The 65,006-nt window shown below is 53.4% G+C and overlaps 3 protein-coding genes across 4 annotated transcripts; 1 reads left to right on the top strand and 2 right to left on the bottom strand.

Moving 5' to 3' along the window:
- The first annotated feature begins 6,619 nt into the window (after nt 1-6,619).
- CYSTM1 (cysteine rich transmembrane module containing 1) lies at nt 6,620-18,430 on the top strand. Its single transcript, XM_026035748.1, has 2 exons — nt 6,620-6,848; nt 18,324-18,430. Exons 1-2 carry the CDS (start codon nt 6,620-6,622, stop codon nt 18,428-18,430), a joined length of 336 nt encoding a protein of 111 aa, XP_025891533.1.
- A 2,240-nt stretch (nt 18,431-20,670) lies between these two features.
- Nucleotides 20,671-48,332, bottom strand: PFDN1 (prefoldin subunit 1). 2 transcript variants are annotated; one of them, XM_026035766.1, is made up of 4 exons: nt 48,279-48,332; nt 47,872-48,038; nt 35,112-35,196; nt 20,671-20,887 (listed from the first exon to the last, which is right to left on the bottom strand). In XM_026035766.1, exons 1-4 carry the CDS (start codon nt 48,309-48,311, stop codon nt 20,804-20,806), a joined length of 369 nt encoding a protein of 122 aa, XP_025891551.1. In that variant the 5' UTR covers nt 48,312-48,332; the 3' UTR covers nt 20,671-20,803. The 2 variants fall into 2 exon arrangements, with proteins under 2 accessions (XP_025891551.1, XP_025891550.1); XM_026035765.1 differs by lacking the exon at nt 20,671-20,887 and adding an exon at nt 28,666-28,782 and having other exon boundaries at nt 48,279-48,325.
- A 5,268-nt stretch (nt 48,333-53,600) lies between these two features.
- Nucleotides 53,601-60,113, bottom strand: HBEGF (heparin binding EGF like growth factor). The gene is made up of 5 exons (XM_026035761.1): nt 60,068-60,113; nt 59,797-59,970; nt 56,525-56,702; nt 53,807-53,962; nt 53,601-53,694 (listed from the first exon to the last, which is right to left on the bottom strand). Exons 1-5 carry the CDS (start codon nt 60,111-60,113, stop codon nt 53,622-53,624), a joined length of 627 nt encoding a protein of 208 aa, XP_025891546.1. The 3' UTR covers nt 53,601-53,621.
- Nucleotides 60,114-65,006: the final 4,893 nt, after the last annotated feature.

Here is a 65,006-nt window from a genome sequence, read left to right as displayed (position 1 = left end):
GGCCCGGGGCAGGGCGCCCGCCCGCAGCCGCGGAGGTGACCGCGGCCGCCCTGCGCTCCGGGCGCTTGGCTGCATTSACCTCTCCGGTGCCCAGGGCCGCTGAAGACCTTGTTTGCGTAATCAAATGTCTTGGTGAAACAGGAGAACTGGAGGAAGGAGCCCTCATTGCCTTCGTTTCTGTCCTGTGTTGATCAGGATCCCTGGGTGGGCCAGCCCCAAGATCTGACTCTGTCATCCCAGGTTCATCGCAGCCAGATCTGAAAGGAAAACAAGAAATGTGTGTTTGGTTTTGGTGCTTCCCCTTTTGCCAGGCTTCTGTTGTTGTGGGGCTGGCGTGCACAGGGGGTCAGCTTCGCTTCTAGGTGCRGGGAATCTCTACAGTGTCGTAAATTCAGTTTTGTTAAAGCTACAGTGCTGAGCGACAGTTATTTTATGCTTTTACCATATCATTTTTTTCCTAATGAAAAGACAGCATTTCCTAGAAGCACTGGCACTATTTCACCCAGTCCAGAAAGGAGATGTAAAACGCTGGGACTAAATGATAGCGGCTATGTTTCAGTATATTCAGCACGCCTTGTGGCCCATAAGCTTCTGTGCTGCGCAGAGTGTTTTTATCAAGTCCTGGAACTCGTGCAGCGTTCCGCGTCTGTTGCCGGCCGCCCCTGCGTCGTTTCCCGTGAAGGCCGCCTTTGTCTCGAGCACTGATTTGTCATTCCTGCGGGAGCCGCGCCGAGGATGTGCAGGCGCTGCCCGGCGTCGCTGCCCGTGGCGTGGGGCGAGGGTCCTTGGGATCTGCTGCACGCCGGCACTGCTCGCCCGGTGGAGTGCAGGGCTGCTCCGCTCCTAGCAGAGGTGCCGCTGTGCGTGGCGCGGCCGCGGGTTGTCGGGGAGCCCCCGGAGGGGCAGTGCTTACCGTGAACAGGGGGCCCCTTTGCTCCAAGGGGCACTTTGGAACATGCTTGGATGAATATGTTACTGTGGGTAGAAGTAACGTCGTGTGCCTTGGGATTTTTAATGGAGAGGTCTGCGTTTTTCCTAACGCATCTCCCGTGTGTCGGGGTGATGGTTTGTGGTGTGACCTTCCTGCGGGGTGGGGAAAGCTCCTGGTGGGAGCTCTGAGCTCCAGTGTGCCCTGTTCAAAAGCCCGCCCTCAATATTGATGTTTTCTACTCCTGCTTTGTCTCAGTTTCCTCTTCCGAACTGACACCATATGGCTCATCAGTAAAAAACAGCGCTCACGCTGTCATTTTGGGGAATAGAGAAAGACAGCAGGACGCAGGAGCCAGTCAAACAGATTGTGTCATTATTGGCTGGTTCTGGCATAGGGCCGCCTGCTGATTTTGATTCCTGGAAGAATGACTGGGGCTTGCTCACCATGTGAYGAGATCACTGCTTCCAGACTTGGAGATGATGCTTTGCCTGGTGCCTTGSGTGCAAGGCAAGCCCTCCTTTCCCTGGTATTTTCGTTGGCCGCTGTGGTTGTGGCAGCGGCTACGTGTCCCGGCCGGGGCTTCCTTGTGTGCGTTGCCGCTGCGGGGACGCCGCTGTCCCCGGCGAGGTGCGAGCCGCAGCGTCACGCTGCACGTCCGGCCCCTCGTGCTCCTCCACGTGGTGAAAACCACCTCCAGGTGGTGAAACCTGCTCCCCGCCGTGACTAAGCTAAAGCTCTTTTGGTTCTACGTCAGAAAGCCACTTCCACATTAGTGCTGCTTGTTAYTGAGCATCACTAGCTTCTTGAGCCATTGGTGACAGTTCTCTGAGCCCCAATAGCTTCTCTTCAACTTGAAATGCAGAGGTGTTGCGTAAATAAGCGTTGTCTCTCTAAGAGCATAAGGTCAAGGCTTTCTCGGTTTCCACTCTCAACAACGTGTTGTATTAGAAGTCTTTACTTGTATTCTGTGAAAAGGCAGCCAGTAATGAGAATTCCTGCATCTTTTTTATGGGCTGCCATAAAGCATCGTGTTACAGCCGTACATACAGTGTGGAGATGCAGGAGAAAGGTAAGGGGAGAGGAAAGACAAGGAGAAGTCTCAACCCAGCTCAGTTTTCCAGCCTGTAGGTAACAGTTTTGAGTAGTTAAGCTGTAGAAAAATGTTTTTATTGTGGTGCGCATGCACTAAACTTTACTGTGCCTTCCAAGCTACCTTCCTGCCATCAGAGTGGTAGCCCAATCCATCTGTTAATACTGGGGAGCTGTTCCATTGCTGCCAGAACACCACCTGAATAACAAGTGCAACCATACCTACCCTGCATTCTCATGTTAACCTTCTTGCCAGCTACATTGTCTGTTTTTCTTCCACTTTCAATTGGACTAARCAGAATTCTTACTATAATTATTGTTTGCAGGTTCCAGGTTAACTTCTGTTGACATTCAGATGTTTTCAGTGGGTATAGTATTTGCACCCTTCATCTGTAGAAATGAATTCCGTAAAGGCCTCCTCTTTTCCATACTTGACACTGAAGTGGCTGCAGTAAGTGGTGAACCRCAGCGTGTGCAGCAGCATCCAGCCTGGCACCGAGGTGTTCTCTGCCTTCCGACTCCTCTGCTGATGGTCTCTGTTAAGCCTTATGTTCTCATTGCCTTCTCAGCTATCTGCTAAACCTGAAGATTTTTGCCCATAAAATGCAGTCCTACAGTAACAGTACAGCAGAATTGCTTTGTGTGGGCCTGTTCTCGGAGGGGTTGTTTTTTCTCAGCTGTGCAAGCAGCTCTTCYAGTTTCTCACTTTTTGCAACCTGAGGCCCTGGTGGGTGCCCAGCGCGTTGCAGGTAGGAACAGCGGGCGGTTAGAGGGGGATTTCTGAAGAGGTTTTCTGTGTTCAGAACTGACAGGGCACTGAAGCCTCTTCAGCAGCTGATTCCCCTCACTGAGAATCATGAGGCTGTTTTGTTGCATGAAGCTGTTTTGTTGCAAAGTCCTCTGGAGACAGAGCGGCAAGGACCGATGTTGTGACTTAAACTTACAAAAATGGTTTCATTTGAGGCAAATGCTGTCAGCATAACATCAGGCCCTCTAGCACTGCTCGACACTGTAGGTTTTGAAACCAAAACTGCCTGGAAACGTGTCAATGGTGGGTGTTGTCCATAAGGCATGACAGGAAACAAGGGGCTGAGCTCAGGCTTCAGTCTTGTGAGTTCTCCAGTTACAGAGCTGGGAAGACCTCAGGTACCCTTACGACTTGCAGGGGCACTGAGGAGAAATCATCAAGCTGTGGAAGTGAAATGCTAGAGCCAAAGCTGAGCAAGTCGAGCCAAACTTGCAGTTTTTCCCTTAGCAGGTTTGATCTGATGGCTCCAGGCGCTCGGGTGGTGTCTGAAATGCTCAGCAAGTTCCTGGCCCTCGTGTGAGGAGCTGAGGAAGTCCCTCTGTCCCTGGGCTCGCAGGGTGCTGGGCACCCCTTGGGACGAACAAAGCTGCATTTTCTCGTTCCCACTGGTGGTATAAAGCTGGGCTTTTCCTTTCTGCCTAGACGTGTGTGGGGAAGCAAAATATTTTTGGGGTAGGCTTTTGATACTTGGGGCTTTTGGCAGAATAAATGGACAGAACTTCATCTCTGCAGCTAGGTTGATAGTGCTGCCTAGTGAAGTGGGTGGGTCGGAGCTCTACCTGGAAATGAATACAGCAAAAGGGAGTATCTTGCCATTTATCCTTAATGTACCTTTTATGCAATCACTAAATGGAATTTGGAAAGAAGCTGGTAAGAGGGAAGCACAGACCCAGGGCCACTTAGGAGCCGCTTGTGCCTTTTTTCGTTTGGATCCTGTTCATGTGAAATGTAATTTAGGGTCTAGGCTTGCTGCCAGGCGTTGGATTGTTGATGCTAAGTGCACTTTCCATTAGAGCTCTGTATTGGAAAACTGCTTCCTAGTGCTGCAGGCCCGGGAAGGGGCGGGCGCGTCGGCAGGTCCCCTCGGCACCCAGGCCTCTCGCCGTACCCTCTAGCTCCACCACTGCAAAGGCAGCTGAATCGGTATCTACCACACACAAAACATGGACCTTCCCCACTACATCAGCCTATGAGGGGCAGTGCTTCATCTATCTTAGATACAAACGTGTTGCCTTCACATTCCTAAAATCTGCTCAAGTCATTCACTGCCTGAAGGCGCTCRCAGTAACTGAATGATTTCAATGTCTTAAGTCTTAATTCACTGCTATCTACATTTAATATCATTTCCATTTCAGTGCGGTCAAATTGATGCACGTGAAGGGGCAGATGGGAGGACCTCGCAGAACTTCACTGAAGCTCAAAAAGATGAGCTTTGAGCTGACTAACTATTAAGAGAATAGTCTTAATAAGAAAATAGTCTCTTGACTAAGAATAGAGAGCTCTCAAATAAGAGCAGARTAAGACTAGTGCATGTGCATTTCTCTAGACTGTCCTTAAGCTCAGCTAAAGCAAGCTGAGCTTTAAGGATTCCTAAAGAAAGACACTCTGTGGTGTGATGCTTTTGAACACTGCATGTATTTCTAGTCTTGGGAATTTAAAACATGCTAGAACTAGCGAGATTCACACGACATGGTGAATAAGGTAATTAAAAAGAATGGAGTGGCTCCTGAATGAGGAGAAGCTGGTAGAACAGGCAGGATTGTTCCGCCTGGGAAGGGAATGGTCAGCGTCTCCTCACCATGCTGATGGAGTCATGCAGGTCCCTGGTGGCTGCTGCCGAGTCTGTGATGGTTTGTGTATATATACGCACGGGTGTGTGTATGCACTGACTTTGTTCTTCCCGGGGCCTTGTTTTTGGCCCCCGTTCTGAGGTGAGTCCCTGGCTCAGCGGACCCCGAGCTGTGCCTAAGGGTGGCTGTGGCGGCGGGTCCTGCGCGGGCCCTCGCAGCAGAGCGATAAAGCAATAAGCAAAAATCCTCTCGTGACACTGGCTTTGCAGTCACAACTCTCGCCAAAGGCATTAAAGCAAAAGTCGCTGGAGAGGTACCAGCATTGCCATAGCYGCTAGCTGTGAGTCTTTGGCCAGCGTAGCAAAAAGGGCATTAGAGTTAATTCAGTTGACAAACTGCAGCTAGCAAGGTCTGAGGAACTGCAGCCTGGTGAGCATCCAATGTGTCTCGATATTGCCATAGGAGGGGGTTAATCCTGTKACCTTTGAGTGTTACCTGTGGAATTGCTTTGAGTCTGTCGTGTTCTCCTAGGTGCTGCCATCACAGCGACTCTTCGAGGCTGAGCATGGAGCAGAGCTGTGCACAAATGCTCATGTGCTAATGAAGCTTAGGCAAGACCGACTGTGCATGAGGAGAGGGCCTAGGGAGCCTTCCTTGGGGAGGGACACTCAGCCCTTGGAGGTGATGAAACAGCAAGACATAAACAACGTTTGGTAGAACAGCAAGTCCAAGACTGCAGCAGCTAAACATAGCTCCGAGGCTGCACTCAGTTTTGGCTGRACAGATGACTCGTGGTCTTGCAATCATCATGAAGGTGGAATCATTAATCTGTGTCATGCCAGAGCTCAGGCTGGATGTGCTAATGGTCTCCTCGGGCCTGGAAATCTGCACATCCCCACCAATTAATACAGCTTCCTGAGCATCCAGGCCAGCCCAGTTGCTTGTCTTTTCCATCCCCTTTCTGAGGACCCTGCAACCTGCTCCTCAGCTCTTGGCCAGCTGGAGCAAGGAATCTTTCCAGTGTTTCTCCCGGAACCTTGTGGCATGTAGGAAGGGACAGAGCATAGGAAAAKGGTGATTCCTCTATAGTCTGTGATGGCACAAGAACAATAGCAGGATAAAACTGTTCAAATTAGGGTGGTTCTTAYGTTTTTCAGAGGGAAGCTTGGGGAAACCTAATATAAGAAATGTCTTAGTCATGTTACTTAGATTAATTAAAAGCGATATTCTGGTAACAGTCTTATATTGATGACTGCAGGGTCAGAAATACRTTAGGTAGCTTTTATAGCAATAGCAGGTAGATTTTGTGCATTTCTAGGTTCTGCAGTCTCTTCAGTATTGTTTTTTTTTTTTCAGAGCATTTTATTGAAAGAACGTTATTTATTGAGTTGCAGTGTTGTAAGGAAATTAGACGTGTACAGAAGTACCACAGAACTGTGCTCTAGATATTTGTAACAACTGCCAGGAGAAGCAGAATGCTGCTTCCCTGTGGAAAAAGGGCATTTCAGGTAGATGTGCTCATTCATCCTCTCATCCAGGCCGAGGCATATGTCTGTGTTAGGCCACACTTGCACATGGTGGTTTTTTTTTTTTTTTGGCAGAAATGCAGAGTAATCACTTCTAAACTCACTTTTAAATTTCTCTCAAAAGCAATTTAATCACTTGAATGGACGCTGGTAAATGTTCTTTGCAGTTGGAAGACCTAAATATTCTAGGGTAAATAGCTAAAGCAGGGCTTGGGGGCTYGGTATATTGGTTTCTTTCCTGATATGCTGGTCATGCGACCTAAGAGAAGTCACTTCTGTAGTATGGGCAGAATCTGAGCTGGATTAAAAGCCTCCTGCTGGGCCAGCTGCTGCGAAGCCCGCTAATCCCGAGCTGGAGGCGAGGTGTCCGTGGGGCAGCCAAGCTGCGCTCCGCGCCCGTGCAAGAAGCAGCCAGCAGCGAAACAAACGCCGCTTTTTCCCCTCTCTCYGCTGCAGGACGGATTGCGCAGCCCACATGAACTACGAAAATCCGCCGCCCTACCCCGGCGCGGGCCCCAGCGCGCCGTACCCGCCGTACGGCCAGCAGCCCGGCGCGCCGCCGGGCCCCTACCCGGGCTACCCGCCGGGGCCGGCCGGGCCCTACCAGCCGGGCCAGCCCGGCTACCAGGCCTACCCGCAGTACGGATGGCAGAACGCGCCGCCGCCGCCGGGACCGGTCTACGCAGATGGGCCTAAAAACACAGGTATGGCTCGTAGCCGCGGCCCGGAGCCCTTCGCCTCCCCGTGCCCGAGTACGTGTGGAATTTGTGAAGGAGTGCGCCTGCCAGCCGCTGGCCTTAAACGGTTGTGTGCGGTGGAAAGCAGCTTGGCAGCAGCTATCGCTCTGTCTTCCTGCTTTATTTTGTTGTTGTCTGTAATACCGTTGGATTCRATGCCCTTAAAGGTCTTTTCTGGTCACAGTGATTCTGTGGTAGTAGTTGTTTGGCATCATCTGACACACGGAAAACCTTTGATGCTGACCACTGAAGGCAGTATTAATGCTGAGGGAGTTGCACCCGTTTTTTGCTCACRTTGCATTTGCCAGCACTTACACTCTGCCTGGCCCTTGGGTGTCTCAAAACTTCAGGCTGGATAGTTAAAGCTAGTAATAGTCAAAAGTCTCTGTCCTAGTGGATTAAGATGGATCTTTGTGAGGGTTTTGGGGTTTTTTTCTTTTTTTCCAGCTCGAGAAAAGCTCTCTGTGTGGTCGGACAACAGCAGCAGAGTAATTCCCAGCCTTTTAAGTGTTTGTTTCGTGAAGCTGATACCCATCCCAGCCTCCTGGAGCAGGGAAGAACAGCAGTGTAATCCCCCTTGGCAGGTTTAAGCCGGCGCCCAGAGCTCTTCTGCGCTCACTGCAGAGCTTGGTGCAGCCTTGAACGGCCCTTGGGACAGGGCCTGGTCCCCTCCCTGCCCTCCCTCCTGAGGAAGAGGAGGGTCTGCAGGAGGCCCCGTGGGGGCTCTCTGGTGCTGTCCAGGGACGAGAGCTCCCTTCTAGCAGGAGCAGGAGCCGAGTTTGTATTGCAGGGAATGAAGGTGCATGCAGGAAGAAATATTAAGGGTGTGTGATGATAATAGAGAGACTAAATCGGGAATGGAAAGAAAGGAGTAATGTACATCAAATTAAAATCTGAATCAATGCCTTTAGCAATGCAAGGCATTAATATACCTTAGGTAGTACTGTGGTAAGGCTTTATGGGCCTGAAGTTGATGTCAGTTCGAAATTGCCGGGAGTTGGCCAACTCCCCTGAGCCCTTATCACGACTTGAGGCTGTCCTTGACTGTTGCTCCTTGTCATTCTCCCTGTTCTGTTGTCCCGGGCGCTTGGGCCACGTGCGCGCTCGTGCGGAGTCGCAGTTGGGAGCTGGTGGGGAGCTGCCCTCCCTGTGTGCTGTGAAAGCGGCCAGAGCAGGTCACTTACTGAAACGTTTCCATGTGGTAAAGCTGCCACAGACTCAGTGTATTGAAGTCTCCAAGACAGGGCCTTTCACCAGGTGAACAAGTGCTCCTCAGAGCTCTTGGAGCCCCCTTAGGGCAGGGCTCTATAGGCTTTTCTTTCCTTCTGTGACCAATCCTGTGTTGAACATCCATCTCTGCTCTGTCACTTCAGATTTCTCTGACCCAGCAGCACGTTGTAGCAAAGGGCTCTTCAAAGCCCCCCTTTTATGGGAGGCTGGGAGTGGAGACATCTCGTAGCAGGAGTCTGGTGCCATGCTGAACCCGAAAGAGGCCTCGGCAGTGACAGGTGGACAAGCCAGCCTGGTGAGGCCCTTTTCAAGGACTTGTTTTCAGTGTGCTTGGCCAAAACACTGGATGCTGCTGCCCACAGCCCTCCCCGGGGTTCACAGCCGCGTTAATGGAAGCATAACCAGGGTCTTCCCAGGGAAATGTTACAGTGGCTACAAGGCTTTTCTGGATATTTAGGGAAAACAGTTATCTTTTCCCTGTGCAAAATACCTCCTTTGATCGGTGCCAGGCAGAAAGCTGAGCCCCTAGAAGCTCCCAGGAGGGAGGGACTGCTGCTTCGAGCAGTTTAGTTGTGAGCCAGAACTGCTGCCTTGATGCAGAAGGATCCCATGTCAGGCTGTAGGGGGGAAAGGATAAGCTGGGAAAGTCCCGTGTTCAGAGCAGGTCTCTGCTCCATCCATAAAGGAGGGTGCATCCATAAAGGACCAGCACAATGAGGAGGATACTAAGGTGAAAGGAGTGAGTAGCAAAGTGTTTGGGTGCTGCTTTCAGCGGCAGCCCAGACTTAGGCTGGAAAGGCTGCAGGTTTGTGCTAACCTAAATGAAAATARCTGCTGTTCTGGCTAAAAATGCCTTAACCCAAAAAACAGGGATCTTCTGCTGGCCTGGGGCCTTTAAGCTGCCCTAAAGTGGCTCTGCAGTGGATCTGCAGCATCTGATGTGGGAGCTGGTGGCTTCCCTCACTCTTGTTTTYACAAATGCAATGGGAAACAACATTAATATGCTTAAAGTGAATTCAGGGCTTTAACTTTCTCTGCAAAAGCTGCTCTGTTTTCCTGATTCTTCTATTAGACAGGTTTTTTTGCTTGCTTTTTTCTGTCCAGTCTTTCAAATTGAAAGCCAGCCTTAGTAATCTGATGCTCTGACAGAAGGCAGCTTTTGTGCTTGGTGTAATGACCTCCAGGAGCCTCTAATGCAGAACTGATGTCTCTTGAAAAAGCTGCTTTCAGAAGTTATGTCTCTGTGGCTTAACCTGTCTTGTCAGTTTGGCATGTAAATTTAACCAAGTCGTTAGTGTAGCGAGCTGGTCTGGCATTAATTAATGTGGCTTGTCCATTCCTGGGGTGTTTCCAAACAGMTGGAAAGAGCTGCTGTGTGTGGATGCCCTCCTTTCTGAACAGATCTGCTCTCCTAGATGACTTTGCTTAATCTAATGAATTAAACTACGCAAAGTAATGCATTAATGCTTATGGAGCATAYATGACTCCACACTGAAAATCAAGTAGGCCATGTGTTCTACTTGAGAAAAATAATTGCAGRCATATTTTCTCCGTAGACAAACTGCCAAGGGAGCTCTTGTTACATTATGGCCTAGCTGGTGTGCTAGCATGTGGAAATAGTTATTTATGCATTACGTTTTGGTCCTGAGTGGATCACACAGATGGAAGTAATACAGGCCATTCAAATGTTACAACATATCTTACAACATAAGACTTTAGGTTATCAGGGTTACTGCCAAGGTGCTTTGGACCTAAACATGCTGGTTTTGCCTCGTGTATGTATAAGTACTCAAAATCTGGCAATAAAGTGGCCTTTCAAGGTGACAATGGTTGCCTTAAATGATCAGCTGCCCTTCTAGAGCAGCAGTGGATCTAGCCTGTTCATTTGGCCCTCAAAAAAGGAAGAACCTTATGGCTTATTATAATATCTCTATATTAAAAAAGAAACCTATATCTGGGATTTAACAGGGCAAGAAGTTGAAGCTTAGCAAGGGCTAAGTACTAAGCTTAGCAACTAGCCTGGGACCTCCTGTAGGCTTAGAGGGGTTAGTCCTCCTTTTTGGAGTSGTGCTTGGCAAAGGTGGGTCAAACCTCAGCTGCAGAGCAGGGAATGGTTGCTTTTAAGTGAGCAAAGACTTGGCTAGGAATTGATGTGAGCGAGCACCTTGCAATCACTTAAATGAATGTCCCGTTGGAGGAGGGTCCAGGCYAGAACAATGCTAAACAAGGAGTACAGGTATATCCTGCCCTGGGCTAATTAATTAACCATGATGAATGTGTGAAGTGCAGGGATTAGCTTGCAGTTTGTGCATAAAGTCTAACAGTGACGTTGGCCAAGTGACTGCTGTTTGCTAGAGCACTGCCAGAGGGACGACAGATCTGGTGGCCCTTTGCTGCCCTTCCCCGGGGCGAGTGGAGGCCAGCGAGTGTCTGCAGGTTTGTGCTGCTCCCCCAGCTCATGTAGCTGCCTCATCCCTCACTGCTGTTAGGCTCCAAAGGCATCAAAGGGACATGTTTCTTCTACAGGTGGAAACAGCGAGTTGGAAGGGTGAGTGGCTCCTCAAGGTAACAGAGGGAACCAGGGCGGCCGTGGCAGCCTCTTTGCTGGCCGTGGTTTGAGAGCTGGGCTCTGCTTTGTTGTGCGTCCCGCAAGGCCTTGTAACTGCCCCGGCTGGCGCTCAGTACGTGTAAACAACTTGACCTTTACAGCTGATAATTTATGTGCTGAGCCTAAGAGTTGTTATCCTTTAGGATATCTGATCGAGCTTCCTGCCTCTGAGGTGATGTGTATGGATTTATTTATTGTTCACCTTTTGCCTGCTGTAGAAGCTAAGGGCTCTGTCTTCATGTCTGTCTGTGAACCTGAGTCTTTGGAAGCCAGTAGATCCACTATCCGACATCTCCAAAYGCTTTGGGTAGGTAAAGAAGACCTGCCTGTACCAGAACACAGCTGGGAGGGGTGCAGCAACACCAGCACAACACCTCTGTGGAACAAAGCATAAGAAATTCATGGCCATTCAAGCTGCAGAAGGTTTGCCAAGGAAGAAAACATTTCCAGAAAGTACCTTGTCTCTTCCTCGTTGTAGATGAGGATTCAGCATCAATGCTGGTTTGATTCAGCATCAAAGGGTGTAAGGAGAGTGAAATATCTGCTGGCTCCTCAGCAGGGACTTTCTTGTCAGTATAAATTAGGACCAAAATGTAATGCTGTCATTAATAGCCTGCTTTAAAAAGTGGAGTGAGTTGAGGTATGGAGCAGCATATTAATTTTGAAAGGCCTCCCTGATGTTAGTGCTCTGTTCAGCTTCCTTTTTTCTTCTTTGGCTCCTGAGGAGGTAGAGGATGGGGCCGTCCCTCTGCGCTGAGGGAGGCAGGCTCCGCCAGGCGCACGGCGCTCGCTCTGGCACTCGACCTTTTGTTCTCACAGGGTGGAAATCTTATTTCTGCAAGGTGATTACTTGTAGCAATGCCAGCTGTGATAAGAGTAATAGTCACAGTGATTCTGCCTCCTGATGTTTGGCCAGCTGCGGGAATAAGCAGGTCACCTATAGCTACCGTGCTGCTGCCTTGAGAGAGGTGTGGGGTTTTCCCATGGTCCCCTATAGAAAAGAGGATCATAACCTCTCGGGTTAAGCGTTCTGGTACCTTTCTGTTGTTACCCTCCCTTCCTTCTCAAAGCTTATTTATTCAAGCCTTCTCCAGCAGTTTGCTTGGACAAGTTGCAGCTTTGTGGTGTATATCTATCTATCCTTCCCAAGGAGCTTCAGGACCTGGAAGTTCAGACAAGCTGTGTCAGTGTCCTGGCCAAAACAAAAAACAAAACACAACAACAACAACAACAACAAAAATACACCAAAAAAAAAAAAAAAAAGGCAAATCCTGCTTTATCCTAGCCGCATTGTCACTTGTTCTCTTATCGGTCTCGCTGGAGACGTGGTGAGCTCACAGTGTCACCCTGCTCGCCGTGCCTGCCTCCCGGCCCCGGCCTGAGCAAACACCGGGCTGTTTGCTGGCGAGCAGTGCCGACGCAGAGCTCATGCCTGAAACACCCTGACCTTAAGTGCTTGTCCCTCCCAAGGGCCAGGTAGTGTGAGGAGAATTGGATGCAAAACTGCTCTCCTGCGTGCCAAGAGCTGCGTGCAGACTGGCTAAACGAGGCAGGGGCTGTGAAGAACGCATAGGAACTACTGACCGAAGCTGAGAAAAGTGCTGATGGGTGGAAAATGCCTCCTGGAAGCTGTGAATCGGGATTTCTCTGTGGGGAGAAAAATCAGAAGATCTCCAGTACTGTGAATTCCAAAATTGCATCTACAGTTTAGAGTAGGACTGAAATCTCAAGCCCTGAATTTCCACCACTTGTTACCTGGCTGCAGCTGAAGCCTGCAGGCTCTGTAGCTTTGTACTGGGTGGTTTGCAGGGCTTTGGGGGTGGTTGCTGGTGTCCTGCAGAGCCTGAGTACTTGCTCGAAGGTGCATTTTCCTCCTCAAGAAGTGCCTCTTGACCTGCTTACCATCTGTAGAGCCCTTCCTGGGGACACTTGGGCTCCATAACTGCTGACAATTATCATGCCCTGTGGCTCCTGTCTTATCGCAAAGATCTGATAAACATGGTGTTAATGTGCTCAGGAGAGGAAATTAACCCCTTCCAAGCCAGGWGCACGGCTGGAAGGTACCTTCTCGTAGCACGTTCGTGGTGAGGCTGTGCAGGAGCGTGGGCAGGCTGGGGAGGCGGCGCTGCCCTCGCAGGGGTGTGGGGACCACGGCTGCTCCAAGGCACGGACTCCCGAGGACGGGGTTGCCCCTGCCCTCCTGCAGCCCTGGAACACAGGATCACAGAGTGGTTGAGGTTGGAAGGGACCTSTAGGGATCATCTACTCCAACCTCCCTGCTCCAGCAGGAACACCCAGAGCACCTGGTCACATCCAGGCGGGTTTTGAAGACCTCCAGAGAAGGAGACTCCACAACCTCCCTGGGCAGCCTCTTCCAGGGCTCTGTCACCGTCACAGTGAAGAAGTTCTTCCTCATACGGAGATGGAATTACCTGTGTTTCAACTTAGACCCATTTCCCCTTGTCCTGTCACTGTCCACCACTGAGAAGAACTTGGCCCCTTCCTCCCCACATTTCCCCTTCATGTACTTATACACATTAATCGGATCCCCCTCAGCCTTCTCTTCTCCAGAGAAAACAGGCCCAACTCACTCATTCTCTCATCATATRATAGATGTTCCATTCCCCTAACCATCTTTGTCCTCTGCTGGACTCTAAGAAGCTCCACATCCCTCTGTGCAAGAGGTACAGAGGTGCACAGAACTGCCCCCTGTGCTCCAGGTGYGGCCTCACCAGAGCTGAGTAGAGGGGCAGAATCACCTCCCTTGACCTGCTGGCAACATCCTCCTGATGCAGCCAGGATCCCAYTGRCCTYCTTGGCCACGAGGGCACTGCTGACTCATGGTTAACTTGGTGTCAACCAGGACTCCCAGGTCCCTCTCTGCGGAGCAGCTTTCCAGCAGGTCAGCCCCTAATCTGTGCTGGTGCCTGGGGTTATTCCTCCCCAGGTGCAGGACCCTGCACTTGTCCTTGTTGAACCTCAGGAAGTTCCTCTCTGCCCAGCTCTCCAGCCTGTCCAGATCCCTCTGAATCTCAGCCTCTTGGAGTGCTGGCCACTCCACCCAGCTTGGTGTCATCTGCAGACTTGCTCAGGGTGCACTCCGTGCCCTCGTCCAGGTCATTGATGAACAAGTTGAACAGCACCGGGCCCAGYACTGACCCCTGGAGACACCCCTGGCCACAGGCCTCCAACTGGACTCGGCCCCATTTATCACCAGCCTCTGAGCTCTGCCATCCAGCCAGTTCTCAGTCCACTTCACTGTCCAGTCCACATTTCCATAGCTTTCCTGTGAGGATATTATGGGAGATGGTGTCAAAAGCCTTGCTGAAGTCAAGGTAGACAACATCCATGGCTCCCCCCTTGTCCAGCTGGCAAGCCACATCACAGAAGGGTATCAGGTTTGTCAACACGATGCGTGGCTGGAACAAGACAGGTTCAGGGGTGGCAGTTTGAGTGTCTGCTCAAGGACCAGCTCAGATGTAGCTGGGTCGGCCACGGCAATTGGGTGACACGGGTGACATGCTGCTGAAACTACCTGCGTTCCCTACTGGCCACTTGCTGCTGCTTTTCTTTGTTTTTTCCCTTCCCTCTCAGGTAGCTTAGACAGCAGTAGAGCCATTCAGAGCTGGAGAAGGTGAATCTTGTGGTGGGTGTTTTGTCACTTGGGAAGCTTTCTTGCTTAATAGTAGGCTATGCTATCCACCTCCTCCTGAGAGGTGTCCGTTTGGGGAGTTTGCTGAGGTGCTTCCTGACGTTTCCATATGGTTTAGATAAGAATACGAACGCAGTAAAAACCTTTGCACTGGAAAAGCAGGGGTTGGAAAGCGAGGGAGGGAATAGGAGGTGAATAGCATGTCTTGTTTGCCACTAATGCCCTTGGGCAAATCTGTGCTCCTGAATCTSCTGCGGTTCCTGCATGGAGTAGCCTCTGAGAAATTTAAGGGGGAATGTAAAGGTAAAACCAGCTACAGGCTCCTTGGCCTTCACAATCTGTTGTAGACTGTACTTAAGAAATCAACATTAAAGCAGTGATATGTGGTATTAAACGTGATTTCTTACCTGCTGGGTGGACAAGTATAAGCAGAGCTCTTGGTGCAGAGATCGCTTGTTGTTAAAAAACACTTTAATCACATGTGGGACAAGGCTTATTGGTCCCTCCTCTGTGTGCTTCATCCCAGAGGAGAAAGCTGCAGTTTTAATGCACGTTTTTGCCCGGAACCGTGGCACACACTTGCCCAGATACTTTGGGAAGAGGCTCCCAGCGCTGACAGAGCGCGTGGAGCCACGGGGTGGGTAACGCTACGGCCTAAGGTCGTGACGGCAGCTTGTGCCGAAGCAGGGGAAAAGTCCTGCTGGTGTGGCTGCTTCCTCATGGAGCTAATGATTAACGCATCAATTAGCTATGAGCAGAAACCAAATGTGTATGCTTAAGATAAAGCAGAGCGTACGTGAAATGACAAGGTATCGTGGTATTTGTTTTAGAGAATTAAAGTAGGAGTTATTTGCGTTGCATTGTACGGACTGGCACGGTGCGATTACGGGGAACACTGCCCCTTTCGCAGCAAGGGTGATTCACTGGTCTGCAGCCTTTACCACTGCTCAGAAAATGGGGGAGTCTGTCCTTCTGATTCCACATCCCATCCTCTTTTTCTTTTCTCTCGGAAAACTCAATGGGAGGATGAAATTTCTTCTCAAAGCTGATCTCTGCTCTGTTCTTGTCATTGGCTGGTGACAGCTCTCACTGGGGCAGAGTTGCCCTGTTTAGGCTCTCTGCGCCTTTTCATCAGCCACTTGTCTTAAAAATGGCCCTGCAGTGAGGCAGGGGTGAAAAGCAGAGGTGAAACCCAGCGAAAGCAGAGGTGCAGAGGAGATGGTGAAGGTGGTAACTTGACGGGGAAGAGCTGACCTTGATGCCCCCTTGATCCCGTTGTGAGCTGYTGTGCTCGAGCGCCTGCATGCGGAGACGTGGATCAGCCCCGCGAGTGCCCGTGTCCCAGGGCACAGGCTCCAAACTGGAAAAGCCATTTTGTTTAATTTTTCAGCAAGTGTTTCATAACAGCACTTCAAGGGCTGTCACTTTGTTCAGACGCTTCTTGGTTCTGTTTAAGGCTTCTAATGGATTAATCCTGAGCACCTGAGGCAAACGCTTCTYGTATCCTCCAGCCATAGGCCTCTAAGATGAAGAAGTCTGCAGTGAAACTCAATTTGACCCACTTTTTTTATTAAATTCAGCTAATCATCAAAATATTGGTTTGTGTGGGGTGATGGACTTTGCAGCATTGATGCGTCACTGGAGAGGGGTCTCTTGTGCATTTGCCAGCATTGCTCTCTGGCTTATTCTCAAGTGAAGCTGTTGCTCCAGCAGAAAAAGGCAGTGGTTCTAGATTTCKTCCCTGAATGGTGTCTTGGTTGTGGCTAAAATATAGCCTTTGCTTAACAGCARACTGCATTGTCTGTTCTTCCTGTTTTTGTCTTGTCCTTTGTCTCGGGAATGTACAAAAGCTTGGCACCAACCACCTAACTTCAGATGGTAGCTCCTCAGTGTGAAGTCAGCTTGGTTAAGTCGGAAGGCAGTGCTGGTTATCRGCCCGGCCTGTTGTATCGTACCTGAGCCTCGAGTCTCCCCGGCTGCCTCCTTGACCTCAGGGACTCAGTGTGTTCCAGCGACACCAAAGCCCTGCTCTGTCACTTCTCCAGGGAGAACCAGCAAATGAGCAGCCGGAGCTGCTGAGACGGGGCTGTCCAGGCTCGGATGCCAGCGAGGCTCCAGGCTTTCCCGTGTGAAGCCGTGGGGAGTCTGCTGGAGGGCCAGGTTGGGGCTGCCACCCGCTGTGCGCGTGCAAGGTTGCTGTCAGGACCTCTGTCCCATGCACCCYGGGGTGGATTTTCTCCTTCGCTTTGAAAGGGCTGAGGCTGACGGGCGCAGTGGGAGCGCTGGGTCCCCGGCGGCTCTGCCTGCGGCGGAGGATGAGCAGCCAGGGCTGTGACCCGGCCTGTCCCCCCCTGGCTCTGCAGCACCCCCACCGTCCAGGGCTGCCTGCGGACCAGATGGAGCCGGGGCACCCCAGGCGCTCCCTGCACGCTCAAATGCAGCTGTGAAGCCTGGAATGACGGCCTGGGCCAGGCTCGTGGGCGAGGACACCTTTCCCCAAAGGCGAGGACAGGCTCATGGGCTTCAAACTCCGCTGCAGTCGCAGGGGAGCGAGTCCAAACGCAGCAGGGAGGAGCTGAAGGGAACTGCTCCGCTGACCTGAGCGGGGTCTGGTGCCTGCTGCAATGGGCAGGAATGTAACTGGCAGCCCAGAGCAGCCGTGGGCAGGACGCAGCCTCGCGCCCACCCRCGCGCGAGCTGCAGTGTCCTGAATGGGGAGCAGGGAGCGCTGAGGATGCCCCATGCCGAGGTCAGCGCCACAAACGGGGCTGCCAGAGGTSTGAGCACTGGCCGCGGTGTGTGAGGGACACGGGTGGAGCTGGGACCCGTCACCAGAGCCAGGGAACAGCTGCTCATTAAAGCAGGCTGACAAATCCCACTCGCACAGGTAGCCTCGGGAATCGGCATCTCCTGGAAAACTGCCCCGGATGCTCATCTGGGCCCCTGTCCCCACGGCCAGGCCAGCCGTGCAGCTTCTTGTCATCTCCCCTGGGCTAAAGCTTTGGAGCTTTCTGCAGCTTTTGCTTGTACACAGAGGTGACCCTGCGGCACTGCTTGAGTGCTAGGAATCTTCCCCCTTGTTTTTTTCCAAGTCAGCCTTCTGCTAATCCTGGAGCCCTCTGGACGTGGCCTGTTTTTCCTGTTCCTCGGTGTGCCGGGCAGCTGTGGAGCAGCACAGTGACACAGGGCTTCACAAGGAAAGGGGCTGCTGGAGGGGGCTCTCGTGGAGACGTGTCCCACCACTGCCCCAGCCTCACCCCACTCACCCTCCCAGTGATGGAGAGCAGGCCGGGCAGCTTCCCTGTCCTGCTGCTTCTGCAGGACTTGCTGGCTGGGAAAGGTGCCTCCCTGCTGCCACCTCCTGCCACGGGGACCTTGCGTCCCCCCGTGCTCCCTCAGCAAAGCCCACCCCGTTGTGAGCAGCCCCTGGGTGGAGGCCAGTGCTCCCTCCTGTGCTTGCCCAGAGCAGATGTGCTCTGGGCTGAACCAGGGCTCTTGCTTGTCTGTGGTAACCAAAATCGCACAAAAATCCAGGTAAGAAAAATCCAGTTGAGCCCTGGCACAGGCTGCCCAGAGAGGCTGTGGAGTCTCCTCTGGAGATCTCCCAAACCCACCTGGATGCGACCGGGTGCCCCGTGCTCTGGGTGTCCCTGCTGGAGCAGGGGGTTGAACTGGATGATCTSTAGAGGTWCCTKCCARCCTCAAACATTCTGTGAAAAATGTGCTCCAGGCTGGGAGCCAGGCCGGGGTCTGAGAGCCCATGGGGGCTGCGTGATGTCCCCCGGGCCACCCAAGCCATGTGCTGGAGCAAGGATGGGTCTTGGGCTGCACAGGCCTGTGGCCTGCGGGGAAGCTGGTGCTGCTGCCTTCCCCACGCAGGAGGGAGGCGGCAGCGGGCTGGGTGGCGCGGGCTGCCCGCAGCACTAACCGGAGCTGTGCTCTGTGTGCGCAGTGTACGTGGTGGAGGAGCGGCGGAGGGACGACACGGGCGAGAGCGCCTGCCTCACGGCCTGCTGGACCGCGCTCTGCTGCTGCTGCCTCTGGGACATGCTGACCTGACCGCCGCGCCGCGCGCTCCGCAGCCTCCAGCCCCACTCCTTTCTGTTACTGTAATCAATGCTCTGCTTTGCACAGCCACGAGCTCCTGTCTGTCAGCCCTAGCGCCGGGGGAGGGAGGGAAGGGAGTGCACTCCTTTATTTGAGTAAAGGAAAATCCCTTTTTAAGATTTCTAAGACTTTTGTTGTAACTCTTGAAGAATGTGCTAATGGTATATTTTGGCCAAAGGCATTCTGATAAAATGTGTATTTATCAGTTGACATTTTCCTAGTCCTAGAAATGAAGGTATATGCAATAATTAAAGCCAACCGTTGATTTTCTTTGCTCGGTCCTGATTGTTTCAATAAATCTGTCCAACAGAGGGTGTGCTCTCCCTGTCGCTGTCTCGGCTTCCCRCAGGTCAGTGCAGCGCCGACGCGGTGCCGCTGACCCGTTCTGCGGCAGGAAGCTGGGCCCGGCCCTCTTGCGCGGGGCCAGCGGTCTGGCCCTGCTCTTGCCAGCAGCTGTGGGCTCTGCTGCAGTGACTGCTGTTGCCCAAGCACGCCTGGCACCCAGGAACCCGCTCTTTGGGGCAGGTGGAGCAGCCTCCGTCGGACACCAGAAGCTCCCTCCTCCACACAGGTTTCTCAGCCCTCTCTTTTGCTCAGGGCTGCCCTAGAGCTTGTGACACTCAGGTCTCCTCCTGGTCCCCTGAGGTGGGGGCCTGTCTGTCAAGTCTTGGAAAGGCAGAGCCGAGGGAAGTGTTTCCCTGGCCTTGGCGCTGCTTTGGCAGCGGCTGCTGGGAGCAGCAGTGACGCCCTGAAGGTCTTTGTGAGCAGTGATCCATCATCCCGCCCGCTGCAGAGCAGGCTCTAGGGGAGGTGAAGAGCTGGCTATGGAAAAAACAAGGCCATGGATTAATTTACTGCTGAGGGTTTCTGCCTGAAGCCTCTTCATGGCAGGCGGGGCCAGAGGAGGGATAAACAGCTTTTATCTGCAGAGAATCGGGTGAGACTGCTGCCCTTCAGCTGCGCACACACGCTCAAGGTGAGGGTCCCCCCAGCTGTGCTGTTCCTGTCTGGCCTTTGCCAGGCACAAAACTGCGCCCCGATTGCTTCAAGTTGCCTTTGCTCCACAGTGGTTGAAGATCAGCTAATGAGGCAAAGCTTTTAAAATGTGTGTGTCCTTTTGATTATAATTTTTTTAATCCTGTGCCTGASGGTGCTCTGTTCCCAGCTGCAGGCGGTGCTGGGGCAGCCTCCTGAGCCTGGCAGCAGCAGCTGGGCGCTGTGCGAGTGAAGCTGAAGCAGGTTGTGCTTGGGAGAGCCCCAGGGTTCGTCTGCTCTCCAGCCCTGGGTGCCTGGCTGCAGCAGCCGCCTCGAGGGCTGGTGCAGGAGCGCGGCGCAGCGGGGCCGGTGCTGCGGCCCTGCAGGGCTCCCGCGCGGCGCGGCCTCTYGCTGCGCTCCTTGCGGGTGTTTCAGCAGGGAGTTTCCTGCTCAAGTGGGTGCTGAGGAGCCCTACAGGTGCTACCSTGCTTGCCTTGCCTTGGGAAGGGCACTCTGGGGGCTCCCCACGAGCCCCCTCGCGTTCCCCAGCAGCAGGGAGGTCAGGGCGGGAGTCCAAGAGTCTCAGCGTGGGCACAGGCTCCCAGCGGGCACTGCCTGTGCCGGGGGTGCCAGTCCTGCCACCACGTGTGGCCTCAGGCCTTCGGCAAGAGAGGGGAGCTGCAGGGTCAGGGCATGAGGCGCAGGCCGAGCCTTGCTGCTGCCCAGGGATCACGTGGGTCCTGTGCCGGAGGGGGCAGCCCGTCACCACGTGAGACAGATGACAACCTACCTGTGTGGGACACTGAGGTGCCCAGGACGCCACCTCTGCTCTCCCTGTGCCACAGCCGCGTCCCTGCAGCCTGGCCCGGGCAGGAYGCAGGCGCTTTTGGGAGCAGGAGGGCTACACCTCAGCAAAAGGTAAGGAGGACCGAGCGCTCACCCCACACTCTGCCTCCAGCGTCACCTCCAACCTGCCTGCCTGTGCAAGTGTTCCCAAGACATCTGAACTTCYGAACCCTTCAGAGGACTCCTTGCCCAGCACTGGGGCCGGGTGCTGAGCACCTTGGGGAGCTTGAGCCCAGGCTCAAGCAGACTCAGGCTCAGCCAGACTCAGCTGAGTCCAATGGGAAAAGGCCCACACTGGCCCTCGAGTCACTCGCTCTCTAATCCCTGTGAGACGCTGCAGGCAGACGACTGAGTGACCGCAGGCTTTGCAGTAGAGTTTATTGGAACAAGCAGCTCCAGGCAAGGTGGTAGGGGCCACCATGCAGCGGGGCAGCAGTGACCACAGGCAGGAGCTACCCCAAAACCCACTGCAGGCTGACCATGGCGCGGGGGGCACCCTGGCAGCTACTGTGCCCGTCGCGCCATCAGCATCTCCCGGATGTTGTCTTCCGCCTCCTTCACACTCCGCTCCAGGTACGACTTCTTCTGCTGCAAGGCAAAAAACCAAAAGCAGTAGACAGTTAATGCCCGTCACACTGCTGACAGCACATGCCATAGGGACTGGAGCAAGGAAATTTCTAGGGAAGTCCTCTAAACATCCTGTGAGGGCACGCGGGACACCAGGCCTCTTGTGGAACATTGCCTCTGTTGCTCACTGCCAGAGGCAGCCTGGAAGAGTTAACATTTAGCCTCTTTTCCTACTTTTTTGGCCAGGCAGTTTACATAGACCTTGAATTTTGTTCCCTCTCAAACTTCCTCCTCCCATTTCCTGGGGCAACAGCAAAGACCTGGAGACAGCGACTGCAAAGATGAAGAGCAAGGAAACTGGAGCCTGAAACGTTCTTCTACCAAGAAGATTTGGTAGAAATGCCCAGGACAATGTCATACCAAGGCCGGTAGCTGTCAGCAGAATTCTTTCATATACAGGTTTAAAAAAGAAAAAAAAAAAAAAGGCAATTTAAAAAAAAAGAAAGCTCTTTCTCCCAGGTTTCAAAAGCCTGACCCTCCTCACCATAAGCTGCAGCTTCAGGCATTGCCTGCCATTGTCATAAAGTGTGCTTCATTAATCACCTTTAATTAGGCCCTGGGAAGCGGCTAGAGCTGCGCATGCCGAGGGGAATTTGGCAGGTAGCATTTTGGTTTTCCTTTCCTGCTTGTCTGGGTATTCCTGGGTGCTGGAAAAACAAAAACCCTGCCTTTAGCTCTTCTCCCCCTTTTCTCWGGGTTTCCAAATACCAAGAGAGAGCAGCTGAGCGGGCCGGTGGGCAGAGCTGCGGTGCGGCCCGCGGCGGCTCCCGGCCACGCAGGGAGGCTCCGCGCGGCGCCACTTGCCCGGGAAGGGGCTGCCGGTGCTGGCCAGGCCGGCCGCGCCGGCTCCTCGCGGCGCTCRCCACCCTCCGGCCTCCTCCTCCTCCTCGGCGGCCTCGGCAGCCCGGCGGGGAGCTGGGGCTCCGAGCTACGAGCCAGCAGGTACTCGCATGGTCACTCACCCTGAGGGCATCTCAGCCCCAGCACGGCCTACAGCACCCCACCTCCCAGCCCCGCCGGAGCAGCCTAGAAGAGGCTGAGCAGCCTCCAAGGGCAGCTCAAAGTAGCCACCGGAGCGCCGAGCAGCACCCAGCCCTGCACGGGCACCCCAGGGCGCAGGCAGCGCCTGTCCCAGCCACGCGGCCAGCGCGTCCTTGAGCGACGACGGGAGGCGCCCGGCAGCGGAGAGGGGGCCGCACGGGGACAAGGAGGCCTCCAGGCCCCACATACGTCCCCGCAGACCCTCCGCCCCCGCGGCCCCAAGGCGGCTGCCCGAGGAGGGCAGGGCGCTCGCAGCCCTCAGAGGGGCAGCTGAGGGTGTGAACGAGGGGCCACAGCGACTGCCGCGAGGGAAAAGGCGAAACCCGCTCAGGAGGCAGCAGGGAGCGAGGCCTGGGCAAGGAAGCCCGTGAGGCTGGGAACGGGAGAGCCGGGAGAGAGGGAGCTGGGAGAAAGGGAGTCAGGCCGAGGGCTGCGGAGTGGAGAGGCGCCGCTCAGGGCCCCCCTCGGGGACGCCACGGTCCCACGCGGCGCTCCGAGCCGCCGCCAGCCCGGCCCTGCCGGAGCCCAGCGCTGCGTCGCACACAGGCAGCGGGAGCAGCAGGAGTCGCTTCCCGAGGAGCCACCGCCAGGTTTCTGCTTAGGCAATCACGGGAGAAGCAGCAGGAACTTGCGTGCGAACCTCTCCTTGCCCCAATTACTGGGGTCTAGACAGGAAGGCAGTGTGACTCGAAGGGCCTCCTTGCGGGGAGCAGCGCCGTGAGCAAGCGGGGCTGACACCCACTCTGCCTGCTCACAGCCACAGCCCGGCCAGAGGGGCTGACAGCAGCCGCGCTTAAGTCATCCCTGAGACCGGGCACTTAAGTCATGCCTGTCATCCCTGAGGCCGTTCCAACACCGCCGGATCGGCTGGGCTGGCAGCCCTGCGAGCTGTGAGAAACACCCGCCACAGCACCCACCTGCACCCTCCCCACAGCTGCAGTTGTACTTGGCGTGGCGCTGATGGGCAGCCCGGCTACCTCCAGCTCCCACATCCCGGGCCAGACGGCGGTTGCTGGGCGTCAGCTCTGATCTTCCCTAGGCTCGGTCCCTAGGGAAGCTGTAAACTGGCTCCTCCCTGAGGACACGGCCTCTGCAGCGGCACCGCTTGCCAGGACGTGGCAGCACCCGGCCCCGTGGGGCCCAAGGGCCGGGCTCCTGGCTGCTCCGGCAGCAGCGGGGCCGGGGCCCTGCAGCGCAGGGGCGACCTGCAGCACCCAGCCCCAGCCGGGGCCTCGGCGTTCCCCAAACCGCTGCACGAGCCACGCACACTCAGGTCCCAGGAAGGAGAGGCACTCTGGGGAAGCTGAGGGGCTGCAGGTCACCCGGCCCCCTCAGCTCGTGCAAACGCTGGCCCCACAGAGCCAGCAGCYGCATGAGAAACAGGGCCAAGGAGCACGGGGGAGCAAAAGGGGACACTGGAGGATATAAAGGGGGTGCAGCAGGAAGAGGCTGGCTCGGCAGCTGATGGCTCCGGCCTCAGCAGAGCGGCTGGTTCCTCCCTCTGGTCGCCCGCAGGACGGCCTCCTTGCTGGAGGTTTATCTGCCACTCGGGACACKCGCTCTGGAGCGTCAGCGGAGCTGACTCAGCAAGCTCCATTCCCCAGTCTGTCCGCGCGCCCGCTCGGCAGCCCGGCCCCTCCGGAGCTCTCAGGAACCCTGCCTTGTTCCGCAGCGCTGCCCGTGCCCGACAGCGAGGACAGGAGCTCCCGAGCGGGCCAAGAGCTGCTCTCCAGAAGGTGCTAACCCGGAGGAGCTGCCTCTGGAGGCCAGTGCACAGCCCCGTAGTTTCAGACTGCCTTTATAAACCGAGTCTGCTGCTGACAGCAGCTCGGGCAAGGCTGAGYACAAACCAAACCGCAGAGCTGCTGCTCTCATTGGAAAACACACCAGAAAATACAATCTTATCTTTCACCGGAGCTTGCTTCTGGAGCCAGGTTGGCCCATTAACAGCTGCCCAGCACTGAGACAGCGGGTGGGAGGACACGGCCGGCGAAGGGCTCTCGTCCGGGCAGCAGAGACAACCCAGCCACATGTTAAACTGCTCGGGGGCTGAAGCTCCTGTCACTTCATGGTGGCTCAGGAGCCACCCTGGGTGCCCTACTCTTTGATCATAGGTAGTGTCACTGTGTCTTGCCTGCTCTTCCTTTGCTTAATCGCACCGGGGAACCTGCCCCCATTCAGAGCTTTCCTGCAGCCATTAACCCTATGAGCAAGGAAAGGGGGAGAACAACATGTGCCAACCTGTATGSGATTTCAGTAGCGCTATGTAGAGTCAAACCGCTACGGCCCATGTGATCAGAGATGCAGCCAAAAATAGGACCGTCTTCCCAGGCAGCTCCACATCAACCTCCTGCGTGCTCTGCACATGAGGAACGAGGGCTGGGCAGCTCAGGCCCTGCACAAGGAGCTCCAGGCCTCTGCAAAGAGGACCAGTCCACAGGCCCACAACACACAGGCTCCCAACTGCGCCTACTGCAGCCTCAACAACAACAACAGGCCTGCTGGCCCCAGCGCCTGCCGCCCCGGCCCGCCCAGCCCCRGCTCCTCTGCGCCCTGCTCGTCTCTGAAGGCCTGGCACAAGCTCAGAACAGCAGCTGATTCGGCTCTTGGGCAGAAGGGCCATGAGGCAGCGCCCCCAAATCCAAACTCATGCYCTTTACCCACGGGCCCGCAGAGCTGCCCTCCTGCTTTCGGCCGTGGCGGGACAGATTCCCTGCATCCCCGTCCCTGCCGCTCCGCTCTGTGCCTCTCCCTTGGACTTCACTCCCRCTGCCAGCTTGTTCCTCACCCCACACTATTTGCTTTCAGCGGCAGCTGCAGAAATACTAGATTTGACGCAGATACAGCCAGAGCTCACACCCTAAAGAAGAAAAGAAGTTGCGGTAACAGACACAGCCTGTGACCTTCTGGCACTCCAGGAAGTCCCGTTCCACCCGATGCCTTCCTACCTCCACTTCTATTGCATCACTTTGCGAATAAGCCTGTAGCTGAAGCAGCGCTTTGCGAGGAGAAGAGTGTGATGACACATCCAGACCTTACATTCCTGGCAGATGAAAGAAYCAGCATCCACAAATTCCACAGCAAGAAAGGTCTGTTAATCAGYTCCTCGCTGGCTAGCTTGAGATGACCAAAGTAACATATTTCCTACAGCACTGCAATTTCGGGTTCGTTGCCTTTGTCAGTTTTTGGCCAGACCCACATGTCTGCTGAGTTTTGTCTAGAGCGGGTAATTTAGGATAGTGTTTCAAGACGTGTATCCTCACCTCTAAGAGCCTATGTAGAGCGTCTGCTCTCAGCAAGACACCAAGGAAGAGCGGCCAAAAAAGCCATTCATGCCGTGTTATGCCTGGAACTTGCAGGTGGACTTCCTCCATTAAACTGTGGCTTGTCCAACAGTTTACTCCTCTTGGTCTTTAAAACTCACTTCTCTCTTCACTTCAGAGGTGACACGACAGCTTAAGCCTTTTGTTCTCACGTTGTAATTCAACACTGCAAAGCCTCCCCTAAAAACCACAAATATTTACTGCTTAAATCTACACGAAAACATTTGTGTGCAAACRTAAGGATCTGGTAGGGGAAGAGGCCGCCTCATTTCAGGCTGTTTTTGGTTTGCTTGGCCGGTCATAATCCGTGAGGACTTGGCAGGCTGGCAGGCTCCTCTGCGAGCCCGGAGGCAGCACACGGCTGCCAGCCTCCGGATGCTGCCGGGCTCCTCGAGGCTTTCGCCGAGGAACGCCGCAGGCTTCACGCATGACACAGAGCCTCAAATAGAAGCCCTGCTATAACTCATCTTGTGACACCATCGCAGTAAACCTGCTAGCCAAGAGTTTCTGTTTCTCCTAAAGTTAACCCAGGCCATTTTTGGCATTCCTCAAGGGCCTCCGTGTGGATGCTCTTTGGGAAAGTGATAAGCAGATCCTGAGATAGAGCTGAGTGCACACACTTRTCTGGAGAAGGACTTCTCCAAGAGGGAAGAAGAGGCTGCTGTCTGCATGCTGGRGGTAAGACATGAGCAGCGTGTGTTACTCTTGCCCTCGAGGGCCCTGCTGCTTTCAGGATGGCTGAAATTGCCCACGTAGCCCACGCTGGAGAACAGCAACACTCAACTGCTCTCGCACTGCCACAAAATTAAAGGCTGTGGTTGGTCTCAGGGCCCTGAGGAGAGCGCAGCGCAGCCTTGTTTGAACACATGAAGGGCAGCCGGGTGGACCCGCTGCACAGCACCCGCCTTGTCCTGCCTCGGGAGAACCTGGAACACAGCGGGCTCTGCGGAGCGGCCTGCGTGAGTCTTTGCTCGGTCCTACGCCCTAATGGGTCCACCCAGCACTGGACCTCACCCTGGGTGACACCGTGTGGCACCCGGACACGCTGGGATTACATGCAGCAACCAGGGCACACTCCGATACAGACACTTTCCAAGTGGGGTTGTTGCTCCCAGGAAGTTGCCTAGAGTTTGCTCAAGAACCAAGAGCAATAAGCAGGGAGTCCAGCTGGTTTCTGATGACAGTTGCTGACAGAAGCACCATGATGCCATTTACTTAAGAGGAGAAGTGATGATTCAGATGGCTGGGTTTTCCCTTAGCTGTTCTTTCCACAAAGCTATGGGGAGCCTCAGTCATTTCAAAAGCATCTCGATTAGAGCCCAGAAAGGCACAAGCTGTCCCAGTTAGAAAGTACAGCTAGCAYTGAAATGTAGTCGTCAACTCAGGACCATCGTCAGAAGCAGGTGCCTGGAGAGCTGCTGCTGCAAAACTACCTTCATGGAGCACCCAAGCTCCACGCTCACGCCTCCCAACACAAGGCAACTGGGGAGGTTTCAGTAGGTGGCAGCAGAAATATATTATTGACTCAGGAGGCTGCTCACAGGAGACCCCTCCTTGGCCAAACAACCCATGGGAAGCTTTCTAAGAAATGTTTTCTCGGTACCCGCTTCAAGCCAGGTGCTGTGCTTGGTAAGCACGGAGTCAGCGGCCGCAGGGTCGAGCCAAGGGCAGAGAACCTGGGCAGGGAAAGCTCCCCTAGAATCTGTAAATCCCCGGATTCTGCTTTGGCGGAAATGCCCTCACCCAACTGCCTCTTGCCAAATGCATTAAAGTTCCTTAATTYTGTGCTTGGGTTCCTAAGAACCAATTCAGCTGATCCGAATCTCTCTAGTAAATATGACTTTTTATGACCTTCGCCAAGTCATACACTTTTCTTCCGCCCAGCTCTTACAGCCCGGGCCAAAACACAACAGTTTTCGACAGAACTACCCTAAATGCCCAGGACTCTCCAAAACCAGCAGGAGGAAGAGGCCTGCCCCTAAGCAGGCAGTCTCTCTTGGGCAAGATGCCGCCAGGAGGCGGAGGAGCCCTTGCCCAGCACCAAGGCGRGGCCTTGCCCAGGTGACTCAGAGGCAGGTCTGCCAGGCGGGAGGCAGCTCTCCAAGGAACGGCGCGGCCGGGAGGGCAGCGGGGCACTGTGTGCAGGGGGAGGCCCCCACAACCCCCTCCCAGAGCCACCCAGGGCACAGCGGAGCCGGGGCCCGGGTGACTCAGGCACACAGAGTGGCACTGCGCTGGGTGACTCAATATTACTCATGCGAGGAGGAATTTGGAGAGGGACCCATTTCCAGCTACGCTCGTTGCTCTGGATACTCGGCGGCCCTAAATACAAAGGAGAGCTTTGACAATGAATCAGACCGTGGTTTAAAATGACAAAGAATGACTTATCTGTCAATTCTGTGTTAAAACGATTGCAGTGCATTCATAAGAGCAGCTTAATGCTAATCAAAGGAAACAAGCAACGTTTTCAGACCCAGATGACTAAGTGTAGGCTCCTGGACGGATAAAACCATTTAGACACAGAGGAAGAAGTGGTTTTTTTATTAATGCATAATGCATTTCACTTTCCCCTGAACTACAAAGGAATGCTAGCTTGCTGGGAAAGTTCCTTTGAAAAGCTTTTTCCATTTGCTTTTTTTTTTTTAAACCAGAGTGAAACCTCCCCTTCTCCCTCCCCCCGAAAAAAAATCCTAAAACAAATTCGGAGAGAAATCTGTTTTGAAAGCATCGCCATAATTTGTTTCTAAAGAGCTTTAAACGTTTTCAATCAACACCCACATTACTTTTTTTCCTGCTTTTACAAACTATGATTATTTACATCAAAATAATGATCAGGACAGTGAAAATAAAGAACCGTGACAAATTGCGAAGCCCTCACCCTCTCAGCTAGCCCCTGGGCTCATTTTGCAGTCTGTGGTGCAGTGACAACTAACGAGGAATTACTAATTAAGTATTTGCTTTGAGAGCTGAAAAACTTGTTGCTATGAAGGGACACTTGAAACGAAAGCTCCAGCCCTGTAGAAGGACACTCGTACAAAAGTAATGTCCCAAAAAGAGGAAGTTCCACCAAAATCGGCATGACCTAAAACCAAATTTTATAAAAATTATGTTTTTCATATGGACATCTCCTCCCTCYGCCAAATCTAACCCAGTGGCAGATCCGTTCAGGGAGCCTGGAGTTGAAATCCCTCTTAAACATCATGAATCTGCTCATTCCGTCCCTATGAAGTCAGAACTTAACGTTTTGTAACCTGTGACTTGTGTAACAGGGCACTTGCTCCTTAGGGAATTTTCCACAAGGGCGCTACACTCTTTTGATTTTTGCTAGAGGGTTATAAACACAGACTTATAACGCAGGTTTATAACCCAGACTGAAAGAAGAAACGCCTTCTTCTTGTAATTCCAAGAGCACTTGTTCCCTCGAGGAGCTGCAAGGCTCCATGTGCCCAGGATCAGCTTTCACTGACTGGGKTAAGAGTGAGACGATGCGATCTGGAGAAAAGTGAAACAGTCAATAAAAATACATGGGCAGAAGTGAGGCATTAAGAAAACAGTTCTCCTACTATCTTCACTTTTAACAAACAACCAGATGAACTGCAGATCTGTAAATAAAGAAAAAAGTCAGTCTGATTCATCCATAGCCTTGAAAGGCCTACGAAATAAGGCCCGCTCTTCCTGTTACTATCAGCAGAGTCAATTTAAGGGACAAAGGAACCAAAGGCAGATTAACTAGGTCCCACATCCTACAGCATTTACTTCTGAACTGCATGAATGCCAGAGAGCTTCTCCAGAAGGAATGTTCTTGCCCTAATAGTGTTAATTCTCCATGTCCATTATGGTCTCAACCTTTCCACAGAATGCCGGAGGTTGGAAGAGACCTTCAAAGACCACCGAGTCCAACCCCTCTGCCCAACAGGGTCACCTAGAGCACGTTGCTCAGGACCAGGCAGCTTCTGATGATCTCCAAGATCACAGACTCTGTAACCTCTCTGGCAACCTGTCCTAGTGCTCTGTCTCCCTTACGCTAAGATTAGTTTTCCTTGTGTTCACAAGGAACTTGCTGTGCTTCTCTTTGTGCCTGTTGCCCCCCATCTTGTCATTGCCCACCACCGGCCCCGTGCTCTTTACTCTCTCCCTTCAGATACTCAACCACACTCATAAGATCCCTGCGCTCTTTTCTCCACGCTCACAGTCTTTCCTCACAGAAGAGATGCTCCGGTCTCTTGAGCATCTTAGTAGCCCTTTGCTGACCTCACTCCAGTAGCTCCAAGCCTGCCTTCTGTGGAGCCCAGGATTAGACACAGGTCTCCAGGTGTGGCCTCACTGTGGCGGAGGGGAATGGATGCCACAAGCCTAGGCAGGCAGCTGGATCACCYAAGTCATCCAAAATCAAGCTGAGACTGCAGACTTCTCTTAGCCTGCGGAGCTGCGAGCACCTCCTCACTGAAAGCACCGCCTCAGGCCTGGGTGACGGAAGTCAGCACAAGTGAGGTGGAATATATTTTCCAAGATCACCACCAAGTCCAAATGGGAGTGCCCAAAAGACACATGCAGCTGCCTTAGACCCGTCTTGCATCGTTTTCCGGGTCTATCTCATCTGCTCCYCACAGGTGGCTTGGTGAAGTCCTGCAGCTCACTTGTGCATCATTTACAGAGCTTCCACTGCTCCCTTTTAATGGCTGCATGCAAGTCCAAATGTTAATCGTACATGCGAAGCTCTCCTCTCTGCTCCACCTCTGCCAGCATCAGATATCTGGCCTTCCTCTGCAGCAAGCAGAGGGAGAAGATTCCTGCAGCGGTGAGTAACCCTCGGGAACAGGGGGKATCTCTGTCAGCTGCAGAGAGCATCTGGATTTCCAAATCACACACTGCCAAGGAAAGCTGCCCCAACTACAGACCACGACTCAGACTAGAGAAAGAAAGGGAATAAGGCTGCTCTGAATCCTCCAACATCACATACCGCTAAATGAAGATGTTAGAAGGGACCAAAAACAATTAAAAAAGAAAAAAGAAAAAGCCTTCCAGAACATTCAAAGCAAGGGAAAGGAGGAGGGAGAGGGATGGGAAATCAATCATCTCCAACAACGCCCCAAACTTGCAAACTGTGTGAGCAGGGGAGATCCGTGCTTGTTCCCAAGCCATGCTTGCAGCCCAGGGGCCAGGCTGCGAGAGGAAGCGTTTGCCGACACTGCCAGTCCTGCGGCACCGCTGCGAGTGCCAGCCTGGCGCCCGTGCGGAGCGCGGCGGGGAAGGCACCCGGCCGCCCCAGCGCACACCGAGTCAAAGCGGGGACTACTTCTACACACRCTTTGGGTTCTCCTTAAAAAAGGCAGTGCAGCTTCTGGGGCACCACGGGTTCACAAACACGTTCTACGTCCCTATATGCCAGTGAGGGGATGAGAGGAAGGCCCAATCACGCCGAGTAAGGTTTGCTCTGGACTAAAGCACAGAGCGCTACTCTTGAGGCTGCCCTGCTCCGAAGCCAACAGGAACATTCCTTATTCTCCCTGTTTATGTAAGAAGCCCACCAGACATTCCTGGGCACTGGCCTCTCCCAAGCAAACAATGGGATGAGAGCTTTGCGGCTATTAAATCCTGGGAAGAAATTGGTCCAGCTTGGTCACGGCCTAACGCTGCTACCTTCTTTTGGCCGTTTAGTGGTCTGCAAAACCCACCACAAATCTCAAGAGGCTTGTTTGCACATCATTAAAGCTACCCTCAGAGTTGGCCTTCACGCTGACGGTTTCAACATGGAACTAAAGGGCTGTGCAGAGAACAGGGGAGCCCGAGGGAGACGCGCGGCCCCGCGGAGCAGGGCCCGCCAGGCCGAGGCCGCTCAAGGAAGCGGTGGGATCCAGCCCTGCTCCTCAGCCACCGCGGAAACCTCCTACCCTGCGGCACGAGCAAGCCCTCGGGAAGCACTGCGGGCTCGGGGCAGGGGTGGCAGCGCTGCCCCGCCGCTGCAGCAAAGCCCCTGTAAAGCTCCTACAGAAAGAGGATTAGAGAGCTAGAAGCGCGCGGGTGCCCGGCCAGACCAGCAAAGGAGGCTGCTGCTGCTCCAAGGGCTCGTGTTTTCACTTTTTGCTACCAGAATGCAGCATTACAGAGATATCTAAGCCACGAAATGAGACACATGGACATAAAAAGGGATCACGTGAAGAATTTCTGCAATAGAAAACAACCAATCGGACTGTGTTTTCTCCTCCAGCCACATGTTAGACTTGTAGCTGCAGGGCAGTAAATCTTCACTCTCCCCTATATGTGTGTAAAACCTGCTGGGGAAACAGGCACATAGCAAGTGTTGTGCACAGAGCCCTAAAACAGCCGCGCAGCCAGAAGGCAGCACGTCGCTTTTGCCCTTCTCACACAGGACTAAATTCGGTGGCACCCGGTGGCCAGGGCTGCCCAGCACAGCCCCCACTCCCCCTTATTTGTTATTTTTAGCAATTTAGTCTGACAACGCCTGACAACTAAACACGCCGAATATAGAGGGAGAAGCGGGAGGAGATTATCAGATATTACCAGAGAAAACACACAGCAATAATCGCTTTCTCCACCCCTAACAGAATCAATTTTCCAGGTCTTTGTAACATCGCAGAGTTTGTTCTTTTTTAAAAAGCCGCATTAAAAACAGAATGCATCGAGTCCTCCAGTGGAAACGGATAACATTTCCTGAAACAAAGCATTGTTCCACCCCTTGCATATCATGTTTCCTTAAAAACAAGGGAAGAAAAACATTACTTGGTTTTTCTCCTAATACTGCACAAACATTGCTGAGCTAAAAAGAGCCTGGGCTCATCCCTTTAGAATGCTTTCAAAATAGATTTAACACACACCCCTCGCACAGCGAAACATAACAAGAATGTGATATTATCAGGGCTGGAAAAATCCAAGCGCTGCTGCTAAGCGGGAGGCTTCGCACGCGCGAAGGGTCCGGCTGCTCTGCGTGTTCTTTGCAGGTTAGCTCACAGACTGTGCGCTTTGGCCCTCGTCCTTTCTGCACATCAGTCCTCTGGTGTTCCCAGGACACCGGTGCCGCGGTCCCACCAAAGCAACCTGCCAAGGGTTATTTTCAGTTCTGCGGAAAGACAGCGCGGGTTCTCCCGCTGCCCAGGGCTTTGCCACGCAGCAAGCAGCGGGGAAGCGGCGTCACAAAACAGGCAGAGCCTCAACTGCAGAGGAACCCAAGAGAGGGCAGCAAGAGAAGAAAAACCGAAAGCGCTCGTGGCTGCGGAGAGCCGCAGGAGGCAGAGAAGAAGCTTCTGAGCTGCAGGCAAAACCTGTTTCTGTTTTCCAAGTTCATTCAGACTTCTGTGAACTGGGGGGAACTCAGCTCCCATCTCGGAGGCTSACTGACCTCCCCATCTGCAGGCGCAGCCAGCACTCAGCGCTCTCCCTGCTGCACAAGTGGGTGCTTTACAAGAGAGCTTAGCCCTGCTCTCCAACCCTCCGGCTTACGCTTCTCTGGAAACAGGAGCGAGCTCCTGGGGAGGGTATTTCTCAAATTCAGGCCTGCATCAAAAACACACATTTCACAGTGCCTTGGCCGTAGCTCTGTCCCAGCTCATGTTACAAGAGAAACCACAGCTGGAGCTTTACACCAATGGCTTTGGTTCAACGACTCATGTACCAAGGTAAATGAGTAAGAACTGAGGTAGTCAACAGTAAAACATAAACCCTAGTTTTTACAATCCTTCCAATTTTAATTATTGTTAGAGAGAAGTTTTAGCCTATCTTGGTCTGATATTTTACTATGATGTAGTGGAAGCACAAGGTCACAAAAGTTTCACATTCCTTCCTGCTTCTGTCACAAGTTGTTTCTAGCGGCAAAATCCCCTGCTCCTTTGATAAGTGCTCCCTAACTGGGCCTCAGGTACTTCCCCTGACATCTCCGTTCCCAGGATCGGTCAGTTTGCGAGCTTGTCCTCCTCCTGGGGGGAATCCCAAGCCTAGGAACACAGTTCTCTCAAAGCTGCCAGCCAGCTGGAAACCAAATAATTAAAAGGTAGACTTGAAAATTCACATACAGCAAATCGATTTGAGTTTTGGCAATCTGAACCATATTATCTATGGTTAAAAAGAAAAACCAAACCCACAGCAACCACCTTACCACCCCACGACCTTCTGAGACGGTCAGCAGCTTCTGGGAACTTCAATTCGGTGGCCCTAACCAGAGACCCAAACAACACAGAGAACAAAACAAACCAGAGACACCCCACCACGGTGAAGCAGCCGGCTCTGAGGCTTTGTGCAGGAAGGGCAGAGGCTCTAATTTGGGGAGAGCTCCACCCGTTCTGCTAAGCACAACAAGCTGGAAGTTCAGGAGGGAAGATCCATCACCCACCGGGAACGGGAAGAGACCGAGACGTGCAGCTGAGGGACACGTGGAGCTGAAAAGCCGACCACAGCCCAATGAAACTGGTCCTCTGGGAGCTTTCAGTCTCATTCCAAACATTTCCAGCTCCAGAAATGCTGCTAGGTAGTTCCAGTCGTAGGGTGGACTTTGCTCAAAGCCATCGGCATCCTCGATGGCTCCAGCATAACCAGGACACAATTACTTTTATCACACGACAATAAAAACACCTGAGCCTTGTCTGCAGTTTTCCTCCCAAAATATTCGGCCTACCCATGCAGTACTTATTTTCCCTGTGCAGGTAATCAGAAACACAAAACCTTTTATCACCTACTACAGAAGCACCACATGCGATGTGACGTGTGTCAACGCGCTTGCCCCCGGCAACAGCCCAGCCAAGTTGAGTTTTAAGAAACAACTAGAAAAACCACCTCTACCTTTGCTTTTCCATGAACAGGAGACAAGAGAAGCATGTGGCTCTATCAGAGCACATACTTCCTAGTGTTTCTGCTTTGTCCCTAGTTACCTGGTCTGCAGCCATCTTCCTCAAAACACTAATATAGCTTGAGACAGCTTGACTCAGCTCAGCCTTTCCTCTCTCTGTCATTCCYCCAACAGTAAGAAAGAAGGCTGGTCTTAATTCTATTTTAGAGTCATTAAGAAAAAACAAGATGAACAAGTACATTCTGAACCATGCTTTGAAGAACTGTAGACTGTACACGTAGCTCCTAGAAGAGGAGTCAGCATTCACTAGGCAACTTGTTTGAGCAGATGGAACTTGTGCAGGGACTTCTTTGTATTTCCTAGATGTTCTTCTCCTTCTCGGATYTTCCAGCTAGATAAATATACGAACATGGAAGTGCCCCGACCACAGCGTTAGAACAAAGTCCTATCTCCCCCAGCATCCTGCCTTCAGCAGCAGCCACAAGCGGATGCCAGGGGCACAGGGCAAGGCATATATGGTGCTTCCTCCTAATACTTTCCCAGCCTCCAGACATTTTTAGCTCAGGGACTTCTCAAGCAGGATGTAATTTCTACATATTTGGTAATTCTCAGTGGATTTCCCTTCCATGCATTTGTACAGTTGCCTTGAAACAATGTGAATTTTTAAAATTCACAGCACTGAAGGAGTTTCACGTTATCTACCTGCTGTAAAGAACTACATATACATCATCTAGTTTTGCGGCTGGCTTTTAGTAATCTCACTTGAACCCCTCATCTCCAGCTTTCTTACYGGAACAAAGACCCAGCAATCAGTCCCTATCCACTTTCTTCACAGCACTCACAAGCTTGCAGATCTACTGAAGAAACCAAATACTTGTACATTACTTTTAACAGCCTCTGCATTGGCCTAGTCATGAACCTTCAGAAGAATACCAGACAAAAATAGCATCCYGTTGACCTTCATGTTCTATTTTCATCATATTTCTTTGAAAACAAAAACAACAACAACAAAAAATCCACTTACCTCTAATTCCTTAATTTTCTCTTCTGCTATTCTCTGTTTTTCTAAGAGCTGATTATGAATCACTCCTTTAGACTGAAGAATAAACCTACGAGGGAAACAGGAGAGACAGACAACTGTTGGATTTTTTGCATCTAACTACTGTACACCTAACTGTGCAACAAGCTAAACCACATTCCGAGCAGAGACAACCCAGAATGTTCAGGAAGAAAGAAACACAGCGGCAGAATGATATTTATGAGTTAATAAAGAACAAAGGAGAGTTATTAACTAACYGCAACTAAACTGTCTGTTGTTAAGACAACAAACTCTAGGCTTTCTTTCCATTTCTCACCTTTACCAGTCCTGCATCCTCATTACGGTCGTTAGCCTTGGAGGAAGATGCGTTGTACAGCACTGACCCACAGCACAGGAGGCCCTTGGTGATGCAGACAAGGCAGCGGAGGGAATCGCTGTGCCCTGGGGCTGCCCTGTAACGTTTGCTCACTAATCTCACCTCTTATTTTGGAGGAGGAAAATGAATGTACAGAAATTTCCAGTCCCGATTCACAGTCCTCGCCTTCGGCGACACAACATTTCTGAAAGCCGTCCCTCGCACAGCCAGCAAAGGGGATCACACACCGACCAGACACCAGCCCAAGAGGTCTTCATCCGTGAACCACRTGTAGCCAAGAAGGCCCCTTTCTACTGGTAAGAGTCACACATTACTGCTTTAATGCTCACGTATTAAAGCTTTGCAATAAAGCCAACACTTGCTATAGACTGCACTGCTTTCACCACAGAAAACGGCAGGTGACCCGTAACGTGACTGAGCTATCACAGCCCCAACTGGGTTTTGTTTTTTCAAAGTTGCCAAAGAGGATTTGGGAGATATTTCCACAACATCCTGGTCAAAGCTGTCCAGCTAGATGGCAGGCAAAACCTGGACCTTATCCACACATACAAATTCCTGAGGGGAGAATGTAAAGGGGATGGGGCCAAACTCTTCTTGGTGGTGGCYAGTGACAGGACAAGGGGTAATCGGTACAAATTAAAACCAGTTCCATCTCCCTATGAGGAAGAATTTCTTTACCATGAGGGTGACAGAGCCCTGGAACAGGCTGCCCAGGGAGGCTGTGGAGTCTCCTTCTCTGGAGGTCTTCCAAACCCACCTGGATGCRACCGGGTGTCCTGTGCTCTGGGTGTCCCTCCTGGAGCAGGCAGTTGGACTAGATGATCTCTAGAGGTCCCTTCCAACCTCAACCATTGTGTGATTCCGTGTCCAGTATGCTCAGAGGAGCCTTTGAAAGAACAACAACATCCAAAGCAGTTCTCGGCACGTGGCTCTGGCACCCCCCGGAAAGGTAAACCACAAGTAGCTTCAACTGAATTTTAAGACCCCTTCACAGCTGCCCTTCCAAGAGCACGCGAGCTGCGGATTAGCCCCTTCCCTAACATCCTCCAGGGGGATTTAGAAGGAGCTTCCACACGTCACTGCAGYGAGTTCCCTCCCAGCACTAACTCCTCTCGGGGCCCATGTCTTTGTGCCAGGTGACAAGAGCTTTAGACGGTGCAGAGTGAGGCTGCATCTCCCCCCACGTGGGACGTTACTAAGGGGCTGACTCAGAGCCTGCAAGGTGCTCAGGGAGCACAAGCCAGCACACGCTGCACTGCTGACGCGAAAGCCAAAGGAGAACTGTGCTATATCCACCCCGGACACACACGGGAGCAGAGCCGGGGCTAATTATAACACATTGCCAATTAACACTCTTCTGTGCTTCTATTAACTGCATTTTGCARTGCCTCCTCCTTGGCCCACTTCCCTCCCAGATTCCCATGTACCTTCTCTTTTCCACACTCATTGGCGCTGTTTCTCTTTGTAATTTTCCCAAATCTTGCCTCAGTCCCTTCCCAGCCCTCTCAGATCGTGCTGATTCTTCATATTTGCTCCTGTTCATCCCTGCTCACTCATACTATTTCTCCTTCGATCCTTTCCTCTTAAATCAGAGACGGAAATGGCTCTCCAGGACCTTCCCATTTGCTTCCCCACGCCATAGAATTGACAATCTTGGTTTCACTGACACCCTCAAGACAAAATAATGGCATTAAAAACTGGCATAATTTAGATCAATTTTCCTTTTTTCATCCCCGGGTAACTTGAGAAATCTCCAACGATTTACACGGCACTGAAGGCATCTCCGCAGGCTCTGGGAGCGCCGCGGGGCACGGGCGCACTCGCAATGAATAAGTCGCTGACTTAACTTCTATTCTGCAAATGTCAACAGCGGCCATCTGGGAAAATATCCTCCCTCCCACCCTTCCGCACTGCTCTCACAGACCTGCGGCAGCAAATTAAAAAAAGGACGGCTGATGTCAGCACCGACAAGGCTCATGTGGGCAGCGTGGCACCAACGCTGCAGGCCCCGGCCGCTTCGCCGCGGGACAGCGGCCGCGCCGGGCGTCAGCGCCCCACCAAAGCTTTGCATCAGGAGCAGCTCCGAGCCACCCGCTCTCATTTCCTGCCACAGGAGTGCCAAGTGCCCAGCCTTGCAGCTGCGCTTTTCCAAAGCTGAATGTCTAAACCACATCCAGCTAATTAAATCCATGGCCTCACTCTGCAACACGCTCGGGACAGCGCGGCAGCCTCCAGCTCCGGGCACGGTGCTGCCGTGGCGGCGACGGGTGTGCGGTTCGACTTGGTCATCTTGAAGGTCTTTCCCAACCATGATGGCTCTTTGATTCTATATCCTTCCAGATCTCGGCCAAAGCTTTTTACCTAGGGAAATGCACGGTTTATGGCAATGATGGCAAAAAGCAGAAGCCCATCTCATTTGTCACAGGSCATTTGCAATAAGTCAGAGTTCGTCTTATCTGTGTTTCATTATTTCAATTAATCTGACTGTATATATATATACATATATATATATGTATAAGTAAAAAAAAGCAGACTCCTTTCTTCCTCCCTCACAGATGTGGGAAGGAGCTATCATTCCACCATATCGTTTTACCCAAGCTCAGTTATTTTGTCTGCAAGATTTTAAGCTCCTGAGAGAGCCCCCGTGGGTGTTGAGCTCCAAATCCTTCCCAAAGCGAGACTATTTTCCCAGACGTGCCCGGGCAGGGCTGCTCGCTGCGGGCAGCCCGGGCCAAAGCCGGCGCCCTGCTCAGGACACAGCGTCGCAGGGCTCAGGTGCCACTCGCTGCTCTGTGAAGCTGAACTTGTCCTGTTATACAGGGATTATAGGGAAGACACAAAGGCCTTGGGGCAGCACCAAAGAGTTACTCAACCAACCGTTCGGCCAGTGCAGCAGAGTCCAGGAGGCCCCGAGCTCGGCGTTCATACACTCAGCTAGGCTGGCTTTAAGTACCCATAGTCTGGCGAAGAAAAACAAAAAATAAAGTTATCCGGGAGGAGACTTGCTTTACGGTGACAGAAGTGAGAAATGAGCTCGCTTGTCTCCTCCTGCAGCAACAAGGCTTAAGTACAAACAGAAATTCTGAAGCACACACCAATATCCTAGGCTATCAAATGCGACACAATGAAGCAGAAGAAAGGTTTTCAYCACCACACTAATTGCCAAGCTCAGTAACAGTCCCCTTTCAACACAAGAACTTTTCACACTGTTAAATAACAGAAATATCTGGCTCGTAACAGAGGGAGTCACGAAGTCTCAGTGGTCGCGCACTTAAAAAGGAGTGGTGAATAACAGCAGGGCACCTCTTTGCTCCACTCTTGAWACCTCACACAGAGGTACAGAAGTGAAAACTCCAAACCAAGCAACGAAAAGTAGGTTACAAAGAAATGGGCTTCTCCAGGACAGCAGCATCCAGCCAAATCCGGGCTTTGGAAGTAGTTCTTTGAGGCACTGAAGTATTTTCCAACTGGCTGCATCCACACACTCAAATCTCCCACCGGCTGCTGCTCCTGAGCTGTGAAGAAGGGAACTGAAAGAGAAACCTCACTCTAAACATTCCCACTTGTTCCTATCTTACTCCCTGCAGCCCTCTGCTAGCTCCCCACCAGACGGTTCGTTCCACCAAGACAAGGAGTGACATACAGTCTCTTTATGAGACTCATTGCTTTCTTCCTTCCGAAAATATCTCTGACCCCTTCCCCACTTTAAGTTTCTAGATGTGGCGCCCTATTTGTTAAATATTTATACAGCCCAGCCAAAAGGGTCTGCAGGCTCCAGTCCCCGGSTGGCAATGGTATCAACTGCATCCTCTGTCTGCTCCTTCCTATCACACGTACACACCCAGAGTGATGTTTGCCGAGGGCAAGTAATTCCATAACTCAAGCTGTTTATGCCAAAACGCACTGTTTATTTGACTGTAAAGCATAATATTAGATACTGAAGCATTCGTCTCGCAAGGAATGAGGTTATGGAGATATTTGTTCAGCACAAGCCAGCCTGTGTACTATGACGTGCCAGTTATTACAGGCCGAGTCACCACGAAGCCCATAATTCAAGATTTTTCCATCAAGAGTCCCTATTTTAATTGCTTGCAACTTCAACATCTTTAATCTTTACAGCTGAAACTTACAGCATCTGTCTCCAAAACCAGCACTTTATTCACTTTCTTCCTGCTAAGATGGTTCAGGTRTTTGTAAGAAGGAGAGGAGCAAGAGGCACTTGGCCAACAGCTTTACATATGATTTGCTCCCGTTTCTTTGGGAAGCTTTATTGCTTCCACACTCTGAAGTGACAACCTGAGTCCAAGGGGTGCCTCCACAGGCCCCCAGGAGACCCTCACCTTCTACTGGCTGCAGGTGGGAAGGCTCCAATACTGTTTTTCCAGAAAGATGATGAATTACAGATCTAACCATCCATTTGGCTTCTGTTCACACAAAGATTACTATAGCTTCAGTTCTACAGACAACGGAGCTTGGGAAACTGCATGCGGAAGAGTAAATTAAGACACTGAAAAGAAAAACAGATTCCTCTGTGCAAATCCTTAGTATTCTTTTAGCACATTTTTTATAGTTAAAAATAATCACCCTTTAGTGTTATAACACAGCACAGCCATTTAGATTCTATACATTGCTTCTTGAAACCGAGCGTTTATATTAGACGAGCGCATGTGAAAAGTTCAGCTAAGCCCAGTCATGCCCTTGTCTATTTAAAGATGCTTTTTAATTCTGAACTCGCACTGCTCCTCAGGAGTGTACTCAGGAGGGGATTAATGCTTTTTAAGCACTGCTCAAAGCCAATGGAAGAGAGGCTTCCAGCCCCAGGGGCTGCCCGATGGGGACCGTTTGCACCACAAGGCCCCTCGGGGCTCCCGGGGTCCTGCTGCTGCTCACAGGGATGCTCACACGCGTCGCACCAGGCACTACTGAGACACTCAGCAACTCCCAACTGTAGTCATCCTAGCTGAATTACCCCATTCCAAGCAAAAAAACAGGCGCTATATATATATGCGTACATATATATGTACATATATATGTGTGTGTAAAAGAAAAGTCATGACTAATTATAATTTGTGCTGCCAGCATTCATGCCTAAGGGTTTCRTATTTTTCAGCCCGATTTTGATTTTCTCATTCCAGAGATCACGTCCCTGAGCAGAGCCTTCCGAAGCAGCTCACTTGGCGCAGATTAGCCCGGATCGCTCCTGCACTCACTGGTATTTTAGCGGCCAGTTGTTTCRTTGGGACATTCCCAATATAGCTGAGCATAACTCTTTTTCCCCCTCCTGAAGCAGCACATACCTTAARGCAAAACAAATCCTACAGCCTATATTGGGAGGATTATGCACAAATGCGTTTGAGAAGAAGCAGTTCACGTGTCGTTTTACTACTGCCCTCAGGCCACGCGTAAGGACGCACTTGGGCAGGAGGGGTCTTTGCAGTGGGGAGCAAAACCCGCAGAGATCAAGTGCGACAGCGGCGCAGCGCAGGCACCGCAATTAGCGGCGCTGGAAACACTCCAAGCTGAGGCTTAATCAGCCCCCAACAAGGAGGACTTTTACTCTGATGAAGATGTGTAAGCCACCAAGCTATCTCCTGTAAGGGAAAGCCCAAAAGTTGCCGGAACGAATTCCCTTGCCGAGGGCTCGCGCCGGGCTTTGCTCTGCGCCTGGGGCCGCGTTCCGCAGCGCCCGCAGCTTCCCTGGCCCAAACCAAGATAGCAGCACAGCTTGCAAACGGCAGGGTCTGCATTGCCAGACACTTAACTAGATGGCAGATTTATACCATTGTTCACAGTCTGTTCCTTTAAAAAAAAAAGTAGGAATAAACATTTTAAGTTTGTACTAAATATAAGACAACCAAAAATAATGAGGCAGTACTGTAGCCAGCTTTTAAAGAGCATCATCAGTTCTTTTTGAAGCATCAGTTAAGACGAATAGAATTAAAAGAGAAAAAAAAAGGCAAAAAAGAAAATATCTCCTCTTTATTACACAAGAATAAACAACTTTTGAGATTCAAAGCATGCAAGAGAAGCAGTGCAAACAACTGCAGCTGACAAGCACAAAAGCTACCCGAGTAGATTTTCCTCATCCTCTCTCTAGTGTCTTTCTCTTTTGTTTTCATTTTAATTATAGTAATTTTTCATATGTAGTAGCTTAAGAAAAGTCAAATGACTTGAGCATTCCCACCAGGATACACACTTCTGAGGGATTTTTGCAGCTGGTTTTGCAGTGAACTTGAAAGCTGAAGAAAACAAAAATAGTTCTGAGAAGAGGAACTYGGGATTTATTGCTACAGTCTCCAGTATTTCCAAGAATTAGGCACAATTTCCAATGAATAACAGCTCCAAATATATATATAYACACACACATATTTATACACACCTCCCAACACATGCATACATATATATATAAAAATATATAAACACAGATACAAGTATTTACACACACACCTCTCAAATGAATAGGGACTCAGCAGAAAGCTGGGAAGCAGTTGTTAGCCTGAACACCTGGTCCACTAATCCTAAAGGCACTTCTGTCTCTTTTATTATATAAAAAAAAAGAAATAAAAATCTGTTGGTAATTCTTCTATGATCAGAAAGGCAAACTTTGTAGCAGTAACTGAAGTGACACAGAAATACTGCTGTACTCTGACTTATGTTAGACGTTCTTGGCAGAATGTCCTTCACCAACAACCTAAACCTGAGCAAGGGACAGATCRCTTCTGAAATAATATGAATGCAGAGATCTGTCTAAAGGCTAGAGCTAAATCAGCCAGCATTTGGAAACAGCAGCGTGATTGCTTTAATTGCCAAGAACAAACTATCTAGAATTAGCATTTGTTGACCAAAAAAACCCTAGACATTGTCTTGGCAAATCGTTTCTTCCCAGAAAGCCTATTTTTTGTACTGCTGACACATTCTGTGAATTCAGCAAATAGCTGGGGAGGGAAGGGGGGGCGAGGGGAGGCAGTAATTGCAGCATTCCTGAATTAAGCACTTGGGTTCTCAAATCTCAGCATTATGCTCGTGTAAAATGGCATTCTCATCATCATGAAGCGCTGGCTTCCTCATACATTACGTCAGCATTTTGATGCAGGAGACATGACTTAAATCCTCCTCCTCTTGATTTTGAGGATGCAGCTGGATCTTGAAAAGCAGTTAGRGCTTGAAGCACCGTCAGAAGATGCCCTGACCCGTTTTTTCCACATGTGCTGAGGCTGTTCCGTGTAACAAATTGTACATTTTATGCTTACATGAGCCTGAGAGCCGGTGCCGGTGTCTGCCCGGGGCAGCAGCGAGCGCCGCGGTCGCGCTTTGCCCCCGTGGTTACACATCCTGATCCCGCTGGCCATGGCCACCACTCTCCCCAGATCCCCTTGGGCCAGTGACTTGGGTGACCTCCTCTGCCATGGGACAACCGAATTTAAGTGCACGACATGACAAACCAGAGAAATGTCTGAAAAAAAGGCTCCAGCACCAAGTGTTTCCCATGAATTCTAAYGTCCAATTTCAACACTTCCTTTGGGGAGCAGAGGAAGACTCAAAACAGCAAGAAATTCCCGGCAGTTTCAGAATAGCAAAGTTACATTTTAAGCAGACTTTAGCAATAAGGCACTTTCTTTGCCAAGTCACATGGCACTTTGAGCCACAGAAGCAGGGACATTTCAAGCTCCACAAAGCCCATAATGCATGTAAATCACATGCCCAAGGAACAAACTGTATTTTAGCCACTATGGCAATTTACAAGRGAAATTTATCTCACGTTCTGATCCACTTCTTGGTTTTTATTTTAACCTCTTACATTTAGTCAGGTAGTTCCTCCTTCTGCATCTCCCAGGTATTTTGTGGTGAGAAAGGCAGCAAAACACAGACCAAGCGGGCAGATGTATCTGAAGGGCATCCTCCTGGATGCACAGAAACACCCTCCTGAAGAGCTAAATGCCTCCAGGCAAGAGGGACATGCATGAGAAGAGCTGTATCAATTGATCCATCAGCTTCCATCACAACCTGCAAGAAGTGGGCAGGGCTGTTAAAATAACAGCTTTATTTTAAGCATGGTTGAGTGAAAGCACCTACTTTTCCCATTTTCCCTATTAGCTATTATTTTCCATTGTAAGACTTTTTTTTCCTGCTGCTTTTACGTTCGATCAACATTGGCTGTAGGTGTCCATCTGATGCCAGCTCCCTGGCTAAAGYTGGCTTCTTTTTTAAGAAACACAGGTATTTACAAGAACTAGCCACATATTCAGCTTGTATATTAAGTTTCAGATTGCCACAGCAATCTCTTCTTCTCTGAAAGTAAATACTTCATGGAGAAACTATTTAGAGCAGCAGGGCAGGAAGCTATAACTGGAGCAAGATATCCAAGAGATTCCAATCAAGCAGCCCAGGAGGGCAAGGATAAGATCTAAGTGTGAGTGTGAGAATGGGGAAACAGTAGATGAAGCTGGAACGGAATCTGTGCCCACCAGAACAAGTTCCTTTCCTGAGCCTGAAACAGAACTAGGGGGTCAAGTCTCTCAACATCCCACTATCTTCAGCAGCTAACTACAGCCCGCTGGCAAATTCTGCATTTGCTCTCTCAAAATACAGATTGGCCAGTGAAAGGATGGCAGCTTTTCCCACCCACCTCACTACTCACATTAAAGACACCTGTACAGACACCTTCCACCCCTATGTGCAAGTCACTTTGGGTTTTGCTTCCAGCAGCACCTTCCTAAAGACACCCTGCAACCCACCCGCGCTCACTCAAGAGCTTCGTTTTTGCCAACAGGAAAATAGGGGAACTTCCAATTTCTTACTTACACGCCGAGCATCGGCGGCCAATTGCAGCCCGTCTGTCCCCAAGGCTGACACCAAGGCCGCAGCACCTGCCTGCTCGTGGGCGGCCGGGGCTCAGCGCGAGCTCGGCGCAAAGCGCGGCCCGAGGAGAGGGCTGCAGGGCTGCCCGCCTGGAGGCACCCACCCCGCAGGGAAGCCCTGCGGCTTCTGGGGAGCTCTGCAACGAGAGCAGGAGGCCCGGAGCAGCTGCCGCATTCCGCACCGCGCTGCGGGAGCCAAGAGCCGCTCTCCTCATCTTAACAAAAACCTGCCTTGGAAGCGCTGCAGCTGTACAAAAAAGTGTCATGGCAAGAAGGCCATTGGGAGCAGTGATTGCAGACTTCAAGGCTGAAGGAAAGTGAGCTCGCAGCGAATTATTGYGTCTCGTTTTCAATCAAAACTAAAAGCCACGCTAAAATTCAAATCATGGTCAAATATGCTCTTAAAATAACTTGTCAAAATCAGATTACTACAACTGTCCCCACACAAAACCCTGAAAATGAAGTGATCCTTCACTATCTGCTTGGTTTTTACTTTTTAGCCTTATTTTAAGTATTTTTCCCTCCGTTGCAGAATTAAACTGATAAACTGATAAAGCAATACCAGCCCAAAACTCAGTACCCATTTTGGCATCCCRGGGCAAGAAAAACTGCAGCGCTCTTCTCATTCTGCCTAGTGTCTCATGTTCTCTTCCATAACCTGGACAAGACAGTTATTTACAGGTTAGAAGAACGTAAAAGGAGAGGTCTCAAATATTCAGACAGAATTCTGAAGCTTAAACTTTCAACATAGTTCCCAAAGCAAAAAGATGATATCAGTTCACAGACAGCTTAAGTAGTTCGAGTCCAGCATAGCGGTAGTTGTCTCAGGCTACGTAACAGGCCTTTCCAAAGGGTATGAAGTAACAGAACTGCAATGTATTTGGCAAGATGCCACCACTCGGATGACATCCCAGCATCTCCGATACGTACAGTACACAGCAATTCATCGCCTCGTACTATGAGACACTGACATTTCTTACGTTAAGCCAAAAATAGCTGTAGTAAAAGTAAATTAAGCGCCGCTCGCTGAGGCCAGCGAGGCCGGCCTGCTCACTTTGCATTACACACAYTGCAAAGCAAAAAGACCAAGGAGGGGGATGACAGGGGGACTCTCACATTCCCCCATGGTGCAGAGAAAGCTCCTCAGAAGGGAAACAGGCTCAGGGTTTGAAGAACGGAGAGCTCAGCACTGCTTTCCACGCAGCGCAGCAGTGAGCAGCAGCCTAAGCAAACTTCCTTCCTTCCAACTCAAATACCATGACAGGAAGAGGAGGGAAACAGGATTTAGAGCTAGAGCACTTCCTTAATCTGCATTTGCAGGGATGGGCACAACAAAACTTACAGAGAGTCCAGCCTTTAGACACTGTCATAAGTCAAATATTGCCCAGAGAGCACCCTTCCCAGTGCCGAGGCAGGGAAAGGTGCYGAGCGGGGCCCACGCCACCCTGGCTGGCCATGGAGGCCAAATAATCCAATGCAGCTCCCCAAGACACTGTCCCRCCAGCAGCTACCGAGCACAGAGAAAGTCTAAATGGTTTAGAAGTGGTTGGGAAGCAAAGGAGGAAGGAGACTCCTAAGTGGAAAAGAAATAGAAAGTAGCACATGTGCTTCAGCTAGTAGAGGAACTGATACCACTTGCCACTCGCATGTCATTTGCAGGCAAAACTATTTTAATTTAAAGATTGATAAGCTCTTTCAAATTATCTTATGGGATTTCTCCATATARGAGAAGTACTTAGCTTTAAGATAAAAAAAATAAATAAATAAAAACAAAAAATATCATTAAATGTCCAGAGTTATCTTCTGTTCTTGGTTTGTCTGCTCTGGGACTCTCCAAATGTAAATCTGTAAATATGTATGTATGTAAATAAATATGTAAATAAAAGCAGAACCAAACACAACCAGGCCACTCTTTGAAAGGTGACAAAACGTGTTTCCTTTGGAGGCAGCAGTTGCTAACACCCCACATAAAGCTAACATCTAACTCAAGATCATGGAAAAGTTTATATCCCAGGAGCCACACAGCGCAGGCAGAAGGACACTCGGTGCTATGCCGAAGGCCTCCGCAAGCCTGCGGGTAACTTTTTCCATTGGTCTCACCTGCAAACCAATCCACAGACCACYGTCAGTCCCAGGCACTGAATCTGGAGATTGGGTGAGCAGGTGGCAGGCAGACCGGGGCATTTTTGGTGAATCAATTGTCCACTGAATCAGCAAGCTGACCAAAGTCACCGCACGGTCGCGTGAGCACCCCCTGCAACACCGACAAGGTGGGGAAACGCAGGTGGGGAAGACACGGCCACAACGATCCCTTCTGGCAGTGGTTGCCTCTGACTCAGTCTTTCACTAAACCACGTCCCAAGCTAAGCAGTCATCACTGTAACTCATCTCGGGACACAACAGAAAAATGAGCGCCTTGCAGAAAGGCAGCACAACATCTACATGGTCAGTAGGCACTCCCAGCTTCGGAAACCTGTTTGCGTGGTCTTCTRTAGGAGGCTGTTAAGGCTGCTGAAGCCAAACAGAAGTGTTTRGCACACCAATTCTGGTCTAAGGTCTTTTGAGAACCATCCAACACAACAAAGCTCTGTTTCTTCACAGATGGACTGGGWCTGAAGAGTCCGGGCAAACCAAGCACTGAAGCTCACAGGCATGACATGCAAGGAGCATTTCTGCAGAACACTTGTGCAAGCAAAGCCCTGAGCACATGTACTACATCGGGTCACAGCTGTTTTTGTGGGTGTTAGCCATAAATTGCAAWGGTGTATTATTCCTTCAGGAATGGCTGGGCAGGTTTGCAACAGACTTCCTGCAAACACACACAGCCACATCCAGGTGGCTTTGGAAGATCTCCAGAGAAGGAGACTCCACAGCCTCCCTGGGCAGCCTGTGCCAGGGCTCTGGCACCCTCATGGTAAAGAAGTTCTTCCTCAGAGGGAGATGGAACGTCCAGTGTTTTATTTGTACCCATTACCCATGTCCTGTCACTGAGCACCACCAAGAAGTTCTTGGCCCCTTCCCCCTACATCCTCCCCTCAGGTACTTACACATATTGATCAGATCCCCTCTCAACCTTCTYTTCTCCAGAGAAAACAGGCCCAGCTCACTCAGTTTTTCCTCATATGAGAGATATTCCAGTCCCTTCAGCACCTTTGTCGCTCTCCACTGGATCCTCTCTAGACACTCCACATCCCTCTGTACAAGACGCACAGAGGTGCTCAGAACTGCACCTAATACTCCAGGTTTGGCCTTCCCAGAGCCAAGCAGAGGGCCAGGATCCCCTCCATCAACCTGCTGGCAACATCCTCCTGATGCAGCCAGGAGCCCATTGGCCTCCTTGGCCGCAAGGGCACCTCCCAGCAAGATCACTGGAACAGCATACGCGAACAGAGACATAAACTGAAAGCAATGAAGGAGATGAGAGACGGCATCTCCCTCAGCGGGCACCCGCCAGCCGCGTCCCGGCCGCGGCGAGCCCGGGGGACGCGCGGCGAGCCCGGGGGACACTCACATCCTGCCCACGCCCTCGTACATGCGGGTCTCGTCCAGCAGCATCATGATCTCGGTGTCGGTGAGGTGCGCGTGCTTCTTGGTCCTGCTCAGCTGCTCGATCTGCAGGTCGGCCAGCTTCACCTTCTGCTGCGTGTCTATCACCTTGGCCTGGAGCTCCGTGAACGCCTGCGGGGCAGAGCGCCGCGCTCAGGGGTCCGGCCGGCAGGAACCGGGGCCCGGCCGGCAGGAACGGGCCAGAGGGCCGGGGGCACGGGGCAGGGCCGGGCACGGCCGGGCCGGGGGCGCAGGGCAGGGCCGGGGGCACGGGGCAGGGCCGGGGGCGCGGGGCAGGGCCGGGGGCACGGGGCAGGGCCGGGGCCGCGGGGCAGGGCCGAACCCCGGGCAGGGCCGTGGGGCCCCCGCTACCTTCTTCAGCTCCAGGTCCACGGGCGCCGCCATGTTGCCTGGGCACGGCGCCTGCGCGGAGGCGAGGGGCGGGCGCGGGAGCGCGGCGCGCATGCGCGGAGGGCTGTGCCCGGGAGCGGGGCAGGGGCGCCCCGGGGCCGGCGGGTCCCTGGGGACGGGGGTCGGGGGGGGCCCTTGCCGCACGGGGTGTCTGCCGGGGCACAGGGGGGCGATGGCAGCGCCGAGCTGCCCCTCTGCTGCTCAGGGGGCCCTGCCTGCCCTGTGGGACGGTCCCCAGCGCCGGGGAGCCGTGCCGGGCAGCGGGGACTTGCGCTGCTCGAGGAGGCTCCTAAGGTGCCCTTCTCCGAGCTTCCTTACTGTGGAACCGCCGCAAGGAGCTCCCCCCCGGCCGCAGCTGCCCACAAGCATCCTGCTTCCACGGCAAGGTCCCGTTGCCGTCCCAAGGACGCAGCTGGGGTGTGTTGAGTGCCCAGGATCGCAGGCCGGGAAGGCCCCCGGCCCTGGGCAAAGCTCCCTGGGAGAGCTGCTAGTGCAGCGCGGCCCCGGTGTGAGAGCCCACGGGCCCGCCGGCACGGAAGGCGCCCGGCAGCCCCGCCGCCTCCTGGTGCGTCCACGTGAGGGGCAGCGCAAGCTCCTTGTTGGGCTGCGCCGCGGGCCACAGCGCCATGTGCAGCAGCACCCCCAGGGCCCAGAGCAGCAGCGAGCCCTGGCACAGGAGGTGCAGCCGGGGCTGGTGCAGTGCCCGGTGGAGCTAAATCGCCTGCTAAGCAGTGCCAAGTTAGCCGCTGGGTTACATGGTGAGCTGCAGCGGCGTCTTTTGGTGCGTGGCGGTTGTGTGAAGCCGTCCCCAACGCCGTGGGGGGAACACAAGGCACCGATCAGAAAGCAGGAACGGTAGCTGAAACCAGAGCCAGACTGCTGCTTTATTAATAATAGCTGGCAGTCGGCGCAGCCCTCGTCCCGACAGGCGCCGAGGCGGTGGCAGGGGAAGGCGCTGGGTCACTTGGCCACAGAAATGTCGCTGCTTCAGCAGTGAAAGTAGGAGGCACGAAGGGCACAGGGCAGCCCGGGGCAGAGTGCCCCGCGCTCCCCAATCCAATTAAAAGCTGAGGGGGAGGTTGAGGAGCAGTGTGCACCGGCCCGGGGAGCTACGCGGTCATGTGCTGCTGCGGTGCGGGGCGGCAGCCCGCTGCCTCCTGTGGGGAAAGCTGCCTGGAGGCACAGGCCAGCGCTGCCCGACTCAGCCCCGCAGGCACCCTGTGGGGCTCATGACTCACCATCACTCCCTGCAGCCCCAGAGTTTTCCTTGGAGTTCGCCCAGTGGGGCTGTGAGAAAGGGTGAGATCATGGTAGGTAATGAGAAGCCTTTGKGGGGAGTGCAGCAAAATTAAAATACCCCGTGCGCTGTTCTGTATGGGCAGACAAGAGGGAACCTCTTTGTTTCAAAGCAGAGTGCAAGATCCAGCCTTTAGGGTCAAGCGGCCCTTACTGCAGCCTTCTGCAGCTGCCCCAAGATGAGGATCTCATCCCAAACACTGAGGAGCTGCATGGGCTCAGAGCAGGTTCGGCCCCAACCTCTGGATGTGGTGGAGATGCTTCTCTTTGACCTTCTGCCTAAGACTTCAACTACCAAGGCAGTGACTGTTGGAATGCAGTTCCTCCCACTGCTCTGCCCTGCAGATYCCCGCATCTCCAGCACTTCCTGTGGAGAAAAGGAAAACCCTGCACTGAATAGCAGGAAAAGTTGTAGCCACCAATTCTATCCGAGGGTGACCTGGCCTCCTGAGGGGAGYGTGGACGTCCCACAGCCTGAGTCACTAGCAATTTATAGCACAAGGAGGGGAGCCAAGGGCAGTGGTGGCCCTGCTGCACTGCCACTGCCCGCACGCTCCTCCACACGTACCACGGGGGATTTGCAGGCGTGGAGCCCTTGGGTGTCACTGCGAGGACCCTCTGCCTTCCCCTGCATCTCGGAGCCCTACGGAGGGGTCACTCGTGGCTCCTTTCTGCTGTGCAGACCTGTGGCAGCCACGGGGCAGCGTGGCTCGTCACGCGTGCTGGCAAAGCCCAGCTCTGCTCAGGGTGAGGCCTGGCTGGGCGAGGAGCAGATCAAGGCCAAAAACATCGGTCAGGAACAGAATTGCTTGCAGGGTTGCTGCCGTCCATTTTCAGAGCAAGGCAGTGGGGATGGTTCAGTGAATTTTGGAGGTGTCCTTTGGTGGCCTCAGCTCATGCCCTGTGGGTGGCACGTCCCAACCCGTCCCTGCAGGGCCACAGCGTCTTCCCTCACCATGACCACGATGGCCCCYGGCACACAAACCCCGTTGTGCCGCAATGGCTGAAAGCGTGGATAAGAGCCACGCTTTTTTTTTTTTCATTTAATCATTTTTGATTAAAAATTTAAATTAAATTAAATCTCAGGTTGGTGTTTTGGCAGCGTCTCCACTCTAAGTCTGGGAAAGGCCGTGCCTTTTGTGAAGGAGAAGAGGCCACAGCAGGGAACTGGTGCGGGAGTCAGCAGCTGAGGCGAATAGGCCGGACAAGGCGAGAGCTGGAAATGACACCTAGCAGTGACGGTGACGCCTAAGGGGGACCCTTTGTTCCTCTTTGTGCTGCTGGCCGAGGTTTTAAACATAGGAGGTTTAAACATAGGAGGTTTAAACATAGATTACTGGATGCTGCTTTTGTTCGATGCGTGGTTCCTGCAGACCCCTTTGGTGGCTATCAACCTTCCTTGCGCTGCAGGAGGGAGGAGGTGGCCTCCTTTCCCAGCCCACACAAGCAGGAGGAGCCGTCTCAGGGATCCAGCAGCCCCTCACTGGGCTTTGCAAAGCTCTCGCACTCGCTCCTAAGCCTCCCAGCCAGAGCAAAAAGACAGCAGAAAAACACCAGCTTTCTGCAGAGCGAAATCGGCCATCTAAGTTGCTTCCAGTGCCTGGAGGGGCAGAGCCCTAGGGCAAGGAGAGGTGGCTCCAAGGAAAGGCAGGAAGGACCTTGGGGGGCCCACGTGGAGACCCCAGCTCTGCAGAGCCCCTGGCCCTGGGCCACAGCAGCAGTGCAGGGTGCTGGCCTGCTGTGCAGCAATCGCTGTTTGCTTAACAAATATTAAAGAAGTCCAAAGTCCAGAGTCTCAGGCTCAAGCAGCCATCCCRCAGCACTGTGGGAAGCTGCACGTGGGGCTTCAGCAGAGCCAGAAAGTTGCTTTCCTAGCTCTGGGATTTGGGCCACCACAGCAGCCCGGGGCTTTTGCTCTGCAGGTGAAAAGGTGCCGATTCACCCTCAGTCCCCCAGGCTTCCTTTCCGCTGCACCACATGCTCCAGGCCGGTTATCTTGGGAAGCCAAGCAATTGCTTCATTCCTCTTCCCACGCCCCAGGTTTTGCTGCATTAGAACTTGCCCGCTGTTCAAGAGGAATGAGCTAATACRATCACTTCCTAAGCACCCCCTCCCACAGGCAACCGAGGACTGTAAAGCTTATTTCATGCCTTGCCAGCGCTAAATTTTGGCCAAATTAGTCCAAAAATCTCTGCAGACTACTCACTTCCCCTGCTCCAGGGCAAGTGGTAGGAACGTGAGTGGAAGGCGCCAGCACAGCTTGACATCTAGTAGAGTGAAACAGGCTGGAGGAATGCAGATGTCCTGCAGAGAGGCAGCCAGTTTTCCCTGCTTTGAGGCTCTCTGCTAGAGCCGTCAGCTCACACCAGTCTTGGCTCCCCCCAGGAAGCTCATGGAGCAGGAAACACGAGCAGCTTGGGGGTTATTTATATTGCCTGTGGGGCCTCAGGCCTGAGCCAGTCCGGAGCAGCACTTGCAGGAAAGACCCTGGCCGGTCCAGCAGCCTCCACAACCACCGCTGAACAGAGGGTTCAATATTTTTGAGGTATCCCACCAAGGAAAGCCTGTTGTTACCATTTGCAGAGATGCAACTCCCTTCCACCCCCACTAAATTAAATTAACAGCCTGAACGTTCGTAACAAAGTGTTATTTATTAGAATAGTACATTGCACTTAAAAAATAAGGGAGGTCCGACCTTGTCTTGTCCTACATGAAGGTTGCAGGGCCAGACCTCTAATAAATATAAATACTATGTACAGTTTATCTAAAATAAATATATAATTTAAAATGAAAAATATTTTGTTAAATAGCTGTTACTCCCCGCCCCCTGCACCTAAGGCAGCCCCCGGCCTGGTCTCTTCAGCCTTTCACAGTTAGTTGCTCGCTGGGTGCTGCGGTGGGCAGCCCCTCTGCCGACGGCCGCAGGGCCGCCCCGGCGGGACCGTCGCGTCCCGCTGAGCCGCGGCCGCTGCGGCGGGCGCCCCGCGGGCTGCGCGGCGGCGTGGGGACAGTGCTGGCGCCATGGCTTGTGGCCTCCGGGAGGTAGAACTGCTTCTGTGCCCACTCCTGAAACAAGAGCATGGAAGGCAAGTTGGCTCTGCGGCCCTGGGCCGGCGCTGCCCTCGGCCGCTCCTGCCGCGGCGCCGAGCGGCTCCTGCGACCGTGGCTCCTGCGGGCTCGTCCAGCAGGGTGGGCAGCGCGCTGGGTGCTGCCGAAGCCCCAGCGGTAGCCCAAAGGTGCTCGACGCCTCACACGGTGAGGCCCGGACAGCTCCCGGGCAGGAGGCCAGGGCAGAGCTGTGGTTGACCAGCACACAGCTCCTTTTCCCCTGGCTTCCTCCCAGGGATCACGGCCRTTTCCTCCCCATCGGTTTCCTTCCCCATCAGTGTATCTTCCTCCTCTCCCCAGGCTGGGGACAGCAACACCAATCTCGCCCTGAAGCCCCTTCCCCAAAACGCAGCTTACTGCATGTCACATCAGCATGCCTGCCGGCTACAGGGCCGCACGGCGTGCTTGCTGGCAGGGTTTGGCCCAGCAAAGAGGAAACCTGCAGGCTTTGCAGTGCCCAGGCGCTGCTGCGTGGCCGTCTCCGGGGTGGAGCGTGCCGGCCATCCAAAGGGGCACAGCAGGGCCCTTGCCCCGCTGCAAGGCAGGAGCGTGTCAAACACAGGCTGCAAGTGGGAGCAAAACTGCAGCGCCTTTTGCCCATGCCATGCCAGAGGGATGTCAGAGGCTCCAAGAGGGAGGGAAAGAAAGGAAAGTGGGGGTGAAAGGCTGGAGCTGAGCAGGGCACTCGGGGCTCAGCCTCAGGGGTTCCAGGGCCACATCCTGCTAACTGATTCCCCAGCCTCTGAGTGCTGCCTGGATCCAGTGCAGGGTTCTTGAGCCAAGACATTGTGCTCTCCCCATGCTGGAGAAGTCATAACAAGCAAGCAGAGCATCCAAACACCCAGCAGTACCCAAGCCTCATGGTAAGCCATAGTCTTACCTTGCTGGCACGTGGCATCCTCAGTGGTTCACAGTGATGCCCAGCTTGATTTTCTCTTCGTTTTCTACATCGTAGACACCCCTTTTGTGGCACCTGTAAGGCCAAGCCAAGAGTTGTTCAGAGCACGGAGTGGCCCCTGGCACCACCCTCCGCCCTGAGACCCTCCTGGAAGTGGCTCTGGCAGAACAGCCCCCATCCTGCTCACCTCAGCATCAGCAGAGCTGCAATGATGACAAGACACAGTGAGGACAGGACCACAGCGACCACGGCCAGTGCTGTGGTGTGGTCGTATGTGCTGGGGGGGTGCTCCACGGGCAGCGAGAGTCCATGACATCTCTCACCGTGATATCCCGGCTGGCATCTGGGCAAGAAAGAAGAGCATTAGAGAAGGGTGGTAACAACGGCAGGTCCCTCCTGCTGTGAGGCAACAGAGCTGCCTCTTTGCTCAGTCATGAGCCAGAGTCCTGCCCCCACCCTGGGCCAGAAGGTCTGGTTTTCCCCCTTGGTTTACTGGCAAATTTCTTGCCCCACATCCCTGTCCCAAGCACCACCTGAAGATGCCCAGAAAAGGCACGTCCTTCCCCATAGGGCAACGCATCGGTGTCGAGACTCTTCCCAATTGCCTATGAAGTAGAGCCAGGCTGGTTGGGCCACCTCTGGGTGGCAACCAGCTCCAACACACACAGAGGTCGGACACAACAGGGGCTACAAGAGGGAACCGCTAAGACCCCAGCGGGCAGGACACAGCTACCCAGGACAAGCAAGAGGGGGGCATGCAGGCACCCGCGGCACTGCAAGCCACCTGCCATCTGCAATGGGAGGTCCTGTGCAAAGAAGCAGGGAACAGTCTCACGACTTCCCTCTGAGCAGGTTTCCCCAATGCTTGGGGCCAGGCAGAGCTAACAGAGAAGTATAGGCTCCCTGCAGGCTCAGGAGGTTACTCATATAACAGAAATAAAGTTCCCCCTCAGAACCGCGAGGCAGCCACCCAAACCCTCCTCATGAGTCAACACTGATGTGACCAGCTGAATAAACTCAGCGCCATGGACCCTCAGCAGAACTGGGCAGAGACACGATCTTATCTCCAGTTCATGGCCTCAGTCCAGACCTCCCGCCTGGCTCACTGCGCTCAGGGAGAGCTCCATTAATACCATGCCACACACCAGCATCACCTTCCACCCGAGGCGGCCACCTGGGACAGAGACAGAGCCGCCTCTCRGCAAAGCTCCTGGGCTTGGGCACCATCCCCAGCTCAACCAGCCCCTGGGGGCAGCCGCAGGAAGCAAGGACCATGTGCAGCACAGGTGACAYAGCCAGAGCCGGCCAGATGCAGCCCAAGTGTCCCAGCAGACACAAATCAAGTGACACCAGGTCTCACAAGACATCATTACAGGAGGAGACCAAGACCTTGCAGAGCCCCAGGAGAAGCTGAGATAGCTTGCGCTGCTTCTGAATAGAAAAGCTGCAAAGCTCAGCTCCAGAACTGCTGCCCAGAGGATGCCAAGGAGATAAGCCACTAGTCCTAAAAATACAAGCAACAACTCCAAGGGGATAGCCCCCGGAGGGGCCATCAGTCTTGAGGGCCCCAGCTGGCTCCAGATCAAGATCCTYGGGTCAGCACCCTTCCTGCTTGCCCTTGCTCTAGGGCTTCTTTTGGCCTCAAGAAAATGGTGACTGCTCCCAGAAGGAGCTTGGAAGGGGGTGCCCAGCTGTCCTGGCCTAATGCAGGCAGGAACCAGGGAAGGACTGTGCTCTGCAGCACACTGGKTCACCAGCGAAAGCCAGTCCAGCAAAGATCTCTTGCTGTCAGTCCTGATTCCTGCTGCTCGAGCACCCWGCAGCAGCGTCATGACAGCTTCCAGGCACGGTGAAATTAAGCGGTTCAAGGAGCTGCACAGACCCTGATCCCTGTGGATTCCAGGGCACAAGAGCTTCTGGACACTATAAGCTGGGGACTTATTATCTTCCCCAGGCTCCTGGCACAGGGCTGGGTGGCTCAAGGGATTGCCAGCAAGGAACAAAGCCTCTTATATCCACCAGCTCAAACCCTGCCCACGTCAGCAGGGATCAAACTTGCACCCACGGGTATTACTCCGGGCAGAAGCAGCTGGATCCGGGTGCCCAGGCAGTGAGCAAACCTGCTTTCTCTTCCACTTGCCTCGTCCAGCCCCTGCTCTCTGCCTGCAGCCCAAGAGTAGTCTCACCCCTCGGCAGTGCTGCTGCACAAGAGCTATGTGCCACACATGGGACAAGAGGCCAGGACCCTTGCCCTTGCACGAGAGCTTTCACAGGTGCAATGCCTGCTTCTGACCTCCACCCCCAGCTCACCAGCAAGTCGTGGGGCCAAGCAGCTCCCCAGCTCTTGGCAGGGGCTCAYAGAAATAAGGGGCAAAGGACATGAAATCCTCTCCTGGCTCAGTARCCCCTCCAAGGAAGATCTGAAGGCAGCCTCAGATGCAACACTTACAGCTCATTTCAGAAGGACAGATCCTTGACTGCCTCTGCGGACCCAGACAGGCAGGATGAGGGGAAGCCAATTTTTGGACCCCCACCAGGCAGCTGAGCCCTGGCACRGAAGCTCACATTCCCAGCAATTCCACCGTGGCAGGAGCTCCCTGCATCACRAGCCTCACTGACATCCCATGCCCCCTCTTCCCCCGAGGGCTCCGAGTCCCAGGCCATGAGGGACTTCAGTGGGACTTGCTCAAAAGACAGCAACCAAGCCAGAGCAGAGGCCAAAGTTTCCTGCTGCTCTCCAAGCAGCGCAGCTCAAGGAGCAAGCAGAACACCAAGGCAGAGCCGCTGCCATGCAGATGGGGAACATACACTAAAAATATCCCCATGCTCTTCCTCTGCGCAGCCTAGAGAATTCAAAGAACAATGACTAAGGTTTCCCCGGGACGGGCACGCCGACGTCACTCACATGCAGGATGGAGCGCCCAGCTCTTTGATGTATTTGCATTCCCCGTGAATGCAGAAATCCTTGTACTTTCGCAGACACGGGTCTCTCTTCTTCCCCAGGCCTTTTCCTTTTCTTCTTTTATTCCCATTCCCCTTTTTCTTGGGAGTAACCAGGCCTTGAGGCTTGGCCAAGAAAGCAACTGCAAAACAAATCAAAAGGAGAAAACACCGATCACTTCTCATTCGAAAGCAAAAGAGCAGCCAGCTCTCAACTCCATAGCCAGCTCTGCCCTGGCATTCACGCAGCCTTTTGTTCAGCAGGCTGCCCCCAAGCAGAGGGCTTTTCTCCCCCCCACCCCATAGATTTTCACAAATATCATGGCCTTTCTGATTCATCAGAACAATTCTAAAGGAAATAAGGGAACAAGTAACCAAGAAATCAGGGGAAAAAAACAGGGCTTTATGCATCTCAAATGTTGCTATTATATACACCACTTTCCACTGGACACAGAAGACTGCTAATTGCGTCTTTATCTGGCTTTTATTAAGAGCCCATTCATGGTTCCAGTGAGCTCTCCTTCCTGTGGTTACAATGATGGCTTGCAGACAAGACAAGAGCAGGATTACAAGAGCAAGCCCAGGTCAATTTTGGGTTTTGCAGAGCCAAGCAGATGGCAGAAGTGTTTCCATGAATGACAAAGGTATTTTTTGATGGCAACGCAGGACTCTGCGGTTTTTGGTGCAAGGCCAGCTCCCTGCGAGCTGGTTACRCAGGCTGGTGAGAGCCAGAGCACCCTGCTCCTCAGTTGCTCTCCACAGCCACAAAGTGAAACCAGCAATATTGTCAGAACAGTTTAAGAYGGCAGATGCCAAACTATCAACCTCAGCTTGACCTTGCAAAGCGCCAAGAGGGGTACCCGCTGCCTGACGGAACACCTCGCAGCCCCCCACAAACTGTAACATTAAGGGCTCTAGAGAGGCTGGGGAAATGCAATATAAATTTGTGTGATGCACACAGGGACCACAGGGGAAAGGACAGCTGAGTCTAACCTGGCAAGTCTTGACGTGCCTAATGCTTTCTCAACAACTTCCTCACATAACTCAGCCCTCAGCGTGCGGCACCTTCCTTCCCATGCAAGTGCCTCCCGTGCCCCAGGGCACCATTTAGCCTGCATGCCAAGGAAGTTATTTCACAACCGGAATATCCTTCCACCTAGGTCTGGAGACAACTCATACTCCAGRAAACTCTTTCGCTTGGAGAGATCCCCAAATGTGGGTGAGACAAAGGGCCCCAGAACTTGTCCCAGGCTGGCAGCAGTGGCTGTCCCCTCCCCTGCGGGTTATCTGCTTGCYGCAGAGGGCTCCCTGTGGACTTGTGCTATTGGAGGGACAGAAGCGGTGCCGCTGCCCCCCGGCTGCCCTCACTGCTGCCCTTCTCAGGCATTGACCCTTGTCCCAGGCGCTGCCCTGGGTCCTCTGAGCAGCACATCTGCAGAGGATTTGCATGATCTCGCTGTTAGAAAGTGGAGAAAATGGCTTAGTCCAAGCAGGTAGAGGGATGCCACAGATGTCCCCAAGCCCCCCATCACAAGGGGGATCCCAATTCCCAATCACAGGGGAAAAGATCTGCCATCCTCAGGGCTGGAGCACAGAGGGAAAGGTGCCTCTGGCTCAAAAGCCATGTTTCTCTGCTGTAAGTTAGCTCAAAGCATTGCACAAGTGCTCTGAGATGCTGCCGCAAGCTGCCTGTGCACTGCTACCGTGTATCCCCCAAAAAAGACAGCCCCAGCCAGTCCTCTTGCGGTCATCTGTCCTTAGGTTAGGCACAGCCCATGCCTGTGGGATCCCCTGCTGTAGGATGGGAAACCCTAGTTGGAGGGATGCTTGGAGAACCAGAGGGCCAACARGAGCATCTCTTTGCTCTCCTACTGCAGCTTCTATCAAGGAAATAAGCATTTCCCAGGGGCAGAATCGCTTTAGACTTGAGTGACCAGCCTGGTTTCGTAAATTAGCATCCCAGTCTGACAGATTGGCACAGCCAGACAGCAAAATTAAAGTGACAAAAGCGAGAAAACTGTTACACAGAGTAGAGCTCCCTCCTCCTAGTGTCAGGCTAACAAGGCTACTAAGCTCAGCATGTTGCATGTGCAACACTGGCCTGGGCTCTGTCACTCCTCGCAGCCCACAATGGGTTCCCCATCTCACCCCATGGGTGCAACCTACAGGSGAGTCACCAGGACATCCTCCAGTCCTGACTCGGGGCATAAGAGCCAAGCATGAGTGCRCAGAGAGATGAATAGAGAGGCAGTGTCCCCAACGCCCCCACGGAGGGGACCGCTGGGTGACTAACCCCAGCTAGGTATGAGGAGCAGCCGCACGTGGGCTGGGGTGAGTCACAGCCATCCCCTCCCCTGCAGCCACCACTGCCACTATCTGAAAGGCAGCAGAGGCAGTGTGGTGCAGATGGGCACCCAGCCCAGGGCTCAACACCTGCAGGCTGAGGGTGCCACGTACACCTRAAGGGCTCTTCCTTTCTGGGGCAGAGCTCTCACTCACAGGACATGACTGAGGGACTGCAAGATCAGGACTCCTCTCCTTGCTTGAAGGTTCTTGGGACTGCCACTCTGGGAGTACCAGGGAAATCCCCTCACACAAAATAAGGGGCAACCAAAACMCAATTGCCCTGAGCTACAGCCACAAGTCCTGGGCAGGAGGGTGGCTCTTACCTGCTGCCCAGGACTCCTATCTTGCCCTGCACCCGGGGCTGGCACTCCTTTGGGTGCCATGGCATGGGGCAAGGCAAGGGGCAYGAGCAGCGAGCTCTCAAGCAGCTGCTCTCAAGCACCCCTGTTCTCAACCCAGCCACGGATGCACCTGCTGTGTCCCCAGCAGTGACAGCAGCCTGTCTTGAAGCAGCTCCTAGGGTGCTAGAGCTGCCACCCTGGGGGCACCCACCCTGCAGGGGCACCAAGATGAGCCAARGCCAACCCCTGCCCCACCTGCACATGGATCCACATTTGCCACCTACTGGCTCCAGATCTGCACCACGGCTCACTTGCCACCCAGATTCAGCCCGGGCTTGGCCCTCTCCCACAGCCTCCGTTCCCGAACAGGCCACGGGACCCAAACCCAGTCTCACAAGCCAAGCTCTTCCTGGCCACATCGGCACCTCAAGCGGGAGCCGGTCCCCTCTCTCCTTGTCCGCACCCGCCCCGCGGTCCTCTCGGGACCCCGACCCGAGCGGCTCCCCGTGCCCGGCCGCCCCGGCCCGCGCTCCGCCCGCCCCGCCGGTACCTCTGGGCGGCTCGCTGAAGTCGTCGCCGGAGGCCACTCCGCCGCCCTCCTTGTCGGGACTGCCGCGGAGCAGCGGCACCGTGACCGCGGCCGGCTCCCCGCCGCCGCGGAGCCCCCCGTCCTTGTGGAGCACCTCGTTGTGCAGCACGTCGCGGCCGAGCCCGCCCGCGCACACTGCGGAGCGAGGGAGGAACGGAGCACGGTGAGCACGGCGCGCACGGCCGCCCCGCACCGCACCGCTCCGCGCCGCGCTCCGCCGCCCGGCCCTCACCTGCCGCCAGCAGCGCGTTCACCACCACCAGCGCCCAGCCGTCCATGGCCGCCGCACGAGCCCGGGAAGCCGCGAAACCCTCGCGCAGCGCCGGCCCCGCCGCGCCCGGCCCCGCTCCAGCCGCGAGTCCCGGCGCGCCGGGCGCCGCCGCGGGTAGAAGGCAGCGGGCGGCGGGGCGGGCCCGGGCGGGGCCGCGCGGCTCCCCGCCCCTCTGCGGCCCCGTCCCTGCCCCTGTCCCCGAGCACGGCGGAGCGCGGAGCGGAGCCGGCTGCTCCCCGGAGCSCCCACGGTGCCGGCTCCTCGCTGGGAGGGGGGCACGAGCAGGGGCACCCCTGGGCCCTGCTGGCAGCCTCAGYCCTGCTGCGGAGCCTCCGCACCAATGGGCAGGCTCTGGGGCATCCCGCCGCCCGCCAGGACGCATCCCCCCAACCCTGTACGGGGTCAGGATGGGCCTCCCAGCCACCTCCTCGCATGGCGGTTGGATGGAACTGGAGAGGTTCGCCCAGGCCCAGGCTCTCCATGCCATTCCCAGGTGGGATTTCTGCCGTGTTGCGGGAAGGGGGATAAGTTTTATGGCAGCTGGATCCTGCAGCATCCACAGAAAGGCTGTGGGAGGCCCCCGTGGCTGCAATCCCCCCAGCTCAGGTRTGGACACAGGTGAGAGGTCCTGGTCCTGGCCACAGCCAGCCTCACTGATAATGCCACCTCTTCTGTCAGCCCTGTGTGCCCTGTCAGTGCCACCATGGGAACAGCCTGTCTGTGGAGAGGCTGAGGAGACTCTGTAGTTCAACAGGCAGAGCTGGAATCAGTGAGAGGGGCTGTGCCAAAACTATAAAGAACAAATGGTTCAGAAAAAGCAGACTGGAAACCTTCTGCTCTCTCGCCTCATGTAAGGCAGCCCCGAGTAAATCACTGAATATTCAGCATGAGCCATCACGYTGCGGAACTCACTGCCACCGGATGATGTTGAGATCAAAAAGGCTCAGAAACAGCCAAGAAGATAGCAGGAGAAGCAAGACTCTCCAATAAGTCCACCCTGCAAGAAGAGCATCACYGGAGATAGGAATTCATGGTCAGGGCTGTAAGCTACTTCTGCCACTAGCAATGGGGAGAGGAGAGAAATTGACCCACATGTACGTTACCTTCATGCTACTGAAAATTAGAGGTGGGAAGACCTGGTTCAAGAAGATGGTGAAGATCTTCCTTGTTAGAAGACAGGCCCTGAACCACCTTCGTGCCTAGATGGAGAACCCATTAAACAAGTTGATTCACACCTTCATCTCGCAATCCTGCATGGACCTGTCTTAATCAGGCGATTTCCCTGACTCCCAGCATCACAATGCTCTTTCTTTCAGTTCCGGTCTGCGGCATTTRTGTTTGAGGGCTGAGTGCGTTTTGATCCATCTCTTTTATCACGCTGGGAATCACTTTGACTCTTGTTGTGTTTGGCCTTTGGCCTCATTTTCATTCCCAGTGACAGACTAGAAAAGAGTGATGACGCCAAACACTGGGCAAGCAGAGTGGCTTTGCATTGTTCCAGTCACTTTTGGGGTGGCCACATCCCCCTGATTGTTCCTCATGGTAGCTCCAATTCCCAAGCCCCCAGCTCTGGTGCCAGTTTCGGTTCAGCGAGGCACAGTAGTAGCGTGATTAAATATTCCTGTGATTGTTGTTGTCGTCTCCAAGGAATACTGCCGGATTTGGCAACCCCCGCACACACACCCTCCTCCTTGCTCAGACTTGACTTTTGCAATTGTTTGCTGGATGTTGTTCCTTCCGGCTCCTCCAGTCATCATCAGCCTTAAAGTATTTGACGGCCAGAACTACTAGTGCAGATGAGATGAGTTCATCAAAACACAGCAATTCCTGCTGCTCTCACCAGCAAAGGTGCTGGTTGCCTCGAGGACTCCCATGTTACTTGTTTCCCAGTTATGTAAGCACTTCAGCAAGGGGTTACGTCCCTTGTAGTTCCCTGCCACGTGCCACCAAAATCCCCATGGGGAGGCTTACCCAGCAAATGCATGGGACATGGGAGGTATGTTTGCTGGCTTCCTTGGTGCAATGAAAAGTCCCTGAGAAAGTTAGGACAGGAAAGCAGCAGGTCACATCATCTGTAAAGGAGWTTTTTTATTTTTTACTGCTGCACTCCAGAACCCACACAAAGTGTTTGTGTCTCCGGCTCCAAGGGYTGGCAACTAGTTTTAAGAGACCTAAAAGACCTCATAACATTGGTAGCACAGTCTCCTAGCTGGGCTGTGCAACACATGTTGAGATGTGTCAGGTCTCATGTATCTGAGTCCAATATATTTTCCTGGTGAACCAGCGCTGGGTTTAAGTCCCCATATTTCCTGGCTGATGCCTAAGCACAGAGATAGCCTTGCTGGGACCAACTGTTGTACCTGCTGGTAACAAAGGGGCGAGGTGGCTTTTCTCTCCGGTTTTCTGCTCAGAGGCAGACCCTGAAATCCTTCACCTGTGCCCGTGAGACAGAACAGGGCCAGTGTTTGTTAGTCTCCTTCTCTTAAGCAGCTAACCTTTTGCAGCAGTCATTCCTATGTGCCTCCTCTCAGCCTCTGCCATCTGCCTCTCAAAGTCCTCCTCCTGTGACCACGAGCAGCCCTCATGGCCTGGAGACCTTCCACTGGCTCCTGTTAATGTGGGTGTTACAAGCTCCCCTGCTCTAAAGCTCAGGAGGTGCTTACTCCCACGCAGCTGCCTCATCCTACCTGCCTTGCTGCCCCATGGTCCTCACATCTGGGGAGCAGAGAAGGCAGCTGTGGGACCTGCAGGGCTCACCCCTCTCCCAGCCACAGCACCATCGTTGCTGAGACAATTGTGTGGGAGAAGCAACCCTCTAAACACAAGTGCAGAACCTCTGCTCCCCTCTCCCTCCTAAAAAGTCCTAAACACATTAAGAATCTTTCCAGCATCCAGATTCTGCTAGTGAGACCACAGGAAGACCAGCAAGAAAGTCCCTGTGCCCCGAAGCCTTGACCCTCTTCTCATCCAATCAAGCAGCTCATGCTGCTGCTTTGCCCTGCTTCCATCCATAGCCCAGCAGGGCTGCAGCACGGCTCCTGTGTGCGTATGGTAATGGTGAGGTCAATAAAAGTGTTGTTATGCCTTGGAAATGGCTTCACGACTTGTCCAAGCCTAGGCAAACACTGCCAGCCTGTTACTCTGCCAGGGCTAGAGTGGTTCCAGGTGCTATTCATGGGCCTGGGCCTGGGCCAGTTCCAGTGGCTTTATAAATTTATAAATTTATAAATTTATTTATTTATTTATTTATTTATTTATTTTTCCTGTTCTCTAAACTGCCCTTCTCTCTGGCTACTGTGTGAAAAGACATTTTGCAAACAGCGGAGAAAAAATACCTGGAAAGAAAAATAGCCATTGAAGAAGAACCAAGACAAAGGGCTCAAAGCCCTGTCCAATACATCAAGAAAACACCCTGGGAAATGATAAAGATACTTGCGGATGCCTTTCATATCCTCTCCTTGCTGTGGTGCAATGAAGATCAGGCAGAAAACCAAGCCCAGCGCAAGCACAATCCTCTCTGGGTTCCTGCACACCTGGGCCTTGCGGAGCCGTCCTCCCCAAAGCACCTTCCCCCAGCCAGGGCCCTGGCTTGCTCACAACACAAGAACGTGGTGTCCCAGGAAAGCAGCAGCTGCTCCAGGCCCTGGCTTCTCCAGCTGCTCCTCTAGGAACACCTGGAGCAGGGCAGGGAGGCCGGGACCTGCCCTGCGGCCCATGCCAAGGTGCGCGCCCCGCTGCTGACGTCAGCCGGGAGCTTTTCCCGCCGCCTGCGCAGGTGGCCGCTGTGGGGCTGAGGGAAAGTCGCCGCGCGGCTTGCCTGCCGTGGCACCCGCCTTAGCAAATGCTCTTATCGCAAAGCAAGCAGCCGTGCTAGCGCATGGAGCCCCGCTGGCGGTGATTCCGCCCAAAAAGGAGCCCCGTGGAGTGCCGCGGCAGAGGCAGATGCAGGGGATGGAGCCACGCTCTCCCGGCACTCCCAGCACTTTTCCCCCGACTGGCGCTTGAGGGAGACGGGGAAGTGGGAGGAAAGGAGTCGGTGCTAAAGCAGGAGAGCAAAGCAGGAGTTTGTGACGGGGGGGGGGAAGGTGAGGCTATGTCAGGGCGGAGGAGATGTGTGGCAGCTTCCTAGCAAGGTCAGGAGCCGTTCTTTCCAGGTGGGATGGCCCCGAGGCGCAGGGCTGGCCTGCAGGGCCATAGCGAATCCCCAGCCCATTGCAGTGCCCCATGGCGACTGGGGGCGGGGGTGCAGCAGGGCCCGCACGCAGCCTTGGCACAGGGGCCTGGGGCTGCAGCAGCCCAGAGGCCCCGTCCGGCTGGCGAGGGCTGCGCCGCGCTCYGCAGCCCCTGTGCTGCCCCGGCCGCTCCTGCTCCTTCGGGGAGACCAAGGTGCTCTCGCTCGGGGTAGGCTCCCTCCTGTGACCAAGCAGGGAAAGCACAGCCCAGCGACAGCAGCGGCAAGCTGTGCACCGGCTCCTTCACACCTTCCTCCTGCGGCCTCCTAGGCTGCCGCGCGGACAGGACCCTCCTGGGCTGCAGCCTCGGGGCCCCAGGGGACCCTGGCCGCGACCCACGAAAGCCTCCCTCCTAACCCGGCATTCCCAGCTGTGCCCGGAGCAGCAGGGAGGATGGAAACCTCAAACAAAACAGCAGGAAAGCCCTCGTTGGCGTGTGAACCGGCTCACAATGAACGGGGGAGGCCATTTTGGGGGTAGCTGGACAGGGCAGAAAAGAGGCTGAATGGAGCACGTGAGCAACGCTCCCTCCCCTGTTCAGCATAGAGAGTCTGCCCCGCTTCCGCGCCATCCCGTTCAGCTGCCAGCTTTGCTGCCAGCACATCCCWGGCTTCGGCTCTGCAGGCCAGGGCTTCTGGCCACCCATGATCCCCCCTAAAACGTGACTT

The sequence above is a fragment of the Nothoprocta perdicaria genome, unplaced genomic scaffold (genome assembly GCF_003342845.1).
Source record: "Nothoprocta perdicaria isolate Ctin4 unplaced genomic scaffold, notPer1 scaffold_166, whole genome shotgun sequence".
Taxonomy (NCBI): domain Eukaryota; kingdom Metazoa; phylum Chordata; class Aves; order Tinamiformes; family Tinamidae; genus Nothoprocta; species Nothoprocta perdicaria.
Note: the sequence above shows the minus strand (reverse complement) of the source record. Positions and strands in the feature narration are given on the sequence as shown.

Coding starts and splice junctions, on each gene's coding strand:
- CYSTM1 (XM_026035748.1), top strand. CDS start 6,620: ATGAACTACGAAAATCCGCCGCCCTACCCCGGCGCGGGCCCCAGCGCG. Junction 6,849..18,323: donor AGATGGGCCTAAAAACACAG/GTATGGCTCGTA, acceptor CTGTGTGCGCAG/TGTACGTGGTGGAGGAGCGG.
- HBEGF (XM_026035761.1), bottom strand. CDS start 60,113: ATGGACGGCTGGGCGCTGGTGGTGGTGAACGCGCTGCTGGCGGCAG. Junction 53,963..56,524: donor CTGGGCGCTCCATCCTGCAT/GTGAGTGACGTC, acceptor TTTCTTGCCCAG/ATGCCAGCCGGGATATCACG. Junction 53,695..53,806: donor GCAGCTCTGCTGATGCTGAG/GTGAGCAGGATG, acceptor TTGGCCTTACAG/GTGCCACAAAAGGGGTGTCT.
- PFDN1 (XM_026035766.1), bottom strand. CDS start 48,311: ATGGCGGCGCCCGTGGACCTGGAGCTGAAGAAG. Junction 48,039..48,278: donor TGGACCTGGAGCTGAAGAAG/GTAGCGGGGGCC, acceptor TCTGCCCCGCAG/GCGTTCACGGAGCTCCAGGC. Junction 20,888..35,111: donor AGAAAATTAAGGAATTAGAG/GTAAGTGGATTT, acceptor TTTGCCTTGCAG/CAGAAGAAGTCGTACCTGGA.